Source organism: Zalophus californianus, chromosome 3, assembly GCF_009762305.2.
Source record: "Zalophus californianus isolate mZalCal1 chromosome 3, mZalCal1.pri.v2, whole genome shotgun sequence".
NCBI classification, from domain to species: domain Eukaryota; kingdom Metazoa; phylum Chordata; class Mammalia; order Carnivora; family Otariidae; genus Zalophus; species Zalophus californianus.
The window spans coordinates 104,707,257-104,779,345 of record NC_045597.1 but is presented as its reverse complement, the minus strand read 5'-3'; positions in this window follow the sequence as shown (position 1 = coordinate 104,779,345).

The following is a 72,089-nucleotide window of genomic DNA, read 5'->3' as shown; positions in this document are numbered from 1 at the left end:
ATACCCATGGATTCTGAGCTTCTAGAGAGTATCTTTGGGTCTCACTCAGGGTGCAGAGGTAGAGTTTGCCAACAAGAGAGTTTTATCACAGAGGGTGACCAAAAGTTTGGCTTTTTCATGGAGGCTCCCTTTACTGACAATATGTAGACATAGTTTGTAGGGCTCTTCCATTTCTCTAGAGAGGACTTCACCATTGCCAAGGGGTATAGCACCTGACTGCTAGGGAGTGTTCTGGAAATAAGGCAAGAGAGGATATCCAGAATATGTAAAAACAGTGGGAGAAGGAAGCAGAAGAAGTAGAACCAGAGAAATGACATCATGAGAAAGATTTGATTGAAGGGGGCCATGAGTCAAAGAATGTCAGCAGCTTCTAGATGCTGGAAAAGGCAAGAACATGGATTATACCCTAGACCCTCCAGGAAGGAAGGCAACCCTGCCAACGCTTTGATTTTATCCCAGCGAGATGCATTTTGTATTTCTGGCTTCTGGAACTATAAGATAATAAGTCCATGTTGTTTTAAGCCACTAAGTTTGTAGTAATGTGTTACAACAGTAATGGAAAACTACAAAAAGACCACATTACATTTATTATTATTCCGTTGCTTGGTTGTTTTAGTTTAGGACATTTACTTAGGTCTTGCTGGTCCTTGTCCCTAATCCCTGATTCCCAGGAGTCTACCCTTCCCACAGGATATGTTCTCTGCTTTGCTAGAACGCCCAGTCACCTCTACTCACTGCATGTGGACCAGTCCTGACTCCTTATTGGCTTTCAGTCCCAGGACTGGCTGTCCTCCTTCACATTCACCCTTAGACCCTGAAAAAAAGCATTGACAAGGACACCAACCTCTGAAGAATCTTTGACATCATCACATGGACAAAGAAGTTTGCACACCTTGCCTTCTTTTCCCCCTTCAGGTTTCCAACACACTTATGTGACTGTTTTCAGAACATGGATGAATCATAGTTATCTTGATTAAACTCTCCATGCACAGTTTTTAAACAAAAATGCTTTCAATTACCCAGCTCATCTCTGACTGAATCCTTGATATCAGCCATTCAAACTATCCTGCTGGGGTCCAGTTCTTGCCAATCCACAAATAATTATTAAGTAAGGGCGTTTCTCTTAGAGTTGCAAAGTATGGCAGACAGGGATCCTTAGCCAGAGATCTAAGGGGAAAAGAGTGAGAGAGTCTATAACATAAATAATGACTGAGAGATCCCAAAGAGGCCTGCTGAGGGCAGGGGGCTGTTAGTAATGAGGGAGACACCAGGAGTGACAGGAGAGACCCCTCAGAGACAGGACTCTGCAAGAGAGGTCAAGTTCATTTGAGTTCAGAGTCTAAGTCATATGAGAAAGTGCCTGGCTTCATAGCAATTTGCCCCAATTACCCATTTCCCTCTGACCTAAGACTAAAATCTAATTATACTCAGCATGAGAGGAGGCCTGGTGGGAGTTTAATATCCACAACCTCTCTCTGCTCTCTTTTACAGAGCACTAAGAGGGGGTCTGTGGATGTAGACAAAACTTGCACCAGGGGTTTTGTGTCAGGCTGGCAAAACCTCATTTTAGGAGACAACCAAACTTTCAGGGATGAAGAACCGAGTCTCCTGTCTCCTATGATTCTCCAAGGTTGTTTTTATTAAAATGGAAATTTCCAAGGCTTTATGCAGGGCTTACATGTCAATGATAAGAGCCGCCTCACCAGCAGCAGAGCTATAATTGTCTTCTCTTGTTCCTGAACTCAGCACTTGGCTGCTCATTAATTAACAGTGTACCCCATGAGCATAGCATTCCAGACTGTGGGCTCCTAAACATTTCCTCAGTAAACACAGGATCACCTGCATTAGCATTGCTGCTTCTTGCTGTTGTGGACTTCTAATTATAATTTTATTTGTTTTTTATTTGGCACATCTATATTGAACTTCTAGTGCAATAAGCCACTTTATTAGCTGTTGTGAGGACATGGAGATATGTGGGTTGGAGTCAATGCCTCAGTGTACTGAGAGCTGGCAGCTGGGGCAACCCCCAGAGGAAATGTAGAATGTGTGACCACCATCTGGGTGTTAAGAATACAAACCCCCAATTACTTGCCTCTAACCTAAGCCTTCTATTTTTGTTATCAACATTTTTTTTCTTAAATAATTTCAGGTGCAAAATAGCAGATTCAAGAAATGTTTGGGCAATGCAATTAGACTCTGTTGGATACTGTGGTTAGTGGCTAACTCTCATAATAACCTTATGAGGAGAAATATGTATGTTCCTGTTATATGTAACCTGCATTTCGCAAGTTTTCATGAGACTCACAAGTGAGGTTAAAAACTTGACCATAACCTATGTTTTACTTACTTTTGCCTATACTCACCAACGAAGGACTTCCAGGAACATGTGTATGTCCAGTCAAATAAACTATCATTCATGCAAAATGGACTCAATGTCCTGGTGGGCCCACACCTTGGCCTCCTCTGCAGCTGGGATCCCTGTTCTGGGGAGCTGAGGACATTTGGGCTGTGTATGTCAGGGAGTTACCTAAAGGCACATCCTTGTAAAAGACAGACTCAGGTCACACTTTGCACTTCTGCCTCCAAGTGCAGTAGCTTCTGTGTAAGAGCCAATCCATCTCTTGTCTAAATACAAAAATCATCACATAAACCCCTCGTGTGTATTAGTATGTACTTTCACAATTACATGGGCTAGCAGAGAAGGGCGGGGCGGGGGGGGGGGTCAGGCCTGAAAGAGGCCTCATGAGACCAAAGGGCGGCAGTCCCTGAGGACTGCAAACGCAGGGCCTCAGTGTGCAGGCCCAAGGAGGGGGCAGTGCCAAGCTCAGGCCTCACTATTTGTCTGGGATGAGCATAGCTTTGATGATATTATGTACTTAAAATCTAGTGATATCTATCTAGTACATAGACCACAAACTTCATCACTAAGCAGAAATCCATGTCAGTATTAACCTATCACCCACTCTATGCCAAGCATTTATGCCATTGTTTGGTTAGTTTTATGTATTTCCGCAATCTTCACAACCAACCCTTAAAGTCATTTGGGACAGAGAATGTCTCTTCCTTCTCATACTCCCTTACTACCTTGCTCATAATGCATGATTAATAGACTTTGCTGTTTGAAATTCCAAAGAGAATGGAAATTCAATAATTATTAACCAAACGGATCCTCCTTGAATAGGGCCAGTGCCTTTCCTTAGGATGTAAATCCCATGTACCTCATTGTAATGAACACATCTGCCGTCAGTGATATGGTGACTTCAGACTTCCCTCTCCCTCTTTAAACATCTGTGGCTGCCTTTTATTTTTCCTCTTTTGCAAGATTAAGAAAGTGAAGCCCTCAGCTTCTTGGAGAAAGTGGTCATCTACTGCACCAAAATATCTCTTCTCGGAAGGCCGTGACCTCAGAAAAGTGAACACTTGACTTTCTCTGAAGTAGTGACTATTTCATCACCCTTACTTTAGGCAAATATTGAATCACATATTATTCCCGCTTGCTGCCCCAGTCTGTTCACTCTTAGCTCCTTCCTCATGTCTCATCTTCAAGCGAGAACTTCAGGTTGCAAAAGGATTTCTAACTGCAGCATCATTTTCACTCTTGACATTTCTGTGAGCTTCAACAAGAAGAATTCTGTTTCTCTGTGCTTACCCACTGAATTAGTGTGGACAGAAGGGCACATACCATACACCATTGGCAGGAACTATTTCTTATGATCAGTAATTTTAAAGCAATACACCTCCTTGGGCTCTTAAATATGTCATCCCAGGAGCTGCTGCCCCCTTCCTCCAATCCCCTCCATCATCTGTGTGTCAGACATGCCTTAGGCCTGCTGGGCATCTGCTGTTTACCAGGGAGGCCCTCCCTGCCCCAGTCCTCTGGTGAAGCCCTCTGAGGAATGAATTATGGAAAGCACAGCAGCTCACAGGGAATATGAGCCAAAAATGTTTTAGTTCCCAGCTTGGCAAAGATAGGTAGTAAATTAACTAAAGGTTCGCTCACTGTGTGCTCTGTTCATAAGCATAATATTTAAAGTGCAAAAATAAATAACTCCTTCTGTCCTCGTCGTTTCTAAAGTACTCTGGATAGCTCAAACTGGTGATTTTGTACATTTTATTTAACCAAACAAAACTGTGCACAGATAACTGTGGACTGGACATTTTATATCATTCTGGTGATATTTTGATGAATAAGGCATGGACCAGGCAAGGTCATAGACATTTTGGGGGAGACAAACATATAACAGGTCATTAAAGCAGAGTGTGGATAAAACAATAGTAATGCTCTTTACCAGTTGGAGTGGGAAGGAGGGTCACTTCATGTAGACTAATGGAGTCCAGAAAAGGGGGACCAAGAAATTCTCTGGAAAGAAGAGGCACCTAAATTGAGAGTTAAAGACTGAATAGTATCTTTTAAAAAGGGAGGAGATTAGAAAGGAGGAAAAAAAATTCTTAATTCTATTGTCCTCTAGCTTGTGTGTATTATTAGCACACCCTGGGAAATCTATAACCACTGCTTCTTTGGAATTCATTACACCTGGTGAATTCCATGGGCCTCTGCCCCCTTATAATTTCTATGCATTTGCTTAATTAAGACTCTCTGATAAACTGGGCAGATGTTTCCTGGCAATTAATAATCAGCTGGAAGAGCTTAAGTCTTGAAGCAAAGCTGTGAAAATATGAACTTATATTTATATAAAAAGTAGTCAAATTGTTACCTTTTCACATCTTGATCAGCCAAAAGTTGAAAAGCCACATTGTTGCAGTTGACAAGCTGCATTTACAGTTTGGTTCTTTTCCTCATCACTGAAAACTATCCATAAATAGGAAGAGAGAAGCACACCCTTTGTCTTTTGCACTAGGTATCTGGAATGCAAGTCAATTTGGAGAACTTTCCTAAGAGCAAATGCTGGTCAATACTGGGATTAGTTACTTGTAGGTTTGTGGGGCAACTACTATAAAGACCTTTACAAATGTCCTTAATCTAGATAGATTTGGCAAAATTCTGCCTAGAGATGGTGGAGTGGGCATATTGAGGCTGGTGTTTGTTTTAAAAAATGTTTGGCATTCCCTAATTCAAAGCATAATACTTGAATTATGCACAGAAATGACCACATAGTATAGGGTATTTACCTATTGTGAATACATAGAAGAGTCCAGGCTTTGGTCCAAGTGTTTGTCATCTGTAACAATTATAAGTCTTTGGAGATCCTTTCTTACTTAGGTTCTCTTATGCGTGGACTGATTTCTTGCACCCCCTCCCACCATTCGGACTGAACCATGACCCTGGAGTCTTAAAGGAAGTTAGGAACAAGGAGCAAATGATATAGGACAAGTTCCTTTCAGACAGGAAGGAAAGAAGAAGAAGAAAGAAGAAGAAGAAGAAGAAGAAGAAGAAGAAGAAGAAGAAGAAGAAGAAGAAGAAGAAGAAGAAGAAGAAGAAGAAAGAAAGAAAGAAAGAAGAAAGAAGAAGAAGAAAAGCTTATCCCTTCTTGCCCTGAGGGATCATAGGGAAAAAAAAAAAGATAACAGTAGAGCAAAAATGTTCTTATTTCTACTTCCCCACCTAAGAATCATGCATCAAATTGCAGAAGTCTTTTAGGAATACAGAAATGAGTGTGAGGCAGCATATAAATATTAAGGGAATAGCTTATTTTCCAGGAAAGACTGTGAGGGAGGTTGCAGACCCCTAAAATGGCTTGTATGTCAGTGGAAGTCAGATACAACATCGCACTGAAGCCATCCTGCAGGGTAGGCTCAGATGCACGAGCCTGAGATATAGGTCTGGCTCCTCTTTGTCTGCGCTTTGTATGACAGGGATCCAGAAGTCCCCCTGTGCACTAGAGGGGGGAGGAGGAAGTGTTGAGAAAGGAGGGGGGCAACTTTTCAAAGGCTTGGGGTCAAAGCAAACAGGAGAAGGTGAGAATGGAATTGGGGAGCACATGTGAATGCCTGGAGCAGTGGACTCCTGTGGTGGGTGTTGATACTTGATTTCAAAAAGAATAGGGAGAACTAGTCCCAGCTCAGCAATTGCCAGTATTGGGGGAGGTAGACCAGTCTGTCCACAGCAAGCCATAGAGAGTGGAGGGGACCCTGCATGATCTGAGTCTTCCCTCCCCTCTACCAAAAGGACAAGCAAAGGTCCTCATATAACTGGTGATTTCCGAAGGAAGAGCAGGGAAAGGGGAGGGAATCTAAAAGTCTGAGCAGCACCTAGAACAGATAGCATTACCCAAATGACTTTCAGTTCCTGGGTCAAATAAAGATCACATGATTGCTTCTACTATCAACTAGAATGTGAACTGAGAATGAGTAGACCAGCTACAGAATACCAAGAAGCTACATTTCTTCACCTGTGTTTGACTCAGTACCTCTTCAACCCCACTGCACATGTGTTTTCTCACTGAATTCCTGGATCATCCTTGTAAGTAGGCATGACTATAGCACAGATGATAGAACAGACCAGGAAAGACCGTGCCACTTCCCCCTGGTTTCACAGCCAGAAGTGCAGTGGGAATTAGAATATGGATCGGTCTGAATCCATAATCTATGGTCTTCTCATGATGACTCATGATTTTCTTTCTTTTTTTTTTTTGATTTTCTTTCTTTTTTTTTTCTGAATATAGAAACATCTGATGCTTTTTACTTGAAGGAAAGTAAATGTAATAAATGGTGGGGATTCCATGTTCCTTTTGTCTTCAGAGGACTCTCATTGGGACCTGGAGGGAGATATAAAGGAAGAAGAGTTGCCTTCTAGTAGGTCTGAAGGTTACTGTAGCATAACCAGGAGATGTGTAGGCAGTGCTCCCACAAATGCGTTCAAGGCTGTGCTGTTTTATTGGAGCTATTTGTTGGAGAAATGAAGAAACCACAAAAATATTGATTACTCAAGAGGTAGCAAGCAGCACGTGGTGTTGGTTTACTTAGAAGAGAACAGAGCTTAGCAATTCAATGAAGTAGACATTTATTGAGCTGCTACTATATACGTGGCATGAGGTGAGAATAAGAGGATGCATCCACATAACAGGGTACAATTGATTATACTACATGCCGGTGCACTGAAACTGGTCCCCCCCGCCCCCCATTTTCAGAGCAGCTTCTTTCTTGCTCTAATCTTTGTAAAACTAAAGGCAAAATCTGCATCTGTGCAGAGGAGATATGGCAGAGGGCTCTCAGGAAGGATTGAGTCACTTAATACTTTTGCAGCCTCTTTTCACCTTGTCACTATCTTGCTCCCCATACTACAGTATCTGTGGCCTCGATCACATACTATGTTTCTCTTATTTTCTTTAAGCCCTTATCCAGCTCAGCTTTGTTTGCCAGCTCTTATGCAACCTACACAAGTAGAATTCTCCTTGGACTTTTCTGGCTCAGACATAAATTGAAAAACAGCAACTTTGGCAATGGCCCATTGGACACATTTCAGTGCATCCATATCTCAATGGACTGAGTCAAAGAGGCCAACTTGTTTTTACTGACAACCTAAAGACAAAAGCACTTCAGGGTTATGAAAAAGGCTTACTTTGAAAGTACAGTAAAGAGGAGTGTATGGAAAAAAAAAAGAATGGCAATGGAATTTTACTATTTTCAAGAAATTTAAAGAAAGAGTAATTTTTAGTCAATTAAACCCAGATTGCTTAACAAAAGAATGGGTCTTCATTCGTACCCTTTAGAGAAGAGTGGAAAAAAAATACTGAGTTTAATTCTACTAGGAGAATTAACTGGAGGAGGGAGGAGTGTGTTCTGAGGAATTTCTTGCCAAGGAATGAATGGCACACCCAGCCCAGCCCACCCTGCCCCTGCACTAGACTAGCCTGCTTTCTTGTCTGGGAGACCAGGATGCTCCCCTCATCAGAGTGGCCCTGGGAGGTGCCCGAGAGAACCCCCGTGGCATGGGGGAGTGGCATGGGGTTTGGTGCTTGGGAGATAAACCTGTCTAAACACATGGTTTTGAAGTGTGCTTAAGGTTTACATGGGATTTCTTGGAAAGATAGCAGCAAGCGTGAAAGGAAGGTAACTGTGCTTTGCACTGCCTCTTTTTTCTAGGGTCTTGTCCCAGCTCTCTTGCTACCCATTCTTTTTTTTTTCCTTTAAGATTTTATTTATTTGAGAGAGAGCAAGCTAGAGACAAAGAGAGAGAGCACTAGCAGTGGGGAGGGGCAGAGGGAGAGAGAGAAGAAGACTCCCCACTGAGCAGGGAAGCCTGATGCAGTCTCGATCCCAGGACCCTGGAATCATGACCTGAGCCGAGGGCAGATGCTTAACTGACTGAGCCACCAGACGCCCCTCTTGCCATGCATTCTTACCATGACAGAAAACGTGAAACACACACAGGACTTCTCTTTTCTTATATGTACAGAGATACTGTACACAAGTCTGATGACTCTGCATGTGCAAGATGAGGGCTTCAAGACTTCTCAGATTTAAAGTGGTTGAAGCTCTTCACCTTTCACTGCATGGGCATTGTCAAACGGACACGCATTGGCTCTTCCCTCATTCTCTAGATTTAAAACCTAAGCTGAATGTGGCCTCACACTCCTTCTTCATTTCTTTTTTTTCTTCCTCGTCCTTATATAAACACATTGTCCATTTTTTGAAGATTTTATTTATTTATTTGACAGAGAGAGAGAGTGAGACCACAAGCAGGGGGAGCAGCAGGCAGAGGGAGAGGGAGAAGCAGGTTCTCCTCTGAGCAGGGAGCCTGATGTGGGGCTCCATCCCAGGACCCTGGGATCATGACCTGAGCCAAAAGCAGATGCTTAACTGACTGAGCCACCCAGCCTCCCCTATCCATACACTTCTTGAGTTACGTGGCTCCATAGGTGAAAGCACATGGGGAAATTGTGGGAAGAATTTGAAATTAACATGAGCTAGAGAACATTCTGGAAGAGCAAAGAAAAGGTACACTTTTTTTTAAAACCATATCTGGGAGCATCAAGGGCTACAGTACAGATTGGAGAGATATTCATCAAACCCATTTCTTTTACACTGGGCACACTCTAGACAATATTTCTCAATCTCACTTGCAGTTAGGTGACATATGACTGCATCACCAGTGGGACCTCTGCAGAAGTGATGAATGTCCTTGGCCCCTTACCCTCCTGTGCACAATACTCTTTCTCTTCCCTCGTTGCTGCTGAATGTTGACACTCAGGGAGACCTGGTAGAAGGGTAGTGGATCTTCTTTCAGCCTAGGTCTCTGAAAGACTGTGTATACCATTGTTGTGGACCAAATTATGTCCTTCCCTGAAAATTCATATGTCCAAAAATTTGGACATATTTTGTCCAATGTGACTATATTTGGAAATAGGGCCTTCCAGGAGATATTTAAGGTTAAATGAAGTTGATAGGTGTCCTTATAAGAAGAGGAAAGGACACCAGAGGCTTGCTTGCCCTCTCTGTCTTTGAGCATGCACAGAGAAAAGGCCCTGTGAGGATTCAGCAAGAAGTCCATCTTTTACAAAACAAAGAGAGAGACCACACCAGAAACCAACCTGTGGGCGCTTTGATCGTGTACTTCCAGACTCCAGAACTTTGAGCAAATAAATTTCTGTTGTTTATGCCATCCAATCTGTGGTGTTTGTTATGGTAGCCCAAGCTGACAAATACAAACATAGATCCCACTCTCATCCCCCTGCTGTAGATTGGTTTTACATAATGAAACCAACGTGTTAAGCCACTGGGATTTCAGGCTTTATCTCTCAACAACAGCTAGTGTTTACTTTTCTGATGTGAAGACCAAGCAGAGCTGATCAAGTTTCTGATATCCTATTTATCAAAATGCATAGGCTGGAATTTATGCAAACTTTACCTCAGTGCAAAAAGTTCCTTGGGGTGAGATCCACAGATTATAGAAAGAAAGAGAGAAAGAAAAAGAAAGAAAGAAAGAAGAAAGAAAGAAAGAAAGAAAGAAAGAAAGAAAGAAAGAAAGAAAGAAAGAAAGAAAGAAAGAAAGAAAGGAAGGAAGGAAGGAAGAAAGAAAAGAAGAAAGAAAGAAAGAAAGAAAGAAAGAAAGAAAGAAAGAAAGAAAGAAAGAAAGAAAGAAAGAAAGAAAGAAAGAAAGAAAGAAGAAAGAAAGAAAGAAAGAAAAAGAAAGAAAGGAAGAAAGAAAAAGAAAGAAAAACAAAAACACCTCTTTCATTTTGTTTGCAGCGTACAACATGATGGTTTAATATATATGCATTGTGAAGTGATTACCACAATTAACACATCCATCACCTCACATAATTACTATTTGTTTTTGGTTGGTGAGAGCACTTAAGATCTACTCTCTTAGCAAATTTCACCTATACAACACAATATTATTAACTATAGTCACCATGCTGTACATTAGAACCCCAGAAGCTTTCATTTTATAACTGAAAGTTTGTATCCTTTGGTCAACATCTCCCCATTTTTCACCCCCTAACCTCTACCATTCTACGCTATGGTTCTATGAATTTGACTTTTTTAGATTCCACATACAAGTGAGATCATACAGTATTTGTCTTTACATGTCGGGCTTATTTTACTTAATATAATGTCCTCTAGGTTCATCTAGGTTGTCATAATAGCTGGATTTCCTTCTTTCTTAAAGCTGGATAACATTTCATTGTATGTATGTATATGTGTGTATGTGTGTACACACACATTTTCTTTATCCATTCAGTTAACAGATACTCAGGTTGTTTCTATATCTTGGCTACTGTGAATAATGTTGCAATGGATATATGAGGACAAATGTCTCTTTGAGATACTGATTTTACTTCCTTTGGATATATATCCAGAGGTAGGATTGTTGGATCGTATGGTAGTTCTATGTTAATTTTTTTGAGGAACCTCCATCTTGTTTTCCATAATGGCTGTACCAATTTAGATTCCCACCAGTAGTGTACAGAGGTTCTCTTTTCTCCACACTTTTGCCAACACTTATTATCTCTTCTCTTTTGTCACTGTAATAGGTGTGAGATAATATCTCATTGTGGTTTTGACTTTATTTCTCTGATGATTAGTGATGTTGAGCACCTTTTCTTATACTTGGCTATTTGTATGCCTTCTTTGGAAAAACAAAATATTAACACTTTATCAAGTATATGGTTTGCATGTATTTTCTGCCATTCCATAAGCTGATTTTTCATTTTGTTGATTATTTTCTTTGCTGCACAGAAGCTTTTTAGGTTAATGTAGTCCACCTATTTATTTTTGCTTTTGTTGCCTGTACTATTGATGTCATATCCAAAAAATTATTGCTAAGACCAATGTCAAGGAGATTTTTCTCTGTTTTCTTCTAGGGGTTTTGCAATTTCAGGTATTGCATTTAATCCATTTTGAGTTAAATTTTGTGTATAGCATAAGGATCCAATTTCATTCTTTTGCATGTAGGTATCCAGTTGTCCCAATACCATTTATTGAATATGTTCCTTTCCTCATCGTATATTCTTGATGCCCTTGTCAAATATTAATTGACCATATATATGAAGGTTTATTTCTGGTCTCTCTAGTCTGTTCCATTGGCCTATGTATATATTTTTATGCCAGTATCATATTGTTTTGATTATTATAGTTTCATAATATAATTTGAAATCAGGAAGTCAAGAGACAAAGAAGATCACTATATAATGATGAAGGGGTCAGTTCATCAAGAGGATATAACAGTAGTAAATATATATGCACCCAACATTGGAGCACCTAAATATATAAAGCAAATGCTAGCCGAACAGAAAGGAGACATAGACAGCAGTACAATAATAGTAAAGGACTTCAATACTACAGTTTCAACAATGGATAGATCATCCAGACGGAAAATCAACAAGGAAATAGTCTTCTTGAATAACACTATAGACCAAACGGAACTTACAGACATATACAGAACATTCTATTCAATAGCAGCAGAATATACCTTCTTCTCAAGTCACACAGAACATTTTCCAGCATTAGATCATATGATGGGTCACAAAACAAGTCTTACCGAATTTGAGAATATTGAAATCATATCAAGTGTCTTTTCTAACCATATGGGATAAAACTAGAAGGAAAATTGGGAAACTCAAAAATAGGTGGAAATTAAAGAATAGACTCCTTAACAACTGACATAAAGCCTAATGTTAACTTTTCTTTGTCTGAAGAGACTTTCAGCACAAGGCTGAATTAGGGATAGATATAAATGAGGAAACAAAAATTGCAGCTGGGATAGTTATAAAGTTCACACATTTGTAACATTCTTCAGAGGTGGTCTGTACAAGTTGGAGCCATCAGCTTAATATTTATAAATAAATCATGTTTTAAATGCAGCCAAAGAGCATTCTATTTAAAATGATATGGTTCTCAATCAGTGTTTGCAGGGTAATGGAAGGAGGCTCAGGGGAGAATATGTGAATTTGAGAAAATATATATTTGACCACAGAAAAATAAAAGCTCAACCTAATCAGTGTGTAGAAGTATATAGAAAATAAACCATCTTCTTTTTGTTATAGGGGTACAGGTCTGTGAGTCATCAGTCTTACACAATTCACAGCGCTCACCATAGTACCTACTCTCACCAATGTCCATCATCCAGCCACCCCATCCCTCCCACCCCCCTCCACTCCAGCAACCCTCAGTTTGTTTCCTGAGATTAAGAGTCTCTTATGGTTTGTCTCCCTCTATAGTTTCATCTTGTTTCATTTTTCCCTCCGTTCCCCTATGATCCTCTTATCTTTGTTTCTCAAATTCCTCATATCATTGAGATCATATGATACTTGTTTTTCGCTCACTGACTTATTTCACTTAGCATAACACCCTCTAGTTCCATCCACATTGTTGCAAATGGCAAGATTTCATTTTTTGATGGCTGCATAATATTCCATTGTGTATATGTGTGTGTGTGTGTGTGTGTGTGTGTGTGTGTGTGTGTGTGTGTATACACCACATCTTCTTTATCCATTCATCTGTTGATGGACATCTAGGCTCTTTCCATAGTTTGGCTATTGTGAACATTGCTGCTATAAACATTGAGGTGCACGTGCCCCTTCGGATCACTACATTTGTATCTTTGGGTAAATACTGAGTAGTACAATTGATGGGTCATAGGGTAGCTCTATTTTCAACTTTTTGAGAAACCTCCATACTGTTTTCCAGAGTGGCTGCACCAGCTTGCATTCCCACCAACAGTATAAAAGGTTTCCCCTTTCACTGCATCCTCGCCAACATCTGTTGTTTCCTGAGTTAATTTTAGCTGTTCTGACTAGTGTGAGGTGGTATCTCGTTGTGGTTTGAATTTGTATTTCCGTGATGCTGAGTGATATTGAGCATTTTTTCATGTGTCTGTTGGCCATTTATATGTCTTCCTTGTAGAAATGTCTGTTCATGTCTTCTGCCCATTTTTTGACTGGATTTGTTTTTTTTTTTTTTTTTTTTTGGTTGTTGAGTTTGATAAGTTCTTTATAGATTTTGGATACTACCACTTAGCTGATAAGACATTGTAAATATCTTCTCTTATTCTGTAGTTTGCCTTTTAGTTTTGTTGACTGTTCCCTTTGCTATGCAAAAGCTTTTTATCTTGATGAAGTCTCAATAGTTCATTTTTGCCTTTGTTTCTCTTGCATTTGGAGATGTGTCTAGCAAGAAGTTGCTGTGGCTGAGATTAAAGATTGCTGCCTGTGTTCTCCTCTAGGATTTTGATAGATTCCTGTCTCACATTTAGGTCTTCCATCCATTTTGAATTTATTTTTGTGTGTGGTGTAGGGAAGTGGTCCAGTTTCATTCTTCTGCATGTGACTGTCCAATTTTCCCAACACCATTTGTTGATGAGACTGTCTTTTTTCCATTGGATATTCTTTCTTGCTTTGTTAAAGAGTAGTTGACCAAAGAGTTGAGGGTCCATTTCTGGGTTTTCTATTATGTTCCATTGATCTATGTGTCTATTTTTGTGCCAGTACCGGACTGTCTTGATGATTACAGCTTTGTAATACAGCTTGAAGTTCAGAATTGTGATGCCTCCAACTTTGGTTTTCTTTTTCAACATTCCTTTGGCTATTCGGGGTCTTTTCTGGTTTCATACAAATTTTAGGATTGTTTGTTCCAGCTCTGTGAAAAATGTTGATGGTATTTTGATAGGGATTGCTTTGAATGTGTAGATTGCTTGGGTAGCATAGACATTTTAACAATATTTATTCTTCCAATCCATGAACATGGAATATTTTTCCATTTCTTTGTGTCTTCCTCAATTTCATTCATAAGTATTCTATAGTTTTGAGAGTACAGATCTTTTACCTCTTTGGTTAGGTTTATTCATAGATATCTTATTATTTTTGGTGCAATTGTAAATGGGATCGACTCCTTGATTTCTTCTGCCTCATTGTTGGTGTATAGAAATGCTACTGACTTCTGTTCATTGATTTTGCATCCTACAACTTTGTTAAATTCCTATATAAATTTAGCAATTTTTTGGTGGAGTCCATTGGCTTTTTCTACAGAGTATCATGTCATCTGTGAAGAGTGAAAGTTTGACTTCTTCTTTGCCAGTTTGGATGCTTTTTATTTCTTTTTGTCGTCTGATGGCTGAGGCCAAGACCTCTGGTACTATTTTGAACAACAGTAGTGAGAGTGGACATCCCTGTAGTGTTCCTGACCTTAGGGGTAAACCTCTGTTTTTCCACATTGACGATAATATTCACTATGGCTTTTCCTATATGGCTTTTATGATATTGAGGTATCTTCCTTCTATACCTATACTGTGGAGGGTTTTTATCAAAGAAGGATGCTGCATTTTGTCAAATGCTTTTTCTGCATCTATTGAGGGGATCATATGGTTCTTTTCCTTTTATTATGGTGATGTATCACACTGATTGATTTGTGGATGTTGAACCACCCTTGCAGCCCAGGAATAAATCCATATCATGGTGAAAAAACCTTTTAATGTTGCATCCTATTAGCTAGGATTATAGTGAGAATTTTTGCATCTATGTTCATCAGGGATTTTGTCTGTAATTCTACTTTTTAGTGGGGTCCTTGTCTGGTTTTGGCAGTAAGGTAATGCTGGCCTCATAGAACAAGTTTGGCAGTTTTCCTTCCCTTTCTATTTTTTGAAACAGTTTCAGAGGAATAGATATTAATTCTTCTTTAAATGTTGGGTAGAATTACACTGGGAGGCCATCCAGCCCTGGACTCTTGTTTGTAAGTCAATTTTTGATTACTTATTCAATTTCTTTGCTGGTTATGGGTCTGTTCAGTTTTGGTAGTTTATATGTTTCTAGGAATGCATCCATTTCTTCCAGATTGCCTAATTTGTTGACATATTTTCTCATAATATTCTCTTATAATTATTTGTATTTCTTTGATGTTGGTTGTGATCTCTCCCTTTTCATTCATGATTTTATTTATTTGTGTCCTTTATCTTTTCTTTTTGATAAGTCTGGGTAGGGGTTTATCAATCTTATTAATTCTTTCAAAAAACCAGCTCCTAGTTTCGTTGATCTGTTCTACTGTTCTTTTGGTTTCTATTTCATTGATTTATGCTCTAATCTTTATTATTTCTCTTCTCCTGTTGGATTTAGGTTTTATTTACTGTCCTTTCTCCAGCTCCTTTAGGTGTAAGGTTAGGTTGTATATTTGAGACTTTTCTTGTTTCTTGAGAAAGGCCTGTATTCCTGTATAGTTCCCTCTTAGGATCACCTTTGCTGCAACAGTTCTGAACTGTCATGTTTTCATTTTCATTTGCTTCCATGTATTTTTTTAATTCTTCTTCAATTTCCTGGTTGACCCATTCAGTCTTTAGTAGGATGCTCTTTAACCTCCATGTGTTCCTTCCATCTTTTTTGTTGTGGTTGACTTTAAGTTTTAAAGCATTGTAATCTGAAAATACGCATGGTATAATCTCAGTCTTTTTGTACCTGTTGAGACCTGATTTGTGACCCAGTATGTGATCTATTCTGGAGAATGTTCCATGTGCACTCGAGAATAATTTGTATTCTGCTGCTTTAGGATGAAATGCCCTCAATATGTCTGGTCCAGTGTGTCATTCAAAGCCCTTGTTTCCTTTTTGATCTTCTTCTTAGTTGATTTGTCCATTGCTGTGAGTGGGGTGTTAAAGTCACCTACTATTATTGTATTATTTTCAATGAGTTTCTTTAATTTTGTTATTAATTGGCTTATATATTTGCCTGCTTCAAAGTTAGGGGCATAAATATTCACAATTGTTAGACATTTTTGTTGGATAGACCCTTTTATTATGAGATAGTATCCTTCTTCATCTCTTATTACAGTCTCTTTGGTCTAAATTCTAATTTGTCTGATATAAGGATTGCTACTCCAGCTTTATTTTGATGTCCATTAGCATGACAAATTGTTTTCCACCCCCTAACGTTCAATCTGGAGGTGTCCTTGGTTGAAATGAGTCTCTTGTAAACAGCATGCCCATGGGTCTTGTGGGGTTTTTTGTTTGTTTTGTTTTTATCCACTCTGATACCTTATGTCTTTTGATTGGAGCATTTAGTCTATTTACATTCAGAGTAATTATTGAAAGATAGGAATTTAGTGCCGTTGTACTACCTGTAAAATCACTGTTTCTGTAGATTGTTTCTGTTCCTTTCTGGTCTTTGTTACTTTTGGGCTCTCTTTTTGCTCAAAGGATCCCTTTTAATAGTTCTTGCAGGGCTGGTATAGTATTCACAAATTTGTTTAGTTTTTGTTTGTCCTGGAAACTCTACTTCTCCTATTCTGAATGACAGCCTTGCTGGATAAAATATTCTTGGCTGCATATTTTTCCCATTTAGCACATTGAATATGTCATGCCAGTCCTTTCTAGCTTGCCTGTCACAGACCTCTGTGGACAGGTCTGCTACCAACCTTCTATGTCTACCCTTGTAGGTTAAGGACCTCTTGTCTCAAACTACTTTTAGGATTTTCTCTTTATCTTTGAAATTTGCAAGCTTCACTATTATATGTTGAAGTGTTGACCTATTTTTATTGATTTTGAGGGGGGTTCTTTGTGCTTCCTGGACTTGAATGTCTGTTTCCTTCCCCAGATTAGGGAAATTCTCAACTATAATTTATTCAAATAAACCTTCTGCTCCTCTCTCCCTCTCTTTATCTTCTGGGACCTCTATCATCCTGATATTATTTTGCTTTATGGAAATGTTGAGTTCTCGAAGTCTCTTTTTGTGATCCAGTAGTTGTCTTTCTCTCTTCTATTCAGCTTCCATATTTTACATAATTTTATCTTCTATATCACTGACTCTCTTCTGCCTCATTTATGATCACTTTTAGAGCCTCTGTTTGGGACTGCGTCTCAGTAATAGCATTTTTAATTTAGGCCTGACTAGATTTTAGTTCTTATTTCTACTGTAAGGGATTTCTTATGCTTTTTTCAAGCCCTGCTAGTATTTTTATAACCATTGTTTTCAATTCTAGTTCAGACATCTTACTTATATCGTATTGATTAAGTCCCTGGCAGTGAGTATTACCTACTGCTCTTTCTTTTGGACTAAATTTCTCCATCTTGTCATTTTGTCCAGAAAAGAATAGAAGAAAGAAAGTGAAAAGACAATATTAATAGCAACAACAGGAAAACACACACACACACACACACACACACACAAACACAAATTTTTTTAAAAAATCAAACAAGAAACAAAACAGAACAAAACAAAAAACTAGATCCTAGATGTGTCTTGGTCTGCTTATTAAAAAAAACTAGATCCCAAAATAGGAAAGAAAGAAAAATATATATACAAAAATAAAATAAAAGGAAAGGAAACCAAAAATAAAATATATATATAAGATATATAAATAAAAATTTAAAAAGAATTAAAAAATAATTGAAAAAAATCACTCTTCAGTGTGCCCTCATAGAAAAACAGTCACTCTTGTCTCCCTGGTTTCCCTCAGAACTCTATGTTCACCCAGGCTGTCCCCGAGTGTTTTTATCTCAGGCACAAAACTGAGTTTCAAGACTCCAAATTCTATGGACTTCTGCAGCAGACCCACGCTGTTCCTCCTGAGGGATGGAGGTGGGGTCTTGCCATGCTTCTGCCTTTTGCTGGGTCCCTACAAGGGAGCAGTTGCATGACCGTGCACTGGTTCACAGTTTATGGCTACACAGAGCAGAAAGCCAGCACCTGGACTCACTATTTTCAGCCAGCTCCCCTGCTGATGTCTGGGAACTCTGCCACACTCAGCCCCCCCCCCCATTTTTCTTGTGACCTCAGGGATCCTGAAGCCACACTGTCCCACCTAGGATTCCACCCCGCTTCACCACCTCAGCATCTTTAAGCCAGGGACATCCCCCACTGTAGCAGACTTCTTTTTTTACATTTTTTATTTAAATTCCATTAATTAACATATAATGTATTATTGGTTTCAGAGGTACAGGCCTAGGATTTATCAGTCTTATATAATATCCAGTGCTCATTATATCATGTGCTCTCCTTAATGCCCATCACCCAGTTACTCTATCCCTTCACCCCTCCTCCAGCAGACTTCTAAAAGTTCCAATTTTGTATTCTGCTGCTTATAGCACTTTGCAGTAGCCTCCTTAAGCCAGCTCCCTCCCCTCCGCCATATCCTCCAGCACATCACCCTGGATTCAAGTTTCTGCACCTCTTACCTTCCAAAAAGTGGTCATTTTTCTATTTGTAGAGTTGTAGCATTTCTTTTCTCAGATCTCCACTTGATTCCACAGTGTTCAGAATGATTTGATAACTATCTAGCTGAATTTCAGGGACCAGATGAACTTAGGGTCCCCTACTCTTCCACCATCTTAACTCCTCTCCCCAGTGTTATGTGTATTTTATCACAGTTTTCAAAATTAGTAAAAGAAAATGGTGGGCAAAAATGTATTACTAATCATGGCTTCCCACTATCCAGATTTTGGGGTTTTGTTGTAGAATTTTAGATTATTTGCTTAGTCATATTTTATTACAGTATGGGTTTGTTTTCCTACTGAAAAATGACTAAAACAAGGGAGCTTGGAAGCACAAGTCACTTACAGGGGTTGCACTAAGAAGGTATGCCCATGAGGCTTTGACTTTGAGAAGAGTTCTAAAAGTTATGCCACTTTTCTTCCTTTCCACTCCAACCCATCTCCCAGGGCCAACCTACTTCTTAAACATAAGAGCAGAAATACAGGGAAATTATTTTCTATTATCCTGCTTGACCATGTAAATGAGTTAAAAGAATTATTAAATTTTAGTCAGCCAGTATACTTGCCTGAGCTTGCCTTATAAACCACTGTTTACTCTCACAGGGCCTGGAAAAAAATAAGCATGCAGTAATTGTTTTGTTTTGTTTTCAATAGACACATGGTGTTTGCCCTTCCTGAACTCAAGAAGGGGAGTAACCAAACAGGTTTAAATATGTTTTTAAGGAAACAATATGGCACATGGTCCTGTGACTAGACAGTACTGGTTTCAGTTCCTGATTCTGCCATTTGCTATCTGTATGACCCTAAGCAATTCACTTAACTTCCTTGATCTTCATTTTCCTCCAGTGTAAATTACTACATTAATAATAAACAGTGTCTGTAAAATGAAGTTTAAGAGCCTGCATACCTTCTAGTAATGATCCACGTATTTGTCTCTGGACCTCAGTTAATGTAGCTGATAGTTTTTATCCTGGATAATAGCAAGAAGCAGTATTAGGAGCAATTCTAGAGACAGAAATTCTTGAAAATACCTCTCTGGAAAGGTAGATTCAAAACTGGTCTCCCAAAGGGAAGCTGCAGAATGTTTCTCCCTCAGCCTATACTTTGATAGAGTAATGAGGTATCAAGATGAAATCCTATAAAACGAGAGCTGTTAAGACATGCCATTATTTTATTGAGGACCTAAAGGAAGTGATTAATCATATATTTTTAGAAATTGCTTCAATATAGTTTTTTATTATTAAATAAACATTTATATAGTTTCTATAAAATCTGCAAATAAAAGAGGCCAGGAGTCATCCATGGCCTATAGCTATGGTAGTTTTTAGAGGAATCTTTTAGAATAAGAAGCCCTGACTCGACTACCATAAGTACAGTTGGAATGTGGTATTTGCTTCTGTTGGGAGTGCTGATTTCCCACTTGTAGAGTTTATAATCAATATGGTGTTAATATGATAGTTTGCCAAGTATAAAACCCCTGCATTCGTTTCCTCAGGGCACTGTAACAAAGTATTGCAGACATTAGGTGGCATAAAACAATAGAATTTTCTTCTCTCACAGTTGTGATGAGAAGTCCAAAGTCAGAAAAACAGAAAGGAGCCAGAAGGGCCACCCTCCATTGGGAAGCTGTAGGGGGGAATCCTTTCTTGACTTTTCTAGTTTCTGATGGTTTCTTGGGTTTCTTGGCTTATGGCAGCATAACTCCAATCTCTGCTTCTTTTTGCACATGGCCTTCTCTCCTGTTCTCTGTGCCCTTCTCTCTTCTTAGAAGGGCATCAGTCATTGGATTTAGGACCCACTCTAAATCCAGGATGATTTTACCTCAAGATTCTCTTTTATATCCTAATTATATCTATAAAGATTCTATTTTCAAATGAGGTCCCCATTTGATGTTCACGGTGCACATGAATTTTGTTTTGGGGGGAACACGAGTCAACCCACTACACCTCCTTCCCTTTTAACTAATTTCTATTTGATCAATGATGCTTAAGGCCCATTTAAGGACAATAGCATCTGCAGCTAATTTCTGAGTTTCTTATTAGAAAAGGGAATATAGTCACCAGGAGCCAACAAAAAGCATGGACCAGTAGAAATCCTACCTCATTCCCCATGTTAGAGAAAAAAAAAAAGATCAAGATATGAAGACATGAAATATGCTTTGTGGGTCTATGTTTTCCTGTAGCTTCTATATATTTCAATTTTTTACTATGAGCTTTTTCCATATCTTTGTTTTTACTTCTGGTGCAAGTTAATGGATTTGTTTTTTGCCTTCGCCTTATTATTATTATTTTTGCATCCACTGGTTTGCGTGTATGTGTGTGTATAATTTTTTTTTTTAGGGAGAAAAAAATACCAAAATTTAAAAATTAGGTCAACAGAATTGACTTTATTAAATACATACTATTTGTCCAGGCACAGAGTTAACAAATAAGAATGATGAGTAAAGGTTGTTTCTGCTCTTAAGGTATTCATAGGCTACAAAGGAGCTTACAACCTTGCAGCAAAACAAATAAACACAAACCATGGGGATGTTTCACTCTACAAAGCTCTTCTATCTTCACCAATTGTGAAGGATCTGGGGTAACTGGAATTTTGTAGAAGATGTAAAGAGGTCATTGCTTTGCACCTGTGTGTCACCATGTCTGCCCAGAACCACAGGAAACAAGGGTCCCCTCTCAGAGCAGACTCTGAACACAAAGAATCTTTGTCTATCTTCTGCTCTAAACTTTCCTCAAAATAAATTTCACCCTTTGTGAATCTGCTTTTGGAGACAAGTCTCCCCAGTTTGGGGCCATGTCAATGTGTAAGAAACAAGATTTTAATAATTGTGGATGTATTCTTTCATTTTTGTTACCTTATCATTAAATAAAGCTTCTGTCTTCCTTGGCCTTCAAAGTCAGTGCTTTGTCCACATGCAAATGCCTCATTGTGTTGGATTCTTTCTACAAACCACAGTGCTCATTTCTCTTGCATATTGGACCTTATATGATTCTCCTACATAAAAGGACACTGCAAAACAGAGCTTTCTCTCTCTGCGGGACTTGGCTGGTCTAATTTTCCTTCTTGCTTTGCTGAATCGGATTCCAGTGTGTCAAATCTCAGATGCATCATAGGATTTGTCTTTCCTGCCTGTGTCTTTAATTGTGCTTTAGTCCAGCTATTATTTTCCATTTAATTTCTTAGGCTTCTTAGTTTCATAATGTATTTTTGGACATCATTTGGGTAAGGAGATACAATGGAAATGAAGTGAAAAGGAAATGAACTTTATCACTCTGGGTCAGGTCTTGTTTGTTTACTATTACACATTTGTTTTTGTGCCTTTCAAACACTATATTTTTATACCCATGAGCCCTGAACAATAAGTTGTTAAGTACTTACATTGATGAATTTTACCTTCATGAATCTGGTGCTAAAGCAAGTTCTATGGTAAAGAATTAACAGTAATTAGGCCACTTAAAAAATCTGTTTACAATTATAGTTAAGAACCACTGAGGGTGTTTCTCATAAATCCTGCCCCTGTTGCTGACCTTCTTAGAGGATTAAAGTTTATTCAAGTTTCCATTAGACCACAATTTTCCCCCATTTTCTCCACACAAACTACATATTTCCAAAAAAAAATAAGACCAAGAATTTACTCTGTCATGTATTAATGCTATTCATTCTAAGAATGGTACAAAGACACGGGTGAGGATTACAATGGCAAAACTTACACTTTGGGTGGACTTTTGAAGGGCCCATTTCCTCACAGACTATAGAAATTGAGTATGTGCATTATCAACAAACAACAAACGAACGAACTGGATTCATCCACCAACGTGAGTGTTGGATGGGGTTGAATTCTCTGTTTTATTCCCCTTTGCTCTTTAATGTAGGAGTTATTTTGACTGTAGGAGCCAAAAGCTCTGTCTCCTGATCCACCATATTTGGTAGAGTATAGTCATCAGACAAGGCCATTGACAATGGACTATGTCCTCTAGTGTTTATTTATCTGTCAGAAGGAGAGAAATTGTCATTTCAGAATCCAAACTTTGAAGGCAAATAAACCAGAGTCTTAAATTTAATCCCAGTCCTCCATAATATATGATTTTTAGGAAGCTTCTCAAAACGCTAGAGCTTTGCCTTGGTAAACTATAAAGTAGGAATAATCATTTCACCAGCAGGTACAACGTCCTCCTGGGGACAGTTGGCATGCTAAAAAGAGTAACATTAAAAATCCACAGTAAGAAAATAAACAGCCTGATTAAAAAATAGGTTTAACTGATACTCTGCCAGAGAAGATATAGAGATAGTAAATAAGCATATGAAAAGATGTTCTACATCACATGTCATCAGGGAAATTCAAATTAAAATGAGATACCACTACATATCTATTAGAATGTCCAAAACCTGGAACACTAACAATGCCAAATGCTGGTGAGGATGTGGAGCAAAGAAACTCATTCATTTCTAGTGGAAATGCAAAATGGTACAGCCACTTTGGAAGACAATTTGGCAGTTGCTTACAAAACTAAACATCTTCTTACCATATAATCCAGCAACCACATTCCCTGAGATTTACCAAAAAAAAAGTTGAAAATGCATGTCTACCCCAAAACCTGCACATGGGGGTGCGCCTGGATGGGTCAGTTGGTTAAGTGTCTGCCTTTGGCTTAGGTCATGATCTTGGGGTCCTGGGATTGAGCCCAGCATCAGGCTCCCTGCTCAGTAGGGAACATGCTTCTCCCTCTCTGTGTGTATGCACTCTCTCTCTTTCTCAAATAAATAAAGTCTTTACCAAAAAAAACCCTGTACATGGATATTTATAGCAGTTTATTCATAATCGCTAAAACTTGGAAGTGACTAAGATGTCCTTCAGTGGGTGGATGGATAAACTGTGGTACAGACAATGGAATATTATTCAGTGTTAAAAAGAAACGAGCTATCAAGCTGTGAAAAGACACGGAGGAATCTTGATTGCATGTTACTAAGTGAAAAAGGCCAGTATGAATTGACTACATATTGTATACCTCCAGCTATATGACATTCTGATAAAGGCTAAACTGTGAAGACAGTAAAAAAAAATCAGCAGTTGCCAGGGTGAAGGATGAATAGGTCAGGCACATAGGATTTTTAGGGCAATGAAAAAACTGTATAACACCATAATGATGGATATATGTCATTATATATTTGTCCAAAACCATAGAATATATAACACCAAGAATGAACCCTAATAAACTGTAGATTTTGGGTAATAATGCTGTGCTGGTATAGGGTCATCAGTTATAACAAATGTACAAATCTGGAGGGGATGTTGATAATGAGGGAGGCTATGCATGTGTGGGAGCAGGGGGTGTATAAGATATCTATGTACCATCCTCTTTATTCTGTTATAAATCTAAACCCACTCTAAAAAAAAGTGTTTTTTTTTTAAGAGCAGTTGAAGAGAGTTTAAAGAAGAGTTCATTTAGGGTGTAGACAGAGTTAAAAGAACCCACCAGGAGTAGTGAGGCACCCAGGGACTAGCAGTGGTAAAAGCTATTATTCCTCAGGCCTGTGAAGGCAGGGGAGGTGGCAGCTCTTACCAGAACACTGGGGAACTTACAAATAGGAGATACTGCCCAGTAAAGAGCCATTAGTGAGAGATGCTTCCACTGCCAAATAACTGCATGGTGGAGGTAGAATATATATGCCTCTAAGACTCTTTCCTTCTGCCTTCTGATCAATCACCTGGCAGTGTGCTCCATTGGCTGCATTCAACAAAAAGTCAGAAGACAAAAAGGGACAGGGAATAGAGGTCAAAGAAGTCAGGTTCCTGGACACAAACTCTGGCCAGAAAATGATGATGAGAAGAAAAAAAAATGTTGAAGAGTGGATGTGGATGTGCAAGTGGAGAATTTTCAGTATCTCCCGATATTAGAAGCTTGTTTGTCCAGTATCCCTTCTTGTGAGTAAGCACTACTCTGCACTCAGTAAATTGATGGGGCTCACTCTGATATGGCTGGAATAATAACACTCTACCTCACATGACCAGGACCAATCAAGAGAATTTCATTCTCCTTAGAACTCTAGTAAATCAATCAGACTAAACCTTGGGGATTTAATACAGAGTTTCTGGGAAAAAAGTCTCTTTTTCATTTGGATTATAAACCTCAGGGATATAGACTTATGCCAACCTATAATCATCTTTCTGGCTATATGGTTTAATTATATTATATTATTATATTACATTATATGATATTATAGTTATATAATATGTAATATATATTGGCCTGACGATGAAAACAATGCAGAGAAAACACAGAAGAGTCTGGAAATGGAGAGAAAGAGAGATCCACGATGACTTTGAAGCTCTGGCTCTAATTATATTTGAAGATAGTTTCATTTTTTAACATTCCAGTTATATACATCTTTAATTTTCTGTGTTGGAAGTGTTGAAAAGGCAAGCAAGGAGGTATGAAGCATCCACAGATTGGCATTATCAGGAAGTCTCTATCCTGCCCAAATTGGGGCCCAAAGGAAGGCTTTGGCACTACCAGATTTCCAGCAGGACCTGAAACCATGAAGAAGGAGCTGCCTAGAAAATGCTGAGTCTGCCAGATTGGAACCAGGCAGAGACAGCACTATAAGAGCTAAAAAATACAAATAAATAAATAAAAATAAAGAGTCGAAGCCAGAAAGGAAATGTGACTATTATGGAGCTACTGCCTCTGCACAGACTGAGAAGAAATATCCTGACTTCTCCTTTCCTTCCATCCTTTGATTTTAGTGCCCCTCTTCCCCCAGTTAGTTGAACCTTCCTGGTCGCCATTTGGTAAAGGGAGGCTGAGGAATTTGGTTTGCGAAGGTAAGACTGCAATTCACAGCAGATCAGGAGGGGTCAGGGATAGCTTTGAGGGCAAACAAAACAAATGACCAACACAAGTGGTTAGGGCATATCAGTTTTCTTTTCCTCTTTTCTATCAAAATGCCTTACAAACTTTGGTAAAGGATGTACACTTGATTTTGTTCTCAAAGTCTAGAGAATGGCAATCAAGTTATTTTCGGCTTGGGGACTTCAGTGAGTTACTATTAAGACAAGGCTACTTAATTTGATATTTAAGTTCATTGAAAATATGGCCATAATTTATGGGCAGGAAATAACATGACAGAGTGTAAATTATAATGTAACTTATATTCCAGTAATGTAAATTATAATCCAGTCACATTAGATGACTTGCTCTTCTTCATTACTGTGTATTTTCTTGTCCTTGCTAATGATACCCCTCTGCCAGGCTCACCAGCCTCTTCCGCATCTCTCTTTATTGAAACCTTACCTTCACATCACAAATGAAATGCTATTCCTTTAAGAAATTCACACAGGTTTGCCCAAACTTCATTTTATATTTTCCTTCTTAAACCTTTATATCACTCTCATGGCTTTTAATAAATTGAAACTTGTATTTTAGATACTGAAACTATTTATTCTTTGATAATAGACTAAGGTTCTCCAGGGCAAAGAGTATATTCTACAACTTTGTATCCTTCATGGAAAGTTAGAATGATCCCTTGTCCATACTAGTTTCTTCATAAAAGTATGTTGTAATAGAGGGATATCCAGAACAGTAATAGAAACCTAGATTCCAATATTTTCTAGACCACATTAGGGTGACTTGCAGAATCTCACTGCTCAGTTTTCTCATCTGCACAATGAGAACAACTTAGATTAATTTGGAGGTCCCTCTTGGCCATTTCTTCAGTCCCTAATTTCCATTGGAAGGTAGAGGATTAAATTTGTAAGTGGAAATTTTATAACTCTGTTCATAATTTCTACTTTGGGAAAGCTAACATTCCATGATCTCACTCTTGCTGGATTATTTCTCAAGAGTTTCTGTGGGGCTAAAATTTATCCACACCTTAGAAAGAAATGGAAATGTCCCATGATCCTCACTCTACTTTCACTTTTCCTATGACCTTACCCTGGTGATTGCCCATTTTGCTCCCAATAAAGCACTTCATTGTATAAACACTTTGTGAGATAAAGGAATAAAAGATAACAAAATACTACATTCTACAAAGGGATACTTCTCCTAATGCATCCACAAAGAATCAAGTTCATCAATGCTGGTATGTCAATTATGATGGTAAAATATATATCTATATAATACATGTGATGTGGAGGCCATTGGAATGGCTTTGGCATATTTATTAAAATTTATTTTTCTGAAAATAGTTAAAAAATAAAATGTCTGCTGTAAACAGTCACTTGAAAGTGGATAAATACAAAAGCAAGCATAACAGTATTCAGCAGAGAATTTTGAGCCTGAACAATCAAGTTTCAGGCAAATCTTATGTGGTTCATAATTTTAGCCCTTTATTATGCAAAGCTGCCAATTCAATTTTACAATGCAAAGAAATGTTTGGCATGATTATCAAGTTATATTTACCGTTCTGTGGATCTACTAAAAGATGCAGTATCTTGAAAGAGTCTGTTCAAATTACCTCTGAACATACTTTTAGATCTTCAATGGTAAGCAAAAGTTGACAGAGTAAAATGTATGATTCTTAACCAGCATCAGCATGTGAGACTTTAGAAAAACTGGTAGAGCAAATGATGATTCAGTTGCAGAACCAGACAAATGATTTCCAAATCAACAAATTCAGAGAAAAAGTTGCTGATCCTAGTTGAATTGCCACATGTTGCCATTTCCTTTGACATGTGTCTTGGTAGAAAAATCTCTTCTAGAAGTTTTCTCACCCATCAGAATAAAGAGGTTGTTATTTAGAATCCCTGTCTGCTGAAAAATCAGGAACTCAGAGGACCCATTGCTAAATCCAAAGATGAGAGGTTTGGGTGCCAGTCTGAGAAACAGGAAGAGTCCTAAATTCTGGACCTCTGTTTCCCTTGCAGCTTCTCCCTCCCTCTGCAGCTTCTCTCTCTCCTCCTTTAAAGGGTTGTCCATATTTACTGAATGCTATACCTTTCTCCCTCTCTCTGCTCAATGTACTCTGCTTAAGCTTTTGTTCCTGTCTCTCCACCAAAACTGTTTTTCCTCAACATCAGTGACTTCCATGCAGTGGATGCCAATGTTACAGTCTCAATCCTATTCTAACTTGATACAGCAGCATGAAACATAACTGATTACTCCCTGCCCCTTGAAGCATTTTCTCTTGCCTTCCAGGACTCCATAATCCTAGTTTTCCTTCTCTCCCTAGATCCTCTTTTTCAAGGTCCTTTGCTAGTTTCTCTTCTTCATTCTGACAAAAAAAGCATTTCCTGGCTTAGTCCTTGAACATCTATCTATCTATCTATCTATCTATGCTCACTGCCTTCATGAATGATCTAGTCTTGTCACCACCCTCTAATGTATAACTTTACTCTAGACTTCTCCCCAGAAATACAGAATTAGTGATGCAGCTGACCACTTGTTTTCTCCTCTTGGAAGTTCAATAGCTTTCTCAAACTTAACATGTTTAGAACCAGACTTTAGATATTCACCCCACCCTCACCAGACTTGCTTTTGCACAGCCTACCCCCACTCAGTTTATGCTAGTCAGTACTAGGACCAGGGTGGGGCAAATCAGTTGCTTAGGCACAAAATTTAAGACATTAGCGTATCATGCAAGTGCCAAACCTGCTTTTGCATGACCCTGAGTATGAGTGCCTCAAATTTGGTGCCCTCAGCCCTTCATTCACCCCATCCTAATCCTAACCTGCTTCTACTTGCTCAGCCTAAAAACCTCAGTATCATCCTCTATGCCTCTGTTTCTCTTACTTCTATGCCCAAATCTATGAGGAAATCCTGTTGGCTGTACCTTTAGAAAGAGACTGATGTCCTGAGGCTGCTCTTCAGTGGAAAGCCTCCAGGAAGAGGCAGCAATGGTCTCCTAGGACAATTTGAGATAACTCACAGCTTCCAGGAGGAAAAACTGGCCCCGAGGGTTGCTATGGACTTGGACCTTGGCAGTCATGGGATCGGAGTCCTAGGTTTCCTTCTTGAAACCCTTGCTGTCCTGGGGTCTTCAGGGACCTAGAAGGCTATAGATTTGCAGTTTGCGCAGGTTCAGGTAACTCTCCTTTATGGTCTTGTGCAGTCCCTGTCCTGCACAGCCTGCTGGTTCCACCACACCTGGCCAGCCCTCAAGGTCAAGTAGGGGGAGGGAAAGGCATCCACAAGTATTGGAGTTTGCATAATAGGTAGTGTGAGCCACACTCCTTACAGAGAGGTCTGGGATGAGGGGACTTTAGCACCTGGGCAGCCCAGGTGTTTTTCATCCCAGGTTCTCTGCTGACCCATTAGATTTTTTTAATTTTTTATTTAAATTCATTTTATGTAACATATACTGTATTATTAGTTTCAGAGAGAGAATTTAGGGATTCATCAGTTGCATATAACACCCAATGCTCATTACATTAAGTACCCTTCTTAATGCCCATCACCCAGTTACCCCATCCCCCCACCTACCACCCCTCCAGCAACCCTGTTTGTTTCCTTTTTTTTTTTTAAGATTTTATTTATTTATTTGACAGAGAGAGACACAGGGAGAGAAGGAACACAAGCAGGGGGAGTGGGAGAGGGAGAAGCAAGCCTCCTGCCGAGCAGGGAGCCCGATGCGGGGCTCGATCCCAGGACCCTGGGACCATGACCTGAGCTGAAGGCAGACGCTTAATGACTGAGCCACCCAGGCGCCCCTCTCAGTTTGTTTCCTATAGTTAAGAGTTTCTTATGGTTTGCCTCACTGTGTTTTCGTCCTTTTTTTTCCCCCCTCAGTAGAATTTTTGTAATCCCTGGAAATCATCCTTCCACTGAGAAGTGTGTTTGGGACCTCAGACCTAATTCTGCTATTCTGAACTTTCCCTGATGCCCAACACATCCCAGCCCATCCTTTCCCTGCCCCTTTTTCTGGACCTACAAGCACTCTCCCAAGCACTTCCCCCAAACACCAGAGGTGCACCCTGCAAACTCCAACTGTGCCATTTTCTTTTCTGGGAAACCCCACACTCCACCCACCCAGACAAGGCCCTGATGGAGGCCTGTAGGCATGCCCCCCAAAGAAATATGTATGGCACACTTCCTTCCAGGCATTTGTAAAATCTGATTCACCTTTCCTTTGAAATTAGGCATGACTATGTGACTAATTCTAGACCATGTATTATGCTGGATATATGTGTGCCATCTCTGGCCAGCACATTTAATTGTCATTTAAGATGTTCTAGAAATGTCTTCCCCTACTGCCACAATTGGAGATGCTCCAGATGGTAGAACTTCCATCAGCCTGACCCCTGGAATAAAGATAATATAGAACAAAGCCCTCAAGAAATGCAATGGTCATGTAGTATGATCTAGAAATAAATCTTGATGCTTTAAAGCTAAGATTTCAGTATTTGTACCATAGCATAGCATAACCTATCCAGATTAATATAACCAGGTTACTTCCAACTTGAAGACAAGATGGCTAAATAACAAATTTTATAAAATAGAATAAATAATGAAAATAATATCTAAGCTTCCTGTGAAATATCCAAAAGTTGAGAAACATGTTTTCAATTACTTAGAGGGAAACATATGCACACACATATACTCCTGATATGCCTTAGAGGATTCATTTCAGACAGCAAATAGTCTGGTGGCTTTGATTAGATAACTCTAATAATGTTTATAATTACACATCTACCCAGTATGAGCCTTATCATGCTTGTTCCAGCATGATCAGTACCTATCTATTGGCTGTGAATTGACCTTTGAGGATTAAGGCAGTGTGAAGAGTAGTGTTTATAAAATGGGGCATCAAGGTATTTGGTCCAATTATTGAAGAAATAGTTACAAATGTCGAAAATAATGGAGTACCTTTATTTCATATATTTAAATATTATGTTTCTTCTAAAAAGAGGAAATAAAAATTCTGAGATTATTTTCCCAAAGGAAGGAAACTAACAGAAGCTAAATGCTTTGTTCCAGGGGCTATTTTTTTCCCCTCTCTGCTAGCAGTGACATAGGCAGATGTCAAGTAAAGTAAAGACCACTATATTATAACTTAATTGCTACCATCTCTGTTAAGCAGGTTAGAGAATGAAGGCAGAAATGACATCACTTGCCCTTTATGCTGTAGCCTGTGTTTGATGCAGTCAGCACCCAGGGCCCATCTGTCCATGTGCCCAAATTAATCTCTCCCACACTCCAAAGGAATGACCTTCCAGACATGTCACAAGTACCAGCTCCTCTGTAGAACTGTCCTGATTCCTCCTAGGAAAATTAGTTGCTCAGTTTTCTTTATCATGCTAATTATATTGGATACATAATTATGGTACTCATCAGGCTGGTTAATTCTTTGTTTACATGTCTGTCTCCCTGACTCAACTGTGGGCTTTTCAAGGGCAAGCACTCCCTCTTAGTCATCTGTGTCTTCTTTAAGACCTGTACTTGCCATTTTGTTGGTGCATATTGATAATGTGGGAAAGAGTTGGGAGTTGTATTTGAGTAGGAAATAGAAATGAATAAAGGGAAAATAAACAAAGAAGAAAGGAAGGAAGCAAATGAGCAAGACTACAAGGAAAGAAGAAAAGGAAGGAATTTGCACATGTGTACCTTTTGTCACAAAGCTCCATGGATTGATACAAGCTTCAGCACCAGAATAACAGGAAGACAACCAAGAGAGGGTATCTCTGGCACATTTCTCATACCTAACAATGCAGCCATACAGCCAACTAATTCCAGGATATTCTCTTTCTTCTCAGCTGCCCTAATTCAACAAGTGAGACCTTTTATTGCCTGTAATGTCACTTCATAGAGTCCTAAAAGCTAAAGATAAATTACTCTTATAGTTACATGGAACAGTTCAGTTTGATAGGTTATTCTAGTTTTATATATAAGGAAACTCAGCTAACTTAGACTATTTGACAAGTTGGTTTGAAATATTTTATCAAATGGTAAGTGAGACTGCTTTAAGGTGGACCAGAGGAAGTCTATAGGCTCCCAGAGGGTCTTAAGTTTTAGTATGGACAGCCAGTACCTCTATGTTGTACTTGTCTGGTCAATCACTCCAGTCTCAACATATATATATATATATATATAGCAACAGGAACCAGCAAAAGGTAGTGGTCACCACTCATTAACTTAAATAGATACTGAAATTTATCTTTGGAAAAAGCCAAAGGACAAAAATAAATACTATATAATACCATAAATTATATCTATATATATGTATATATATATATATAGCATAAGTGACAAAACAAAATATGCTACATTTTGTGCTTAAAGAACTAAAACTTTTAGTTTAAAATGGAACTATTAAGGGAAAAAGTTGAAGTTTTATGAGTTATTAAATTGAAGATTCAAAAATGTACCTAAACTTTGGAATAGTGATTATGATTTTAATGTTCATATTCTTGGATCAACAATACCATTTCCAAAAATTTATCCTACAGAAACACTAAAACATGCACATGAAGTTATGGGTAAAAAATGTGTGGCAAAACTATTTGTAGTCATGCAAGATTCAAAATAATGCAGATAGTTTTATTTTTATTTATTTTTATTTATTTATTTGACAGAGACACAGCGAGAGAGGGAACACAGCAGGGGGAGTGGGAGAGGGAGAAGCAGGCTTCTGACCGATCAGGGAGCCCGATGCGGGGCTCGATCCCAGGACCCTGGGATCATGACCTGAGCCCAAGGCAGACGCTTAACGACTGAGCCACCCAGGTGCCCCAATACAGATAGTTTTAATAGAGGATTAAGTAAAATTAATGAATAGTATATAGTAGGTTAAAAAAAGGGTTATTTTGAATAACAAAAAACAAAAAAAGATTCTAAGATATATATTCAGTGAAAAAAAGTTTCAGAACCACATGTATACTATCATTTCACTTTTGCAAAACAAACAACAAATAAAAACAAAAGCTATATTCATATGTATATGCACACACACACGTACATGCACACACACCAGGACATTTTTGTGAATTACATCTGAACTGTCAGCATGATACAGGAGTGTCTAGAAGAAATCAGGATCTATAGCCACCTTACTTTAAGGGACTTTATATTCTGGATTATACATTTTTTTGTAAGTTTGTTTTAATAGGAATAGCAAGCATGCACTATTTTACTAATAAAATTAAATTTTCCATACTTGAAGAATCTATGAGAAGAATATTGAGTTAATTTTAGTTTGGATCTCAAGCCTGGTACCTCCAATTCTCTTAGAACTACCACCCTTTGTTCCAATACTTTTAGGCTGATCTGTTTTCTTCAGAACATGCCCCACAGTATTTTAAATTCTTGTATCACTACAATACTCTTTTCTCCTATTCTCTTATTGCCAGAACATACTATTAATCCTTCCTGATATCAGACCATTGCAGAGCTCCCAGTCTTGTCAATTTTATCTTTCATCATCCAAGCATCCATAGCAGTAATTTATGGTATTATATAGTATTTATTTTTGTCCTTTGGCTTTTTCCCAAGATAAATTTCAGTATCTATTTAAATTAATGAGTGGTGACCACTACCTTTTGCTGGTTCCTGTTGCTAAAGAGGCCAAAGCATGGGTCTTTGCTAAATTCCCACATCAGCTTGGTTGACAGTTGTATTTTTGGTGTAAGTTGCAAGCCACATTCACATAACAGTCTTGCAGATGGTACTATTGGTCACATGAAGACTGGGCAAGAAACTGCAGTGATGAGATCAATATAAATTTATTCCTCTAGAAAAACACAACAACTCAAGGCATATGCATTATTAATGCTGCATCAGAGGTATTATCTTCATATTCAAAGACTATTATATAATCATAAAGGACATAAATGTAAAGAACATGAATGGTCTGATGATGGAATTGGGTCACGTTTATTATTAGAAATTCTATTTGAAATACAGAGAAGAACAACTGAGTGGATAAAAACACATCAGACAGTAGGTGACAAAGAATATGAGAAAATTAAAACTTTTTTCTCCACTAAATTTAACATTGTTTTACACCAAATTCCTTACTTGACTGACTGAGTAATCTGGCTCTGCAAGGATGAGAACTTGGGAAGATATTCTTTTTGTCACTGTTTCCACCTGTGATGCAGTTAGTCTGGGATTTACATGCTCTACTGGTCAGCATGACTCCAGGAAGACTTAACAGAACAGAGGCATACATTTTCTCCTTCAACAAATATCCACTGAACATGAAATCAAACTTTTCCTGGTACTAGAGCTATATTTCAGATATATTCTAGTCTTATTTGACTAGAATAAGTCAAAGGTGTGAAATTAGTGTTTGGGCTTACAAAGTAAAAGTTTTCATATGTAAAAAATTGCCACCATGGGGGCACCTGGGTGGCTCAGTCAGTTAAGTGCCCAACTCTTGATTTTGGCTCAGGTCATGATCTCAGGGTCCTGGGATGGAGCCCCACATCCAGCTCCACACTCAGCATGGAGTCTGCTTGAGATTCTCTCCCTCTGCCCCTCCCCCACTCTTTCTCTCTCAAAAAATTGCCACCACAATGACCAAACATATAACACAATGTTATTATGAATCTTTTTTTTTAAAGATTTTATTTATTTATTTAACAGAGAGAGTGAGAGAGCACAAGCAGGGGTAGCAGCAGAGGGAGAGGGAGAAGCAGGTCCCTGCAGAGCTGGAAGCCTGACTCAGGGCTTGATCCCAGGACCCTGGGATCATGACACAAGACAAAGGCAGACGCTTAACTGAGTGAGCCACCCAGGTACCATGTTATTGTGAAATTTGACCCAAACTCATTGGCTTCTTAAGATAGAATATGTTGTCCTATGCCTCAGTTGTAACATGTTTAAAGCTAATGGACATGGGCACCTGGGTGGCTCAGTTGGTTAAGCAACTGCCTTCAGCGCAGGTCATGATCTTGGAGTCCCTGGATTGAGTCCCACATCAGGCTCCCTGCTCAGCAGGGAGTCTGCTTCTCCCTCTGACCCTCTTCCCTCTTGTGCTCTCTATCTCTCATTCTCTCTCTCTCAAATAAATAAATAAAATCCTAAAAAAATAAAATAAAGCTAATGGACAGGAGGATGGTAGAGTAGGAAGCATCTCCCTAGACACCACCTCTACTATCTGTCACCTAGAAACAATTATACTGGCAGAATCTGATGTAACTATTTTGGAACTCTGGAGTCTATTGAAGGCTTAAATCTCCAGGGAAATGTTTGCATGGTAAGTAGCTGTTGATTACCAATTTTAGCTTTTTGCACAGTAGCATTTACCTGTCCTCACACACAGCCATGTGGTAGGCAGCAGGGCACAGTATTCTTGGAACAGTTTGTACACAGCTGGTGGGATCCAGGGTAGAAAAAAAGGACCCTATCCTCCAACTATTAAGAATCTGTGCTCTGGTCACTAATTGCTGGTTCAGATCACAGAAGTATAGGCAAAGAAGTAGGCACCCTGTGCTGAACATCACTCAGCATCAGGGAAATACAAATCAAAACCTCAATGAGATACCAACTCACACCAGTCAGAATGGCTAAAATTAACAAGTCAGGAAACGACAGATGTTGGCAAGGATGCGGAGAAAGGGGACCCTCATACACTGTTGATGGGAATGCAAGCTGGTGCAGCCACTCCGGAAAACAGTATGGAGGTTCCTCAAAAAGTTGAAAATAGAGCTACCCTATGACCCAGCAAATTTCACTACTGGGTATTTACCCCAAAGATTCAAATGTAGTGATCCAAAGGGGCACATGCATCCCAATATTTATAGCAGCAATGTCCACAATAGCCAAACTATGGAAAGAGCCAAGATGTCCATCAACAGATGAATGGATAAAGAAGATGTGGTACATATATACACACACATACACATACACACACACTGGAATATTATGCAGCCATTAAAAAAATGAAATCTTTCCATTTGAAACCATGTGGATGGAACTAGAGGGTATTATGCTAAGCAAAATAAGTCAATCAGAGAAAGACAAGTATCATATGATCTCACTATGAAGAATTTGAGAAACAAGACAGAAGATCATAGGGGAAGGGAGGGAAAAATGAAACAAGACGAAACCAGAGAAGGAGACAAACCAAAAGAGACTCTTAATCTCAGGAAACAAACTGAGGGTTGCTGAGGTGGAGGGGGTTGGGAGGGATGGGGTGGCTGGGTGATGGACATTGGGGAGGGTATATGCTATGGTGAGCACTGTGAATTGTGTAAGACTGATGAATCACAGAGCTATACCCCTGAAACAAAGAATACATTATATGTTAATAAAAAAAAATTTTTAATTAATTAAAAAAAATAGAAGTAGGCACCCATTGTTTTTTAAGGTACCTCATTGTTGTAAGCCCCTCTGTCTCCTGCGGAAGTGACTTTCAGGACATTTAAAAGGCTAATGCTCTCTCCCCCTTCATTTTTCTTTTAATTTTCCCCTTTTGGGAGCCAGACACTAAAAACTGGGATATTCAAAAGCAATTTCATATACTCAGATTAGAAAATGACCACACATGTCCAGGGAAAGGCTCAGGAAAGACCTTAAATTTATACCTCAGGTTGATCCTCAGTACAGAGAAAGCCTACATTAATCAGAAAAACAAAACCAATAGCAATAACAAAACCCAGCAAATTCTGGAAGGGAGTACCCTATGTTCACGGTTGCCACATTATTAGATTCAAAAAACCAGCTTTCAACAACAATAACAACAATCACAAATCACAAGGCATACAAAGAAACAGGAAAATATGATCCATTCAATGGAAAAATAGAAACTATCCCTAAAAAAGACCTCATGGAAGATATACTAGGCAAAGTCTTAAAAAAAAAAAAAAAAAACTGTCTTAAAAAAAAAACTAAACTAAAGGAAGATGTGGAGAAAGTTAAAAAAAGTGATGCATAAACAAAATGGAAATATCAATAAAGAGAAAATCTAAAAGAAAACTAAAAAAATTCTAGAACTGAAAAATACAATAACTGAAATAAAAAATTTACTACATGGACTCAAGGACATATGTGAGCAGGCAGAAGAAAGAATCAGTGAACTTGAAGATGGGACAATAGAAATTATTGAGTCTGAGGAACAGAGAAGAAATATTGAAGCGAACAGGGCCTAAGGGACTGTGAGACACCATCAAATGGAACAACATATGCATTGTGGGAATTCCAGAAGAGAAGAAAGAGAGAAAGGGGCAGGAAGAATATTTGAAGAAATAATGGCTAAAAACTTCCCAAATGTGATAAAAGTATGAACATAAATATCCAAGAAGCTCAAAAAACTCCAAGTTATATGAACTCAAAGAGATGCATACAGAGACACATAATCAAACTTTTGAAAGACTAAGAGTAAATCTTAAAAGAAGGAAGAAAGAAACAAATCATCACCTACAAGGAATCCTCAATAAGATTATGAGCAGATTTCTCATTAGAACCTTTGGAGGCCAGAAGTCAGTGGACCAATATAGTCAAAGTGCTAAGAGAAATAAAAAAGCTATCAACCAAGAATCCTATATTCAGTGAAACTCTCCTTCAAAAGTGAGGGAGAAATTAAAATGCCCTAGATACAAAGGTTGAGGGGGTTCATTACCATTAGACCTGCCTTGCAAAAAGTTCTCAAGACCGTCCTGCTGGGTAAAACTAAAGGACACTTGACAGTAACTCAAAGCCATATGGAGAAATAGGTCCCAACAAAGGTAAATACATGGGCAATTATAAAAATCAGTGTTATTGTAACATTAGTTTAAAACTGGAATTTTTGTTTTCTGCATGATTTAAGAGACTAATACATTAAAAAAAGTTATTAGTCTAAAAGCTAGTATTACTATAACTTTTATTTGTAACTCCAATATCATTTCCCATGTAATTTAAGAGATATATGCAGTTAAAAGAATTATTAGTTTATGTTTTGTGGATACAAACAAAGATGTAATTTTGGGGACATCACCAATAAAATAGAGTAGGAACAGAGCTGTAAAGGAACAGAGTTTTTATATGTTATTGAAATAACCTGGTATAAATCCAAATTATAGTGTTATAATTTTAAGACTTTAGATATAATCCCCACAAAGAACTAAAGGAAGTAACCACAAAGCAAATAGCTATAGAAGATACACAAAAGGAAATGAGAAAGGAACTGAAACATTTCACTATAAAAAATCAACTAAACATGAAAGAAACAGTAATGTAGGAAATGAGACAAAAAAAAGCTTTAGACAAATAGAAAACAAATAGAAAAATGACAGAATTGAATCCCTCCTTATCAGTAATTACTTTAGATGTAAGTAGATTAAGCTCTTCAGCCAAAAGACAAAAATTGACAGATGACTTAAAAACACATAGTCCACTCATATATGAGATCTAAAAAAAATAAAATAAAATAAACAAAAAGCAGAACTGGAACTATAAATACACAGAACAACCTGATGGTTGCCAGAGGGGAGGGGAGTAGGAGGTTGGGCAAAATGGGTAGAAGGAAAGGGCGATACAGGCCTCCAGTTATGGAATGAGTGAGTCATGGGAATGGAAAGCAGAGCATAAAGAATATAGTCAATGTAACAGTGATGTAATGGGACAGATGGTAGCTGTACTTGTGGTGAACATAGCATGATGTATAAACTTGTCAAATCTCTAAATTGTATACCTGAAACTAATGTAACATGTGTTTCAACTGTACTTAAATTAAAAACAAACAAACAGGGATGCCTGGGTAGCTCAGTCAGTTAAAAGTCTGCCTTTGGCTTAGGTCATGATCCCAGGGTCCTAGGATCCAGTCCCAACTCAGGCTCCTAGCTCAGCAGGGAGCCTGCTTTTCCCTTTGCCTGCCACTCCCCCTGCTTGTGCTCTCAATCTCTCTCTCTGTCTGACAAATAAATAAATAAAATCTTAAAATAAAACAAAACAAACAGGGGCGCCTGGGTGGCTCAGTTGGTTAAGCTTCCGACTCTTGGTTTCATCTCAGGTCATGATCTCATGAGATCAAGCCCTGTGTAGAGCCCCACATCACACTCTGCACTCAGCAGGGAGTCTGCTTGAGAATTCTCTCCCTCTGCCTCCCCCCCACACACTCTCTTTCTCTCAATAATAAATAAATAAATCTTAAAAAGCAAACAAACAAACACATAGTCCAACTGTATGCTGTATATGAAAGACTCACTTGAGACCCAATGAGACACATCGATTGAAAGTAAAAGGATGGAAAAGATATTTCATGAAAATAACAAAAAAGGGAGAGAGATAGCTATCCTAATATTAGACAAAATAGACCTTAAATGAAAAAAGATTACAAGGGACAAAGAAGCACATTATATATTAATAAAAGGGCCAATACAGCAAGAAGATATAACAATTATAAGCATTTACATACTAATGAAAGACCAACAAAATATATGAAGCAAAAATTAGAAAAACAGAAGTAAGAAATAGATGGTTCTACAATAAAACCCCACTCACAATAATGGATAGAACAACCAGACAAAAGATAAGTATGGATAGAGAGGACTTTAAACAACATGGTAGATCAACTAGATCTAACAGACATGTACAGGATACTCTACTTAACAACAACAGTATACACATTCTTCTTAAGTGCACTGGGATAGACCATATGTTAGGTCACAAGTTAAGTCTTGTTAGACTTCAAAAGATTGATATCATAAAGGATATCTTCTTTGACCACAACATAATAAAGTTAGAAATAAATAACAAAAGAAAAACTGGAATTTTCACCAAGTAGTAGAAATTTAACAATATACCTTTAAGCAACTAGTGAATCAAAGAAGAAATCACAAAGAAAATCAGAAAATAGTTACACACAAATGAAAATGAAAATACCATATACCAAAACTTACACATTGCACCCAAAGTGGAGCTAAGGGGAAAATATATAGCTATAAATCCTTACATTAAAAAACAAAAACAGGGGTACCTGGGTGACTCAGTCATTAAGCGTCTGCCTTTGGCTCAGGTCATGATCCTGGGGTCCTGGGATTGAGCCCCGCATCAGACTCCCTGCTCAGCGGGAAGCCTGCTTCTCCCTCTCCCACTCCCCCTGCTTGTGTTCCCTCTCTCACTGTGTCTCTCTCTGTCAAATAAATAAAATCTTTAAAAAAAAAAAAGTTCTCAAATACACAACCTAACTTTAGAACTTAATGAACTAGAAAAAGAACAAACTAGACCCAAAGCTAACAGAAAGAGAAATAATGAAGATTAGATCAGAGATAAATGAAATAGTGAAAAGAAAACAGTAGAGAAAATGAATGAAACCAAAAGTTGGTTCTTCAAAGAGATTAGCAAAATTGACAAACCTTTAACTAGATGGACTAAAAAAAAAAAAAGAGAAGATTGAAATTACTAAAATCAAAAATGAAAGTGGGGATATTATTACTGATGCTATAGAAATAAAAAAGCATTATAAGAGAGTACTGTGAATGATTGTGCACCAACAAATTGGATAACCAAGATGAAATATATAAATTACTATAAACATAACACCTACCAAGACAAGCTCATGAATAAGTAGAAAATCTTAATAGATTTATAAATAGTAAGGAGATTGCATCAAGATTGAATCAGTAATTAAAATCCTCCCAACGAAGAAAAGCCCTGTTCCCACTGGCTTTGCTGGTGAATTCTATCAAACAGTTAAAGAACTAATACCACGCCTTCTCAAACTTTAAAAAAAAAAAAAATAGAAGAGGAGGAAACACATCCTAACTCATTCTAGGAGGCCAGTATTACCCTGATACCAAAGCCAGACAAAGACACACAAGAAAGGCAGACAAGTATCTTTTATGAACATTTATGCAAAAATTCTCAGTGAAATACTAGCAAACCCAATTCAGCTGCATATTAAAATGAGTATACAAATGGAATTATTCCTGAATGCAAGGATGGTTCAACCTATGAACATCAATGTAATATATCACATTAACAGAAAGAAGGACAAAAAACACATGATCGTCTCATTTGATGCAGAAAAAGCCTTTGACAAAATTCAACATCCTTTCATGATAAAAACACTGAAAAAAACCTAGAAGTATGAGGACACTACCTCAATATAATAAAAGCTATATATGAAAAATGCACAGTGAACAAAAACTCAATGATGAAAAACTGAAAACATCTTCTTTCTCTAAGGTCAGGAACCAGGCAAGTATGCCTGCTTTCACTCACCACTTTTTTTTTTGTTTTTTAAGAGAGCACATGCACAAGTTGGGGGTGAGGGGCACAGAGAGAGAGGAAGAGAGAGAATCTTAAGCAGGCTCCATGCCCAGTGTGGAGCCCAACATGGGGCTTGATCTCACAACCCTGAGACCATGACCTGAGCTGAAAGCAAGGGTCAGACACTTAACCAACTCAGACACCCAGAAGCCCCTGCTTTCACCACTTCTATTTGACATAGTAATCAAAGTTCAAGCTAGAGCAATTAAGAAAGCAAAGGAAATAAAAGGTTTCCAAATTGGAAAGGAAGAAGTAAAATTATCTCTGTTCACAGGTGATATCTTATATGGAGAAAACCCTAAAAATGCCACAAAAATTGTTAGAATAAATAAATTTGGTAAAATTGCAGGATACATCCAATGCACAAAAATCAGTTGTATTTTTGTATAGTAATAATGAAAAATCTGAAAATGAAATTACAAATACAATTTCAGTAACAATAGCATCAAAAATAATAAAATACTTAAGAATTAACCAAGAAGGTGAAAGACTTGGACAATTAAAACTACAAAACATTGTTAAATGAAATTAAAGAAGACACAAATACTGAAGTGTAATTAATATGTAGTGTTTATATTAATTTCAGATATACAGTATAATGATTCAACAATTCTATACATTACTCAGTGCTTATCACAGTAAGTGTACTCCTAATCCCCTATATCTATTAATAAATGGAAACACATCCCAAGTTCATGGATTGGCAGACTTTATATTGTTAAAATGTCAATACTAGGCAAAGCAATCTAGAGGTTCAATGCAAACCTTATCAAATTCCTAATGACATTTTTTTGCAGGAATAGAAAAACCTGTTCTAAAATTCATGTGAAATGTTATTGTACCCCCAATAGCCAAAACAATTTTGCAAAAGAATGAAACTGGAAGACTCACACTTCCTGATTTCAAAACTTACATTCAAAGCTGCAGTTTTTGAAACAGTGGGATACACGCACAAAGACAGGCATATAGACCAATAGAAGAGAATAGAGAGCCCAGAAATAAATCCTTACATATAAAAAGACAGTCTTTTTAACAAATGGTGCTGGGGAAAATAGATATCTACATGCAAAAGAATGAAGTTGGATCTTTATCTAACACCATATATAAAATTAAGTAAAAATGAATCAAATATCTAAATGTAAGACCTGAAACCATAAAACTTTTAGAAGAAAAAAAATAACAAAAAAAGATTTACATTGGATTTGGCAATGATTTCTTGGATATGACACCAAAGGCACAGGTAGCAAAAGAAAAAAATAGACAAATTGGACTTTATGAAATTTTAAATTGTGTACATCAAAATACACTATTAATGGAGAACAAAGGAAACCTACAGAATGGGAGGAGATATTTGCAAATTATGTATCTGATAAGAGATTGGTATTCATAATATGTAGAGAAGTCTTAAAACTCAACAGCAATAAAACAACCAACCTGATTCAAAAATGGGCATAGTATTTGAATAGACATTTCTCTAAAGAAGATAAACAAATGACCAATAAGCACATGAAAAGAAGCTCAACATCCCCAATCATTAAGGTAAGCAAATGAAAACTACAATGAGATACCACCTCACCAATTAGGATGGCTACTGTCAAAAAAAAACAGACAAGAAGCACTGCTAGGATGTAGAGAAACTGGAACCCTTGTATACTATTGGCAGAAATGCAAAATAGCACAGCCACTATGGAAAACTATATGGCAGTTCCTCAAATAATTAAAAATAGAATTACCATAGGATCTTGTAATTCCACTTCTGGGTATATACACAGAATTGAAAGCAGGTGTCAAGGAGATATTTGTATATCCATGTTCACAGCAGCATTATTCACAATAGCTAATACATGGAAGCTCTGTGAACACTGATGGATAAATGGATAAACAAAATATGGTATATACCTACAAAGGAATATTAATCATCCTTAAAATGGAACTAAATTCTTCAATATGTTATGCCATAGATGGGCCTTAAGAACATTAAGTGAAATAAACCAATCACAAAAAGATATATACTATATGATTCCACTCAGAGCAGTCAAAGTCATGGAGACAGAAAGTGGAATGGTAGTTGCCAGGACCTGGGGCTTAGGAGCACGGGGAGTTATTGTTTAATGGCTATAGAGTTTCCAGTTTTACAAGCTGAAAAATTTATGGAGATGGATGGTGGTGATGGTTGCACAATATATGAATGTGTTTAATGCCACTGAACTGTGTATTTAAAAATGGGTAATAGATTTTATATGTATTTTACCACAAAGAACTGAAAAAAAAGTGATAATGGACACCACTTTTTATGTTTCAAAGAAGACAAATAGAGGATTATAATGACATGTGCTTCTAGCATCTTCAGGTATTCAAATAAGTAAATACTTCATATATATCTGTTGCCCCATTATTTTTGAAACATTTATTATTTTCGTTATGATGAAAATATATCCAAAATGCTTTAATAATTTATTCTTTGGTCAGAGAAATTTAGATATAATAAATGTGAGTTAATCTCTTTATGACTAAAGATCATCACTGGAAATCATTCACTTTGGGGCTACATTTTTAAAATGTAATGCTGGGGCACCTGGGTGGCTCAGGCAGTTAAGCATCTGACTCTTGATTCTGGCTCAGGTCATGATCTCAAGGTCCTGGGATGGAGTCCAGCAGCAGGCTCTGCGCTCAGCAAGGTGTCTGCTGGAGACTCTCTCTCTCTCTCTCTTCCTCTGCCCTGCCACCCCCCACTTTCTCTCTCTCTCTCTCTCAAATAAATAAATCTTTAAAAAATAAAAATAAATAAAATGTAATGTTTCTTGGGTTTTGAGTTATAGTGCCTGCCCCTGAACTAAATGACCCCAAACTGCTTTATAGTTGTTGATTTTACTACCAATATTTTCGCCTTCTTTACTTCCATTTGGTATTTCAGTATATAAAATTCTGTTTTTGTTTCCAGCTGAATTAGAATCCAAAGTTACCGAGATAAGTAACTATCAAAATAAAAAGTAAATGCAATGATATGTTTTTGCCAGAGGGTAGGTGGATAAACGTACTGTGTGTATAGCAATAGTTCTCAATTGTGAGTATACCTCATAATCATATAGTGGGCTTTTGAAATAGAGATTTCTGATTCAGTAGGTCCAGGGTGGGACCTGAGACTTTGCATTTCTAACAATTTCCCAGCTCACACTGCTGCTCTGGGAACCACACACAGAGAACTGCTACACAGCAAAGTGAGATGGGAATGGTTTGAAATATCAGTAAGACTACCGAGAGATTTTAGGAAATATTGGAAATATCTGGAAGTCTACAAGTAAGAAAAGGAGAATGTTACTTTTCACATATCAGACATTACAACTATGGAGCCTGTAACACAAGGACTGAGAGCTGCTGAAAAAAAAAAAATCCAGGAATTCGGATAATATGGTGGATTACAGTTACATGTCAGTTCACTAAGAAATTTTAGGAAGATATATTAAACGCTTCCTTTGTTATAAACTGATACCACATCAGACAGCCTTGATCTCCAAAAAACATCTCATGTTGCCTCTATAATAAGTTATCCTGGATGGACCATTGGTTTGACCCCGTGTGGCATGCCTAATGTCTCTATATTCTAATCCATTGGTTGCCACTAAAGTGCTTTGCCAACAGATTTTGTTCTCAGATAGGGCACAGCACTGAAAAGAAAATCACTTTGCAAATCCAGTGATTTCATGGGCCACTAGGCTCTCTGCATTCTCTATTACCCAGTTTATCTTTTGTTCATTTAATGCATCGCAAACAACATTGAATTAGTTTGTTGGACAATTAGGTAAGATATTAAACTAAAGATGTACATATAAATATGTCAAGTAATTATTGTAAGAATACATCTGTAAGGAGTAGCTGGAGAAGGCACTTTGTGAAGGTTTTTTTCTCCCTGCTTTGTCTAATAGTTCAACAATCCCAACTTTTATAAATAATATACCTTTCTCTAAAATGTACACAGCAAAAAATAATTTCTATAATGAATATTTAAAAAATCATTTCCAAGGAAATTAGTTCTTATAAACATCCTGGAATATGTCAGTTAATTAAACTGTTGTTTGTTAGAATGAACATACCAAATCAAACCCACTATTGCAAATGTTAGCGCAGGCGTGGTTTCCAGTCTCTGAAAGTCTCTTCCTTCCTGAACTGTGGCAGCCTAAAGCCCTCCCAAAATTTCACCACTGTCTTGACTCTCAGCACTAATCCTGAATTGTTGCTGGGGAGTTTTACATGGCTGCATGTCTAGAAACTGCGGTTGATTCTGTTTATTTTGCCTTTGCTCTGATGTCATACCTTAGTTCTGGTAAATGGATTTGAGTCTGTTCTGAAGTCTTTTTTTTTTTTTTTTTTAGATAGAGAGAGTGAGAGCATGAGCCAGGGTGGAGGGTGGGGGTGGAGGGGCAGAGGCAGAGGGAGAGGGAGAGGGAGAATCTTAAGGAGGCTCCATGCCCAGCCAGGAGCTGACGCTGGGCTCCATCTCACAACCCTGAGATCATGACCTGAGCCGAAATCAAGAGTTGGCTTAACTGACTTAGCCACCCAGGTGCCCCTGTTCTGAATTCCTATTTGCCTTATTTGCCTGTTTGATGACCAAGCTTCAGCATGATCCCTGTTTCTGAGGTTCTCTTTTGTTATCTGCTATTGCCCTTCTCATAAAGGGATATCCCAGTCCTGGATTCTGGCTCATTAGCTAGGACCCTCCTCTATAATGACAGATACCTCTTGTTTCAATTTGTTATCCTTCCTATAAGAATGAATTGTCTCATATTCCATCCAACTGTTTGGAAAGGCCAATATCTCATTTTAATGCTTTGCTGATATCTACTTATCTGGAGTAGAACCAGCTATCACTCTGTTGTACTGGACATGCTGCTTTGGTTTTTATTCACATGTGTGATGGGATCCATTCACCCAGATCCTATTCAGTGATTGAGTCCTTTACCAAATTCCAGCCCTTTCTCACCCAAGCCATATGGCAATAAGTAACAGGACTTACCTGGTTTGTTCATTCTGAAAACACTGAATGCTTATTGGTTGCCTGGAACTATATTGGCCACGGGGGAGATGAGCATAAACAAGGCACATTTTCTCTTTTGACAAAACTCATTCTGGATGACAGAGAAGACAAGCAAACAATTGAAATACAATTCTTTAACAGTAAGTTCTAAGAACCTTTCTCTCCGGGATATAGTACCTTAGATCAGACAATTGTCCTTCTATAAACATCTCTTCTACTAATGCTTGCTCAAAACCTAATGTGTGCCACCCAGAGGTCCCTGATGAGGATTGTGAGTCAGACCCAGATTTTTCACTCTGGCCTAGGGTGTCTAGAACTTTTACCTCCCAGATACTAATGATGTGTGTCTTCCGGCCCTAAGAAGTCAATAGGAGCCTTTATAATAGATAGCCTCTGACCCTGGCTCCAGCTCCCTCATCCCCAGGCAATCTACCATGATTGAACCATGATGACTATAGTATGGGGGGTTGTAAGTTCCATCAGTTTGTTGTCCAGACCTTTGAATCAAGTGTCAGCCTGTTCCATTTCATCTTCCCAGATTAACTAGAGCTGGATATCCTGAAGGGATGAAAGCTTTATGAGTCAGTTGCAGTGCTTGTTGGAACAGGTAGAAGGAGACCCTGGTGATAAACCTACTATAACTTTCAAAAGTCAGCATTATCCCCTAAGTGGCAGAGTTGCCTTGAGTACGTGTTTGTGGGGGAAATGACCACCAAGGTGTCCCTACTGCCTCCTAAACCATTGAAGAGACAGCTGAGCGATCCCTGGAACTCCATGAATGACTAGCAACTGCCCAAGGACTGCTAAAACTTTCTTTACTCTGAGTTGTCGAGGCTGCCCATGGCCTTTGGCTGGTGGAATGATATCTGGACCTGATATGGACATAACAGGAATTCCTTGGGACATCCTAGGGAAATGTGAGATTGCCCTGGTACCTCTAGCCTTAACGCTAGAACTAATAGACATTTTACCAAGCCCTCTTGCTTCTCTCCCCCAATTCTAAACCAGCCCTGGCCCACTGGAGAATAATTCTGAAACAAGCCTGGAAACAACTTCCCTGTTCATCAGTGTTCCTGAAATTTCATGAGGATTCTGAAGAGAAGAGGCAGGTCTTTGGCCTTGAGAAAGTAGAAAAAAACAAGGTAAGTAGAAGGCTCTGAGGCAGTGTTGTCAGCATAGAGTGCTCCAGGGACCTGAAGCCCACAGGACTAGAGCACCAGCTCCAGGCACAAGTAACGATTCACAGTGTTAATTTCTGTCATGCTTTTGAGAGAGAGATAACAGAATCAGTCACTTCCCCTCTTTTAACGTCAGCGCACTCATTTATAAAACATATACATTCCTCCTCACAACGTTCTTCACATATTCTAATAAGAAAAAGCATGTTGGGGTGCCTGGGTGGCTCAGTCTTTGAGTGTCTGCCTTTGGCTCAGGTCATGATCCCAGGGCCCTGGGATCGAGCCCTGCATCGGGCTCCCTGCTCAGCGGGAAGCCTGCTTCACCCTCTCCCACTCCCCCCACTTGTGTTCCCCCTCTCGCTGTCGCTCTCTCTGTCAAATAAATAAATAAAATATTTAAAAAAAAAGAAAAAGCATGTTAAAGTGATAAAACTATTTTAAGAAGCTATGTAAATATACCATTAAGGTAGATTAGAGATTATATAGTTCTATCATTTACTGCCTTCTCATTTGTTTATTTGCTGAGAAGCTTTTATGAACTTCCAGTTAATTATTTTTCTCCCCCACCCTTATTTATCAGCAGGTATCTTATTGTCTTATTTCAGTTTTAAAATACCACTTCAGGGGCGCCTGGGTGACTCAGTCTGTTAAGCGTCTGCCTTTGGCTCAGGTCATGATCCCAGAGTCCCAGGATCAAGCCCCACATCAGGCTCCCCACTTGGCAGGGAGTCTGTTTCTCCCTCTGCCCCTCACCCCGCTCGTGCTCTCTCTCTCTCAAGTAAATAAATAAAAATTAAAAAATAAATAAATGAAATATCATTTCAAGGCTAATAAGATGTTTCGAAAATCTCGCCGCGTCCTCTATTTGCTCATAATATTTTGTCTAGAAAATTTGTTCTTACAAAAATAAACTATTTATAAAATTGTGATATGATCAAGGCCAACTGTAAACAAATGTGTGCAGGCTGACAGAACAAGTATGCCCTGCTAGATGGATGACTTTCCCAGTGTGCCATAATAGTTTCTTAAAGCTATTATGAATTATTCGATAAACCCATATTTAGAGACTTTTAGAACCGCAGATTATTGGCCTGAGAAACAATTTTGTCTCCAAAGGAACATTTGCAGGCTGTCATGCAAATCTGCATTTGAGCTACTTTCACATTATGATCTTAGTGAATTCTTGACCAGATGGACTTGAACAGCTGCTACCCACGCCCAGTAAGTCCCTTTGCTTGAGAAGACAAAATAGCTCGTTTGTTTGCAATTCCTTACTGGAAGTACACAAGGGCAATTTTCTACATTGTGAATTACTTCTATCAGAGCAACATTTTCCCTGAAAGACCATAGCTCATTATGCTATTTAGAAACAAACAAAAAAATATGCACAAACATTTTTTTTCCAGGAGTCTTATAATTTGTGCCCAGAAGGGACAAGTCTCTTTTCAGATTAAGTTTTAAAAAATGTTCCTTGGTTGCCATTATGTTCAAGCTGACATGGAAGGTTATAACTGAGAGAACCCCCTCTGAAATAATAATGCCTTACATTTGTATTGCACTTTATACTCTTCAAAGTGCTTTCAGACACATTATATCATTTGAGCCTCAAAACTACTCAGGGAGGCAGGGACGGTGGGTATTTTTATTCACTAGTTTATAGATAGGGAAATCAGTTCACTTCACAAATATTATCTGAGTATCTACTAACTCCATCGTATTATATTCAGTATTACAGAGGATAAAATAACATGTATTCCCAAAAGAGTAATCTGTTTTGCAGATAAGACATAAAAACACAAAGCTAAATAATACAAAAATATAGAATATGTTTCAAAGGGTGACAAAAGGCAATGTATATGGTTAATATATTAGAGGCACCCACGATGAGCAAACTGTTCTGAAGGATTCAGGAAGCTTTTTAAAGCAGGTGCCACCTAGAATATATATGCTTGGGAAGAGGCTTAGAATTTGTGGAATCCATGAGAATGTCTGCTCTTTGGCATCACAATCAGATACCCCTAATAACCTTAGAATGTACAAGATTTGGGCATTCATCTAGTTTACCCTGATACTCAATGCCAGAAGTGTTTCTATGGCACCCCGGGCAAAAATGTTGGAACAGCTATAGTTTTTAGAAAATTCTAATTTGTATGAAGCCGCAATGCTGATGTCTGTAATTCTGTGCCTTGCCGACTAGAGCAACCTTGCCAATCTATTTTTCCTTCCTATAGAAAGCCTTTAATTCATCTGTAGACAGTTAAAATATCTGCCTTTAGGTTTTTTCTTCTTTCCATTAGATCTTTGAAACTCTCTAAGTATTTACAGTCAGTATTATACTGCTGGACCCCTGTCTTATTTATCTGTAACTTTGCCATCCACAACTGATACACTATTGTAGATGTGCAGATTTATATGAGATTCTTACTTCCTGGGCTCTAAATACTATCTAAATACTGTAGTTATGCGTTCAGTGGACTTTCAGCAAGTCAATACTGCTAGTTGTAAAGATTTCTCACATGAAATAGTAACTATCATGTAAAAGCTGCTTAATTAAAATGCCCAAAATGAGTTAGGAATGCTTTCCTGAAGAACAAAGACCACTTTCATTGCATGGCTTTTTTCCCCCTTTTTAAATTTTTCTTCTTTTTCTTAAGTCATTCATGATATATGCATTTCCACCCAAAAGAAACTTTCTTAAGGAATTAATACCAAATTCCAATATAACAATGATCCGTGGTATTTTGTTTCTCATTTTAATTAACTGGGAAAATAGGAACTAATAGCTCATGTAAATTAACAGGCAAATACTGACCTCTGGTGTGTAAGGAAGAAATTGCTTAGTGGGTGAACTAGTGGACGCTTGGGAAAAGTTTTATGTTTAATGTAAGAACATCTTTGTCCAAGCAAAGAAGTTTCCTGAGTTATAATTACAAATGTGAAAATTGGGGAATGTCAAACTAAGTGAATGGAGAGAATTTCTCTGTTAGTCCCTTGTGGTAGGAAGTGAAAAGGAAAAGAGAGAACTGCTGAGTACAACGGCCCCCCATTACAACATGTTTTTGCCCTATTTGGTCTGCGTTTAAGCAACTCTAACCAGAGTGAGTGGTGAAATGATCTACACTCCCTCCAGTTTACTCCATACAAACTGATTTTTTTTTTAAAGGCCTATTGTGAATCTGTCTGAGTTTTCTCCTTAAATGGTATGTGTATTCCTTGCCTGCTATGCCCCCAAATGCCTCTTCACTTACTTCAGACACAGGTCCCAAAGTCATCTTTTTCTATCCTTATTTGCTCTTGTTCATTCTCCTGAAATTTTCCAAAGCTGTGCCATATGCCTGAGATACACTTGCTTTATAATTTAAAAATTTAACATTTGTTAGAGTGGTTCTTCTTTCAGATGCTCCATTCTCTTCTCTGTTTTTAGTATGTGCCCTTCCTCTCACTTCATGCTGAAGCCAAATTCTCTATCAACCTCTCCCTCCTAGGTCCCCTTTGGGTGGACCACTAGGGAGTGCACAGCTAAGGGCTACAGGCTGAGGCAATCACCTGCAGATAGAGGGGTCAGCTGTGCAGATTCAGCAACTTATGCTGGCCTACCCTCTTGCTGTAGGAGGGCCCAGAGAAACTCATCTATTGGGAAAAGTATCACTAGGCCCATAACCAATGGACCCAGATTCCAATTTAATCCTGATCCTTACCACTGACTTGATATGATATGGGACCTTCTGCCATTCGGTTCAATTCCTAGACAGCAGACTTCTATAACCTAATCCACAAAAGGGGGTGATTAGACCAGATGATCGCTACCATCCCTTGTGATGCTCTAATTCTACAATTCTATCAATCTGGACTCAGGAAACCAGCTTGCAACCCAGGGCTCTTACTGCCTAGGGCTCCTTCACCTTCTCTCTACCCCATCCTCCTAGTTTGTTTAGGTGTTTCTACTGTGTGCTTCCTATGTTTACTAAACCATTGTACTGATTACACTGTACGTATCTATTTGTCTTTTTTCCTTCATTGGCCTACCCTATAGCAGGCTATTAGGAACTACTGAGTGAATGAAAAGAGCAAAATATCTTACTTCATCCTGCAAGTCTGTATCTGCCATGTATTCCTTAGAAGCTCCTGGGCCCTAGAAGCTTTGAAGTCAGCATCAACCTTTTGTCCTGGTTCTACAAACTAGATAACATGCAAGAATGCTGCCTCGCAAAAACTCTCAAAGGAGATGAATAGTTATAGTTCATACTGCAAGGAAGTGGAGGATGCCAGATTGTTAGTAGGAACTGAATCACTCTGCATATGAGTGAGAAGTTTTACTTCCCACGGTCAGGCAGACTAGGAAGAAGTGGCAAAAAGAGAGTGGGGTAGAAGGGTAAAGTGGAGCTAGTGAAATGGTTCAAAGTTGAAGATGATGCTGGATGAAGGCCCAGTGAATGTGTCCAGTTCTTGGGGTGGCCATAGGAAATTTTTAAAACTCAGAATTAAATTCAATGTGACTAAATTTGCTTGCTTACTCAACCTCCAATTTACAATCTTCAGTAAACTCTATTGTGTTCACAAATGACTTGCATGAGTAGTTTATTTGTGGCAAGCAATGGAGAAGTGAGTAGTACATTTGGATCTGCGGTTCTCCACCTTCAGGCACTTTAGAATCACTTGGGGAGCTTTTAAATACTGGATGCTGACATCATAGTGTGGAAGGGTTACAACAGCATCTCTGGGGGTGAGGCCCAGGAATCATTGTTTCTTAACAGATGCCCAGATGAATCTGATGTGCAGCTGGGATAGTGAACCACTGGCTGAGGGGTGTGGAGGAGAGTTGGGGAGCATCAGAGCAGAGGCAGTTCTGGAGTGAGTGGTTAAGCCACAGTAGATTACAGCTGCAGTCATCAATATGAACTCATCCAAGAAACTACTCAGCAACCACGCCTGCTTTGTTTTTTAATCAACTCTATTTCTCATTGTTGACGGTAACTATTTTAATTTTATAAACCTCTACTTTCCTCAAACCATCGCTCCTCCCAATTCTATAGGTACTCCCAACGAATGACCTACTTTCTACTTTTCAAAGATAATTGGTGCCCAAAGTGAAAAATCCCTTAATTCTCTGCCACTAAATCTATAAATCTGTTTTCTTCTGCATTCTTTTTTTACTGGTGCCTGTTCACCAATATTTAAGCATCCAAGAGCATCCCCTCTTTTTAAGGCAAAGATTCAGAAACAGATATATGTGCATGTGTGTGTGTGTGCATGTGGTTGGGGGAAATAAAACAATCCTGCCAAAAAGACCCCTCTGAACAAATATAGAAAAGAGAACACAGTTTATTTCTAAGTAAGAATTAATAGATTTATATGTATGTAAGATATCAAAAAATGTGACAAAAAGCCTGGACAGATGTTCACATAATTTCTTTAGCAAGGCAGATACAAGAATAACTTCTCTTATCTCCTCAAGAGACAAAGAGCCACACCTGATGATAGTCTCCTTGTGAAAGTCTACTAAGTTAATTTTAGAGATATGTGTTTACAGTTCCAAATATCAGAACGTCCCCAAATTTGCACTGTAAAAGCAAAAGTTCGGATCTCTTTTGAGGCCTATTAGGATTTCAAGGAGACACTCTAAGGAAGGGAGTATGGGGAGATTACCAATTCCCTCCTCAAAGAAAGTTTCATCATTTTATCCTTATAGTGTGTGTTGCTTAGTGTATACATATATATTCCTTAGCTTTGTTCAGTAAGAGGGCCTAACAGTAATGATACTCTATTAGAACACCGAGAACCTAGATCTTGGCATCTAAACACCATTTTTCAATAAAAGGAGCCAATACTCATCGGAAAAAAATGGTTAATTGCTGGACCAGGGTAGGAAAAACACAAGATAAGCTTGGAACGTCTTATAGTCCCTGAAAATAAGGAAGCGGTTTAAAAAAAGTAGAAAATATAATAAATGATGGGTGCTTGTTGAAAAAACATTAGCGGTCATCCTGAAGGGGATCCTAATGGTCAAAATTCAAACATTTTGAGCAATATAATAAAGACTTATTGGATTTTATTCCATAAAATAGAATAAATATCCATAAGTCTATATCCATTTAAATAATTGAATGGATAAATAAATAAATGCGGAAGGAGAAGATAGCACTTGCTTAAGAAAAGTTCTAAATAAATGTAGACAGAAAGAAGGAGATGGATAATCACCATTGGGCAATCACCACAATAATAGTCATTAGTGATCAGATCCACTGATGGATGCTCAAATTAATGGCAAAAGTTTGGGGTAAAAGATGTTGCATTGTCTCAAATTATCTCCCGTGAGATATTTATTAGCTACAATGGTAAAGACAGTGCCTTTATGGTAGAGAAATCCAGCAGACACAACCTTAGCCCAGTGATGAAGGTAAACACCATCAGTAACAAAACATACTGTCACTATCATATAATCCCTGTTACATTGTACTGAGAAAGGAGCATCACTCCTGGTTTTTCCTGATAAAAATGCATATCCTCAATCCAGTCAGGAGAAAACATGAAACAAACCCAAATGAGGGACATTCCACAAATAACCAACCAGTACTCTTCAAAGATGGCAAGGTTCTAAAAAACAAAAACTAAGGAACAGTCATAATTTGGAGGAGACAGAGGAGTCATGACAACTAAATGCAGGGTGGGATCCCACAGAATCCTGAAACAGAAAAAGGATGTTAGTGGAAAAACAGCCAAAATTTGAACGAGGCCTGTAGCTTGATTAATATTATTATACCAATGACAATGCTAGTTTCCTAGCTTTGATGATTATATTATGGTTATGTAAGAAAACATTCAGGAAAGTTCTGTCTGGTGTATATGGAAACTCTCTGGGGTATTCAGATGTAGGGAGGGGATCACAGCCACAATAAGATGAAAAGGGTGACTACACACAGGGATAGCTAAGTGGGAATGTGAGGGTCTTATGGGGTCTGAGGATTTGATCCTAGCAACATATGTAAGACAGTATAACCAATGCTGCTTGTTTGTTGTGGATATGTAGGAGAAATCTTTTTTTTATAAGATGTATATCCCAAATTATTGGAGCTATTGGGCTGCTGGTCTTACTCTTAAATGATGCAAAAAGAAATTATTTTGTCCTATACTTGCAACTTGTGTCTAAGTCTGAAGTTATGTCAAAATTTGAAAAAAAATTTCTTTTAGAAAAGCTACAACTGGATAATGAAAACAAAAAGACTATACCAGTAATGAAAAAAAAATGTAAAGAAATTGGATCATTAACACACTGCTGGTAGGAGTGTGAATTAGTACAATCATTTGGAAACCTTAGCTGTATCTTCCAAAACTCAACATGTGTGTACCTTATGAATTAGCAAATTCAGTCCTAAATATATACATAGAGCTAGATCTATATTGCAAAGTTTCCCAAAGTTTGGATATGTGAAAGGAACATCATTCCATAGAGCATACTCCTTTAAGGTATTCACTTAAATGCAAAGAATATGGTGCAACAAATCAGAGATGGTGCAGGCAAGCACTGAGGCTCTGAAAGACATCCCACAGGAAGGCCCTCAGGTCTCTTCTTATTCACACACACACAGACTGTACTATGTCTTCAGCTTGAACTACCAAGATCTATGACAGGAATCTTGCTTTCAGGAGAGCTCATAGGAAAAACGCTTAGTGAGACTTTTATACCCCCTTGACCATGTAATTAAACCATGTTGTCAAGCAAGGTAGGCTAGTTGCAAACCCTCAGTAAAACCAAAACCAAAACAAAACAAAAACTTGACCCTGAAGGTCACCAAGAGTTGTTTCCTGGCTTTAAATTCTACATTATAAATCTCATCGCTGTTATCTTGGCCAAGAGCTAAAAATCTAGATATCCAGGTTTCCCCAGAGATACAGAGAGCTTCTCCTGTCCATCTGTAAATCCATACATTCTCACTTAAAAAAGGGACAGGACTATTTAAAACATCATATTCATAAAACATCAATATTCATAATAACCAAACCCTAAAACCAACCCACATGTCCATCAGGAGGAGAAAAGATAAATTGTCATCTATTTGCATATAGAATACTATAGAATAATAAGTAAATATGCATTACTTCTATGTGGAACAGCATAGGTGAATATCACAAATAATGTCCTAAGTGAAGATATCTGACAGGGGTGCTGGGTAAGTGTTATTTACTAACTTGGTGGATAGTTAAAGGACTGTATTCACTTTGTAAAAATTCATCACACTAAAAATCTGTCCTTATATGTACATATGTGATATTTCAATAAAAGTAATTTAAGGGGCACCTAGGTGGCTCAGTTGGTTGAGTATCTAACTTGTGATTTCAGCTCAGGTCATGATCTCAGGCTTGTGGGATCTAGCTCCGCATCAGGCTCCACACTCAGCAGGGAGTCTGCTTAGGATTCTCTCTGTCCTTCTCCCTGTGTCTCTCCCCCTACTCTCTCTCTCTCTCAAATAATCTTTTTTAAAAAGAAAGTAATTTAAAATAAATGTTTCACATACATGTCCACACATGCATACTCAAATGCTGTACCTGCTTTTAGAGTTTAAAAAAAAAAATCATTTAACTTAGTACCTTGTGAGTACTGGCTTCACAGGATGTAATTCATTAGTCCACCTTTTAAAGTTTTCTTCTATTATTTCTTTGAGTGTTTCTTTATTTTCATTTCCTCTGTTCTATTCCTTCATGAATCATGCAGGTGCGTATTATGATTTGTGGATTTAATTTCCATGTCATTTAGCTTTTCTTTCACATTTTTCATGTTTCTATATATTTTAAAATTTATTTTTGCAGTAATAACTCACTGAGATTGGGGCGCCTGGGTGGCTCAGTTGGTTAAGCGACTGCCTTCGGCTCAGGTCATGATCCTGGAGTCCCGGGATCGAGTCCCGCATCGGGCTCCCTGCTCGGCGGGGAGTCTGCTTCTCCCTCTGACCCTCTTCCCTCTCGTGCTCTCTATCTCTCATTCTCTCTCTCTCTCAAATAAATAAATAAAATCTTTAAAAAAAAAATAACTCACTGAGATTGATTGATGTTTTAGATTCCTAATTCAGTACAAGGGCATGGTTATAATCATGCATAGAATACTAGGCAGGTTTTTTTTTAATGACAGATATTGGTCCTCTGGTACAGAGATACTATGGTGTATAGGAATGTCATTTTTCCTTTTTAAATGAAAAATAATACAATTTACATAGTATGAAGCTTTAATTTAAAAAGATCTCTGTGTATATGGTCTGCGTTTCTTGGTACATTGCTAGAAACATGCTGTATTAATTAGGTGTATGTGGTTGCAGGTAACAGAAGAGTCACTAATAGTGGCTTAAGCAATATAGTAACTCAGTTTTTCTTTATAACAAGACCTCTGGAAATGACAGCTATGAGATTTTCTGTGACGGTTCAACAATGTCATAGGCATCCAGCTTTTCTCTAACTTTCTGCTCTGCTACCCTTAGCATGTTTCATTTTCATCTGGAGTAATTCTTCACAGTTAAAAGTTCAATACCACAACTCCAACAATTATGTCTTTAAACAATAAAGCCAACGAAATTTTAAAAGTGCATTTACTTTTTGCCTTCTCTCTTTTTTGTCAGAGGTCAAAATCCTACTCATAATCTCCCTCCCATAATATACTTTTCTAATACATCAAATTAGATGTATTAGAATTCTACAAGAGGTTGAAATGTTCATCCCTAAACCAATCACAAGAAAAGAAGAATTAAGTCAACATTTGTATTAATTAGCTTGTGCTACAAAAATGCAACTGAAGAAACACACTAACATGTCAATAAACATATGTTTAGTGTTTCTGGCTCATGAGTTTGTGGATCAGTTGCAGCATTTCTACATTAGACCATGAGGGAGGTTCAAGTGTGCTCCATGAGTCCTTCATTCCTGGAAAGCTGAAGGACAGTGACTAGCTGGGGTACACGATTTTCACAATTCAGGGCAGTAATGCAAGAGGAGAAGCAGAAACACATGATGTCTTCACCAAAATCCTAGCCAATAGGATCCAACAGTACATTAAAAGGATTATTCACCACGACCAAGTGGGATTTATTCCTGGGCTGCAAGGTTGGTTCAACATCCGCAAATCAATCAATGTTATACAATACATTAATAAAAGAAAGAACAAGAACCATATGATCCTCTCAATAGATGGAGAAAAAGCATTTGACAAAGTATAGCATCCTTTCTTAAGACTCTTCACAGTGTAGGGATAGAGGGCACATACCTCAATATCATAAAAGCCATCTATGAAAAACCCACAGTGAATATCATACTTAATGGGGAAAAACCGATAGCTTTTCCCCTAAGGTCAGGAATACGGCAGGGATGTCTGTTATCACCACTGCTATTCAACATAGTACTAGAAGTTCTAGCCTCAGCACTCAGACAACAAAAAGAAATCAAAGGCATCCAAATCGACAAAGAAGAAGTCAAACTCTCACTGTTTGCAGATGATATGATACTTTATGTGGAAAACCCAAAAGACTCCACCCCAAAACTGCTAGAACTCATACAGGAATTCAGTAAAGTGGCAGGATATAAAATCAATGCACAGAAATCAGTGGCATTCCTATACACCAACAACAAGACAGAAGAGAGAGAAATTAAGGAGTTGATCCCATTTACAATTGCACCCAAAACCATAAGATACCTAGGAATAAATTTGACCAAAGAGGCAAAGAATTTGTACTCAGAAAACTATAGAATACTCATGAAAGAAATTGAGGAAGGCACAAAGAAATGGAAAAACGTTCCATGCTCATGGATTGGAAGAACAAATATTGTGAGAATGTCTATGCTACCTAGAGCAATCTACACATTTAATGCAACCCTTATCAAAATACCATCAACTTTTTTTTCAAAGAAATGGAAAAATAATCCTAAAATTTGTATGGAAACAGAAAAGACCCCGAATAGCCAGAGGAATGTTAAAAAAGAAAAGCAAAGCCGGTGGTATCACAATTCCGGACTTCAAGCTCTATTACAAGGCTGTAATCAAGACAGTACGGTATCGGCACAAAAACAGACACATAGATCAGTGGAATGGAATAGAGAGCCCAGAAATGGACCCTCAACTTTATGGTCAACTAATCTTTGACAAAGCAGGAAAGAATGATCAGTGGAAAAAAGACAGTCTCTTCAAAAATTTGTTGGGAAAATTGGACAGCGACATGCAGAAGAATGAAACTGGACCATTTCATTACACCATACACAAAAACAGACTCAAAATGGAGGAAAGACCTAAATGTGGGACAGGAGTCCATCAAAATCCTAAAGGAGAACACAGGCAGCAACCTCTTCAACCTCAGCCGCAGCAACTTCTTCCTAGAAACATCGCCAAAGGCAAGGGAAGCAAGGGCAAAAATGAACTATTGGGACTCCATCAAGATAAAAAGCTTTTGCACAGCAAAGGAAACAGTCAACAAAAAACAAAAGACAACCGACAGAATGGGAGAAGATATTTGTAAATGACATATCAGATAAAGGGCTAGTATCAAAATCTATAAAGAACTTATCAAGCTCAACACCCAAAGAACAAATAATCCAATCAAGAGATGGGCAGAAGACATGAACAGACATTTCTGCAAAGACATGCAAATGGCCAACAGACACATGAAAAAGTACTCAACATCACTCGGCATCAGGGAAATACAAATGAAAACCTCAATTAGATACCACCTCACACCAGTCAGAATGGCTAAAATTAACAAGTCAGGAAATGGCAGATGTTGGCGGAGATGTGGAGAAGGGGAACCCTCCTACACTGTTGGTGGGAATGCAAGCTGGTGCAGCCACTCTGGAAAACAGTATGGAAGTTCCTCAAAAAGTTGAAAATAGAGCTACCCTACGACCCAGCAATTGTACTACTAGGTATTAACCCCAAAGATACAAATGTAGTGATCTGAAGGGGCATGCGCACCCCGATGTTTATAGCAGCAATGTAACAATAGCCAGACTATGGAAAGAGCCTAGATGTCCATCAACAGATGAATGGATAAACAAGATGTGGTACGTATGTGTGTGTGTGTGTGTGTGACACACACACTGGAATATTATGCAGCCATCAAAAAAATGAAATCTTGCCATTTGCAACAGCATGGATAGAACTAGAGGGTATTATGTTAAGTGAAATAAGTCAATCAGAGAAAGGCAAGTATCATGATCTCACCAATATGAAGAATTTGAGAAACAAGACAGAGGTTCATAGGGGAAGGGAGGGAAAAATGAAACAAGACAAAACCAGAGAGGGAGACAAACCATAAAAGACTCTTAATCTCAGGAAACAAATTGAGGGTTGCTGGAGGGGAGGGGGGTGGGAGGGATGGGGTGGCTGGGTGATGGACATGGGGGAGGGTAAGTACTAGGGTGAGCACTGTGAATTGTGTAAGACTGATGAATCACAGAGTAGTACCCCTGAAACAAATAATACATTATATGTAAATAAAAAAAGAAATCTGAATTTTTAAAAAAGGAAAAAAAAAAAACACATGATGCTTCCTAGTAGTTTTTCTTAAAATAGGCACTTTCTCACTTCCACCCGTGTTCCCCTGGTAAAGCCATCATATAGCCAAGCTAAAGTCAATGCGGCAGGGAAGTACTCTTTTCCCTTATTGAAGCATGGCAAGGGTAGGGAGGGAACAGAGAATTATGAACAAATAAAACAACTTACTGCAACATTCATGGCTTAAACCAATCATGGCCCATCCCCTCGGACTGGGAGAGGAATCCACATTCTGTGAACTTGTGGCAACATGCATAAAATATGATTATTATAAATTAAGGATATAAGGAATTATGTCTAGTAAGAAACCAGCAACATTATCTGACATAGTTCACATCAACATCATAATGAATATGCCTGGGCTAGAGAAGAGAGAGTGGGGTAGGCAGAGCCCACTGTGAGGCAAGAACAAAATAGTTCCGTGTTGACTTCTCACTATTTAAACAAATTAGCTAGAAGACTCTTCTAATTGGAAAAAAAAAAAAAAACACCCTGGAAATCAACCCAATTATTAATGAAAATAGCACTGGTTTACTTATTTATTGACTAAGCATTTTAATTCAATAACTTGGAAAGAGACTCACTGCTTTCCAGAAACCATTCTGCCTCTCTTGAAAAAGGCTGAAATTCATGTATATGGAATATTAACTTCACAATGTATCCAAGAACTCTCCGACACCTTGGGTGAAGAATTCCCTACTGTCTTACCTGCGGGGCCGCACAGTATTTATACAGTTTTCACTCTGGCCCGTCCAATAGCACAGATTGTTCACTTCTGTTACAGTCATGGCAAGTGATGCAAGGAGAGAAACATTGCTGATCTGTGAAATTGGACAATACATTAAATCTGTCTTGGTATTTAAGCCACAGTAAGTACCATGTTTAATTGGGTTTATGAAATGACATCTTGTTCAGGGCAAGGATCAGGATGGAAGAAAAGCTATAATGGATAATAAATTAAATGCCCAAGTTAAAGCTAAACTGTTAGATGCCCTAGTCAGTAATTTCATAACTGTGACTCCCAAATGAATAACTTGACCTTCGTGTGACATTATATGTCATTAATTTTAAAGGCCTAATCTGACTTCCAATTATAGACTCCCCCCAAAAAAAACATAGCAGGGAAATTTTTCTCTCTCCGCATTTCCTGACATTATTTAGATGGCCTCAAATCTAAAATCATGGGAAATGCAAGAATTTGCCCAATTGTTAATATCTGAATCTTAGGATTTATCAACTGTGGCACATCTAAAGATACAAACCCCACCTTTTCTAGTTTCCTGGAGTGTCTAGATGTAGAAATAAAGACCTCATTGCATGTGGAAGTGTCCTACCAGGCACAATTTTCGTAAAGGGAATTTAAATAGCTGTTTTAATTTGTACACCAGACCATGTGTGCCTGGAATCTAAGACTAATGAACCACTTTCTCAGAGAATTGCCTCTTCTAAATAAACAAGGCTTTTGCACTGACCCAAGAATCTGAATTTCAGCCGGAAGACTAATTATATGAATATTATAATGGGCACATCCACAACAAAAGAATATTCTCTCCATCTTCAAAGTTAGATGAGTATTCAAATGAAATCCAATTAATTTATCTGGATCGTTTTTAATGTTTTCCTTTGCACCTCTACAGGAACTGAAAAAATTTTTCCTTTTAAAAACAGTTTGAAAATCCATCATTTTTACTTTTTTCAATATGTATAAAACCTCCCCTACAAATAAATTCAAACTGAATTTTTCCCTTGCTAATTTTATTTGAAAGGAAATTAGAACAAATCATTAAGAGCAGGATGATTTCAATTAAGACATAATTAAATGTGCAAATGTAAAATACATTTGGATATGCAATTAGATGATTGATTACACCAGAAATCTAATTTCACACTTAAAATGCCAACCACACCCCTGTCTTGAGGTATTGACCCACTACAAGTGATCCCAAGTCTAGACATTACCTCTGGAGGAAGTGACCTCAGTGGAATAATGTTTTTGTAGTGATTCTGTCATCTGATAGTGTCTTCAGATAATAGTCAGAGGCAACATGCATGAAGGAGCTTCCTTCTTGCCTTTCTTCTTATTTTTCAACCAGAATTTTGTTTGATTTTAGATAAGTAATGTGGATCATGGCAAATTGTGAAAGTCCTCATCTCTTTATACTTAGTAACTCTTTCCTATTCCGTTACCCTCTTAAAGTTGATGATCAAAATGTTAAATAAGTGTTAAAAAGTACTGAGCTTTGAATAATTTAGAAATAATTTAGTATTGCATTTTTTAAAAGATTTATTTACTTATTTGAGAGAGAGAGAGTGTGTGAGTGCACCTACGGGAGCAGGATGGGGAGAGGCAGAGGGATAGGGAGAATCTCAAGCAGACTCCCTGCTGAGCACAGAGCCCCATGCCAGGCTAGGTCCCAGGACTGTGAGATCATGACCTGAGCCAAAACCAAGAGTCAGACACTGAACAGACTGAGCCACTCAGGCACCCCCATTTAGTATTACATTTTAAGTTGTCTTTAACTTTTAGATGCAAATGTCTGAAATCTGTATTTTGCTGTTGGTGATTATGGGTTAGGAATGTCTTCAAACTAAGACAATGAATTTTATTACCCACAGGAGTGGAAGGGGTGATTTAACAAGGTTTGCAACTGATATGTATCAATGGTGCTTTAAAAATTGAGATTACCATCACATACTAAAAACAATTTGCATTTCCAGAAATTCTCTTGTGTTGTTATCTATATATATTGATCAGTAATGTATATCATCTTTCAGCCCATACTTCCATATCATTTCCTGGGATGCTGGGTCTGCAAATCTTCAAGTTGCTTTTTCTAAGGCAGCACACATTTCCCCAGAGCATCATGGGAAGGTCTCTTAGATCAAAGACACATCCCTAACCTGAAATGCAGTCATTAGCATTGGGTTAGTACATTCTCAAGCCCCATGAGTTTGATGTTTTCCTCTTCAGGTAACTTTTGAAAATGCAAAAGTCCATCAAAAAGAAGAGTAGTTACCTTTTGGGTCACTGAAGCTTTATTATTAGCAGCTGTGTCAGTTTTCTTCAGTAACGGTGGGTACTTTGTCATAAAGGCAGAGTAGGGGTCCTAGGTAGATAGGAAAAGAAAAACAGATGCAAAAAAGAGAGAGAGATGGCATCAGAGCTTATTGATCATGTAATTGTGTCTTATTTTGATCCTAGAGCTATTGAGGGATGACTCAGTTTCCCTTTTTTGTGCAGTTCTTTGATCCACTTGTGATCTGACCTCTGGGAGCTGACTGTAGGAAAAGGAACATTGAGAAATAGGCAGACAACTCATTGTTAACAATCTTTAATTAGGAAATCCAAAACAGTGTTTTTCAGTCTTAGTTACTCATTGGAATCACCTGGGAAATTTAAGAACTACTGATACATGGGTCCCATGCCCAGAGATTTAAAAATAAATTCCCCCAGATAATTCGAACATCCTTGACAAGGTCGAGAGTCACTGGTCCAAAGAGCTAACCAAATAAAGATTTACCATGTGCTCAAAGGACTTATGATTTAGGAAGACCTAGCACAAAGAAAAAAAATAGGAAGTTTGGTGCTCTCTTTGTCAATCAGCATCCAATTCCAAGCCCATGCTTGTTCTTAACTTCCAGCTCCTGTCTTGGCTGGAAGCAACTAGTGCCTTCGTCTGCTGCAGGGAGCTATCAGTTAAGGTGCTGTTGCACTGGACATCTAAAAACTACGGTGGTTCTAGAAAATGTGAGGTATCAGAAAGCCCCATGTTTAGTGAAGACATGCAAAGAGAAACCAGTTTTGCTAGAGAACTCTGAGTGACTCCAGATTCCCTAGAAATCGTGCCCCTTTGCAGCGATGGCTGGCTTTCTGTGAAGACATCAGCTCTGAAATATGAATAAAGGACAGAAAGTTAAAGAAAATTTTTCTCAGGACCCGTGTGTAACCATGCAGAAGACAACCCGGACAGTCAGAGAGGTATGTGGAATCACACAGCCAGGATGAGACAAGGTAAGAAAACAAACATGAGATAAACAGGTATGTTGCATTTCTTTTTGAAGACTCAGCTCCCTCTATGGGCCTAAAATTCCTACTGCATCCTTTGTATCTTTCTCCTATTTTCTGCTTAGAATCGCTGGGTTCCCTTAATTTTAATTACAGCTTGAAAGGAAAGGAACAGAGGCAAACTAAAAGGCAGTTAATATTGAGACACTACTCTGGGGCAGTTTGCCTGCTAAATGGTTGTCAAATTTGAGTTTGACAAATCTCAGAAACACCTGGAGGACCTGATGAAATAGGCTTCTGGGCCACACTCCCACAGTCCCTGATTCAGCAGGTCTGAACTGCGGCTCGAGAATGTATATTTCTACGAAATTCCCAGGTGATGCTCCTAGTGCTATTTGGAGACCACACTATAAGGAATACTGTTTCTAGGGATGAAAAAAAAAATGGCTTATCAGCAATCTGTCCTTGATTCAAGATTCGTAAGGAGATGTATTAGGGGTGTATTTTGTCACATGTTTGATGAAATAAGAATACTGGCAAGTCACGTGTTTTTAAAGTAAAATATAGTGCAAAGACTCCAGAAGTTCTGAGACAGTAGCTAATGAAACAGCAGTGAGGCAGAAGAGGTCAGAGATGACAAAGAAAATACAAGACCACAGCCTACAGAGGTGAGGGCGGCCTGTGGAGCTGACTTTATTAGGAAGCACACACACGGGTGAGGAAAGGAATCCCCTGAATATTTGGGCCTAAAAGGCAAAGCTCAGGGTCTTAAATGCTAGAATGTGGAGGGCCATGGTGCTTATGCTAATTAAGCACTGAAAACTCACATTTCTCCTAGGACTGAGGATCAGTGCATGAGCTCTGGAAAGTATCCCCCCTTGTTTACTGGTCATGAACAATTTCAGTTAGGTTCAGAAAGGATCCCTTTCGTCAGGGGCGGGGAGGAGGGGGGGAGGGGGAGGGTGTCATTCCCAGTCCCTAGTGGTTAATCAGCTTCAGCTGGTTAGGACCCAGTGTAATGAAACACATTTAATTTTGCCATCTCTTAAGCAAGTGCTGTTGCAAGTGAAAATTTTTCTTTTTTTATAGAAAATAATCCTTAGAGAGGGCGTCCAGAGTCAGGTCTCAAAAGCAATGCTGGACAGGGTTGACAAAGGGTTGAGGAGGGTCCTTGGGCCAGGGGTATTTGCAACATAAATAATATCCCGAAGTTGGAGATAGCAAGACCTTGGGCCACGGTTGGGCAGATCGGCTTGGCTTCAGTGAACGGACCATATGGGTCTAAAAGAAGAAATAAAGATATTTATGCATCTGTGCAGCATTTAAAAGGTGTGACTGTGAGATAGCAAATATAATCCCCCCAAATGACAGCCGTATCCCTAGTGAGTGCTGACATTTAATGTAGTTACCCAGAAACAGTAAATATTTAAAATTATGTTCAAATTCGAGACCTCTAAGAAACTGTTACATATGTATGTGGGAGCTTACACACAGTATTATTCAGGGAGATTGCCCATCTATATTCTATATAACTACATATATTCTTTCCAACTTTATTCTATATGACTACTCAGCTTTTACTCTGTATGATTTTGGCTATTTTCAGATTGCGCTTCTAGTTTGAAAAACTCATTGAAGAGATTCAAAGAATCTTTGACGCTAAGGAAAATTCTGAGAAAAGAACAACACACCTAGTAGTAACAGCAATGGCAATGTCATGGAATGCTTTAGAGAGGTAGCACTTATTTGAATATACAAATTCTGGTGTGTTTAATAAATAAAAAAATCTTAATAAAGTAATTCTGAGCCTCTGCATTTACACCATTGTAAAATGTTTATAGGTGTTTAGGTAACAGAAGAAATCCTAGTCAAAGCCTACATGGGTATCCAGTATGGATGCACTGTGTAATCAAGGTCAGCATAATTTTGCACAGGCTGTTCTGCTGGGTTAGCCAATATACTTGAAGCCAATTTACCATAGAGATTTTCTAATTTAGCAGAATTAATTTTTAGACCAATTAAATGCTTAAGATATCAAATACTTTCAAATGAAAAGACAAAGAGAATGGGGCACCTGGGTGGCTCAGTCAGTTAAGCATCTAACTCAGGATTTGGGCTCAGGTCATGATTTCAGGGTCATGGGATGGAGTCCTGCTTTGGGCTCTGCACTCAGTCAGTGGGGAGTCTGCTTGAGGATTCTCTTGCCCCCTCTCCCTTTGCCCCTCCCCCATTCACGCTCCCTCTCTCTCTCAAATAAATAAATATTTTTGAAAAAAGAAAAGTCAAAGAGAAAAATCTATTTCTACAAATAAGAAAAATGAAAGGCAAAGTAACCACTTTTTTCTTCTGGTCCTCATGAAGCTAGACTTTTGTGATAGATTCTAGACTCAAAGTGGTCTCCATGTCCTGACGCTTCAGGTGGCCATGAGGGTATCAAGAACAATGCTGCATGAAAGGTGCAGCACATGAATGAGTAGTCCAGGTTCCATTTCCCTTCCTCTGTGTTCCCAAAGCCTCAGAGGAAGAGCAGATGGTAATGGTAAGAATTTCTAAGCAACTGAATGGAACAGGATGCTGTTGGAGGTAGTTTTGTGGGCCTGAGAAGAATAAAGGAGAAGGGGAAGAATTTGCAATGACTGCCAGAGGAAAATAGAGAAAGGAAGCTATAGAGCAGCCCTGGTTAAGAAGGTCCGACCCATCCCTATTTTTAACATGAAGTCTCCTTAAGAGTCTACATACGTATGTATGTATATATAAATGTATTAATTATTTTACTGTACATTTAAAATGATAAACAGTTTTGAGTTGGCTAGTAAATATTAAAAGATGGAGGTCCACTTTTACTTTCTTCCGGGTGTACATCCATTGGTGTCAGTACATAAATAATCCATCATTTTCTCATGCAACTGAATTGATTGTGGCTTCTCATACATGGATGACATTTCTGAATTCTCTATTCTGTACCACTGATCTATTTGTCCTGTTTTATATAATGATGAATTAATTAGTCATATTTTCTAATAACTGGTAAATCATTATGGTCTTTTTCTCGGCTGTTTTTTGGTAATGCTAATCATCTTTAATACAAACTTTAAAGTCAGTTCCAATTAAAAAGAATTGTTGAGTTTCTCCTTGAAATTCCCTTAAATTTACATATTAATTCAGGAGAATGAACAATGCCATGAAATTAAGCTTTCTCACCAAAGGTTGTGGTTCCTTTCAGATTTTGTTTTATACCTTTTAATACAATTTTATAATTTTCTTCATATAGACTAGTCACTCTTGAACTCAATACTGCCATTGGAATTACTCAAAGGCTTTAAAAGTTGCTGATGCTTGGGCTTCACATCTAGAAATTCTGATTTGTTTTGTCTGAGGACATCAGAATATTTTAAAGTTCCCCAAGATAATTTTAATGTAAATCCAAGGTTGAAAATCATAAATATAGATCCCGTGTCATTCGTGTTAAATTTATTTAGTATTTTATAGTTTTCTTGGAGCTGTTTCCAATAATATATCTTTATTCACCTTTGGAATCTCTTCTGTTGGATTTGGTCCATCCAAGTTTCCTGCTACTTAATTTGGCAATGAGTACATTGTTAGCAATTCATTAATTTATTCTAGATTATTCTAAATTATTCTATTCTTGAAATATATTTCAAATATATTTCTATAGAGTTAAATATTCTCTTTCCATTATTATTTTTTGGTGTTGCGCTTGACTCTCCTTATGTAGATTTTAGGTTTTCTTCTTTTTCTCTGGCAATTTCATTTTACCGGGTATATGTTATGACTGTTCTGGCTGGCTTCCTCTCTCTTCCTGCTTGCCCTACTTTTCTTTGACATTTCACTGAGACCCATTTCTGATTATTGGGAAAAAGCAGATGGTACAATAAAAGGGACTTTGTTCCTGTAGGCTTGCTCTGTCAGGCCCCTATCAATGCACCTGGAGGAAGCCTCTTTGTACTCCAAATATTCTATTTACTGTAAACAATGCACAAAATCCACCACTTACCTATTTGTCTTCTTCACTTTGGGGGGATCAGGAAATCCAGCACCTTGTAGGACCCATGCTGCCATTTTTCCAGATACGTATTTAGATCTTTGAAAACCAGGCTCTTCCCTAGATAGGTCACTTTTCCATCAGTGCTTATCCCTAGTCCCTGACACTGTTCTCTTGCCTTTTGATCCCTTGCCTACCCATGAAGGAGAAATCCCCACAATGGTGGTCTTCGTTGAAGCCTGAACAGAGTCTCAGTTGAGCCTGATCCCTTCCTACTGGAGTGAAAAGAAAGCTAGTTATATTTGATGCCACATCTCTGCAAAAGCAGGGTAAGAGATCACTTAGATCATACTCCAAGCATTTCACTGAGTCTTTCAACTTGTCTATCCTTGGTAAACATTCAAATTCATCCTCCCTTGTACTATCCTGTCCAAACTCATATTGTGAAGATATTATTCCCCAATTTATAGTTATCTCTAGTTGGCTTCTCATGCTTATTTGGCACGTGTTGTGTAGGAAGAGGAAGGTAAAAAATTCAGGCATGCAAAAAAGTACATATTAGGAAAAATAGCACTTAATAGGCATGGAATGGATGAATCTAAAATCTTTTGTATATTAACTATAAGTGCACTGCATAACTTTTTATTCTTTAACAACTTCCTTTCAGAGTTGATGACAAACCAATGCCCCACGTCAGAAAGAGTGTTTTATAGTAATTCTAAATATCAAAGGGACATCATTAAGTTAACTAGGGAGCCTCATATAAATATCCATCGTGTTGCATTGAACTTAATTTGGTAGTGTATGATCTACAGTAGATGGTGAAATGGTCAGATGTAAATTATGTTTTCTGTGGTTGAATGAATTTCTGATCTGGTATTGGATTTCTTGATGGAACTTCAACATCCCAGGTCAGCTACAAACAAAAACCAGGATAAAAAATGGAGGCAGAGGGTGGAAGCATATTACTACTTTTCTTCTCCTAATATTTCTGCTTTAGCTTATAGACAAGTAAAATTTGCTTCTCTTCTAGTTCAGGGAGTATAGAGAGAATTATTCTAGTCTCATTTTATCCCTACACTGAATATTCAACTATTTTTTGAGGCTTGTGTTTGCATGCCTGATAAACATTGGATCACATTATCAGTGGAAAATGTAACTACCCCCCCGCAAAGAAAGAAAATAGGCTTCTGCCAGGTTTTTAAGTCTGTTTTCTTACCCTATACTCTGTCAGAACAGACATGCACTTATACTCGTGACCCCAAACTGCAAGCTATTGTGAGGGAAACTCCAACATTCTGCCACTTTTCTGCTTGAGTTTTGATGGTAAGTCATATCAGCTCTGCCTCCCGTGATCACCTGTCTTCACCCTTATATCCCATTTTGACCTCAGATTCCAGAAGTGTTTTAATCAAGTCGTAATAGAGAATTCGTATGGGAATTTTTAGACTCTGTCAATGCATTTAATACTCCAAATCATCATGTGGGGACTCAGTTTTTTTCCTACACGTTGGAATGCAATGAAAGGATAGGTAACTCAGTACCATGCCTGGTCTCGACAATTTGTAGAATTATCTCCTTTGTTAGGCTGGCAGATAACTAACTTTAAAAAAAAAAAAAAAAAAAATTTTCCCAATAAAATTGACATTGATTATTGCCTTAACATATAGATAAGATTAGACTTCATGCACTAACCTCAGTGCTAACTACACATTTTGCTTATAATTTCTAATATTTTACAGTTTCTCTGTGATGTCTCTATAAAAGATCTGAATTTTATAAAGACTGAACTGTTCTGGATTTCAAATCAAAACTAGTTTGACTATGAAATGGTTAAAAGCAAACTGATTTTATGAAAGCTTCTAACAAGATTAAATTAAGCATGCATTGCTATTAATAACGGAATTTTCTGCTAGATCTGAGAGATATAAAGTCACATAACCCAGATCTACAGTTCAATGAGGATTTTGGCATGTATAGTTGTCTAAATCAGTTTGAACTGCTAGAACAACTGCTAGAACAGCCACCCATAGACTGGGTGGCTGAAGCAACGGAAATTTACTTCTCACAATTCTGGAGGCTGGGAAGTCCAAGATCAGGGTGCCAGCAGATTCAGTGTTGGGTGAGAGCCCACTTGTTTGTTTGTTGATGGCCGATCTTCTCATGTCCTCATTGGGTGGAGAGAGAGATCATCTCTCTTGTGTCTTCTTATAAGAGCACTAATCCCATTCATGAGGGCTCCACCCTCATGACCTAATCACTTCCCAGAGGCCTCACCTCCTAATATCATCACACTGGGGATGAGGCTCAACATATGAATTTTAGAGGAGACACAAACATTCAGTTCACAGCATCAGTGAGCACTATTTATGCTCCAGCAGACATCCCAAATCCCTTTGGCTCTTTCTGTAAATCTTTTGCCCGCTGCCTTTGTGCTGCTTCTGAAGGCCTGTACCTAAGACTCCTGGAACACCTGGGTAGCTCAGTCGGTTAAGCGTCTGCCTGCAGCTCAGGTCATGATCCCGGGGTCCTGGGATCGAGCCCCACATCGGGCTCCCTGCTCCGCGGGGAGTCTGCTTCTCCCTCTCCCTCTGCTGGCAGCTCCCCCTGCTTGTGTGAGCCTTCTATCTCTCTGTCAAATAAATAAATAAAATCTTTAAAAAAATTAAAAAAAAAATAAAGGCCTGCACCTAAGACTCTTTTTAGAAACCTCTGCAGCAGGGGTTGCTAGGGAAGTTAGGACCCTTCCAGCAGCAGTTCGGCAATGACCGACATTCAGGTTTAAGAGTCTGACAAGTCCATCCCCTTAGCCTCCCGTTGGACGAGCCTAAAGCTGGACTTTTTCGAAACCACAACCTTACTTGTCTCCCTACCTCTCTTACTTCTTCCCCATTTATCTCTGACCTCACTTTCTTAATGAATTACTTCCAGCGAAATCCTCATCCTAAGGTGTTCTTGAGGAGAACCAGCCCTAAGACAACTTACAAAGAAAGAGCTTTACAGTCAAATAAGAGGATAACTTTTGTAACCAGGATATGAGCAGAGCCCTTCATAGTACAGACTATGAAGTACAGATTTCATCTTCAACCAACCAGAGCCCAATACTCTTTAGGGATCCCTCAGGAGTCTGTGGGGAAGGTAAGAGGAAATGACAGGCATGGGGCTGAGCACATAATTCAGTGCGAGCAGATTTATGACAGTGATCCTATTTCTACTCACAGGCCACTGAGGTCTAAGGAAATGAGGGCTGCACATTGAGTAGGTAACAAGAGACCAGCCCAACAGGTGAAGGAAGTTGGCAGCCTGTTTTAGATCTAAATTTGGAATGCAACCCCAGAAATCTGTTAGATATGTAACTTTGGAATGCAATACCAGAAAATATCTCCTTTACAGGTTTTCCACAGAACCTGAAAAATAATTATGGGTATTTGTTGAATTTAAGGTACAGTTTTGTCTGGGAGAACTGAGGTAATATAGCATGGATAGATAGATCGATAGATTGATAGATAGATTGATCAATTGATCTGGAGAGGCCCAGAGATGACCGAGGACTTCTGGAACCTGGGAAAAATTAACTAAAATATGAAACTGATTACTTTGGGAAGGAAAGAAATGGAGATAAATTTGTTTTTAATTTGCTGTAATTTTCCTTATTTTCCACAGTAACATGTATTAATTCTGCTGTCGGAAAAGGTAAATTAAATTTTGATTACTTCATAACTTTATGCTTATAAGAAATTTAAAAATAAAATTAAACTTTATTAGGGAGTTGTTGGTAATTATGAACATTCATACAAGGGACCAGTGTATAATCATTAAAAACGTTTACAAAATATTTTGAAGGACAGTGAAAAATATTATGGAGTAATATTAAATAACAAAGACAGGATTTAAAATTTTATATACTATTTGATACCTTTTATGTTAAAATGTGTAGACTATATACTAAAAGGAACACTATATTATGGGTTTATTTTCACTAGATAATGAGGTTATGGATTTTTTTTATTATTTACAATTTACAAATATTCTGTACTGAATTTTTAGGATCAGACAAAAGTAAACTTAGGAAATTTAGCTGTGCGTACTTAGATACTCAGAGGTCTGAAATGGTAACATCTGAGGCAGTACTTCTTAACAGGCCTAGGAATAATTAGTTTTAGCTGAAACATTTGAACTAATTTATGCTTTTAAATAGCTCACATTTTTCTCTGCTACACATCTCCCATTTTCCTCTAAGCATCTATCTTCCTTTGAATGCCTGCCACTTCTTTGTCTGGGGAGAGCTTAAATATATTTCCAGCACTTTCCTTCACATTCACATGAAAAATACACATCTGCTTGTGTGTGTGTGCGTGCATGCGTGCGTGTGTTTTCTTTTTTTCTCATATCTCCCTGAGAGTGTGCTAGCATTTTTCTGATGATTTATGGAAAAGTAAATATATTTTCCCAGTGCTTTTCACCCCCATGTAAATTTCTAATGATCCCCAATGTGAGAGTGTGTAGGACAATGATGCTTTGGTAAAAAGCCAGCTACTCTTTTCATTTGAGCAATAGTTTGTTATTATTCAACTCACTAAGTGAGCTTGTTTGTTTCAACAGCTGTTGACTTTGTCTCC